This window comes from Eschscholzia californica, unplaced genomic scaffold (assembly GCF_041429995.1).
Source record: "Eschscholzia californica isolate CP2 unplaced genomic scaffold, dmEscCali1.0.p SCAF_3, whole genome shotgun sequence".
NCBI lineage: Eukaryota > Viridiplantae > Streptophyta > Magnoliopsida > Ranunculales > Papaveraceae > Eschscholzia > Eschscholzia californica.
Window position 1 is genome coordinate 13,724,427 of NW_028238420.1, and position 72,089 is coordinate 13,796,515.

Here is a 72,089-nt window from a genome sequence, read left to right on the forward strand (position 1 = left end):
CTAGTTTTAATTTTTAGATCTACTTTCTATTCTTCTCTCATTTCTTTTCTACAACTTATTTCTCTTCATTTTCTTTTCAAAATCTACCTTCTCTCATCAACCAAACATCTAGCACTTGAAATTTGGAGCATAATTGGGATCATACTTGGATAATATTTGGAGCAAAGATTTGAGTGACTTCTTTTTTGTCTCATTTATTTCCATGTATTTTGTTTTATCAATAAATATTCCTTTAAATTCTATGAGTAGCTATTTTTGCATCTAAGGTTGTAGAGGAGACCCATACTTAATTTTTTGAAATATGTTATTAATTAAACCTTTTAGTCGGGGTCACCTACTATTCGGCTAGGAAGAACCGGTCGACCTTTGTTAGTGTGTAGGAAGACGGCGGGCGCCTTATCGAACATTTGACTACTGCAGTGTACACATGAATCTACGTAATACACGGTAAGAGCTTCTGTAACTCTCCCTTCGTAATCATCGGCCATCGAGCTAGCTTGTGATTTAATACGCATCGAATTATAAATCTCACCCAAACAACGATACACTTAGAATATCTCATGACTTACCCAGACGATTATAAGAGCATTGTCGTGTAGCAGAACCATATACCCATGACGATACAACTATCACATCTTGAGGAGCGTCCTACCTCCTGCCATATATGACGTTACCTCGGAAGGTAATTCATTAACCATTCGAAGAATACCCAAACATATGCATGAACATATAATAATATTAAATGATCTGAGTGGCTCCAAATCTACAAGAACCGAGCCCTCCTAACAGGTGACATCCACCTAAGGAGAAGAACATTCTAGCGTCTCAAGTTAGGGTAAATCATGTTTAAAGCCAAGGTTTTGCAAGTTTCCACTTTCAAGGATTAAGTATTTTCTTATTAAAAAACTAAACACCCCCTTTAATTCCGGTGTAAACATTGTAAGTATCAACCACAAGTCATAACAGATTTCAAAACACACACAACAGTGGCTTAGCAGAATAGAGAAACAAACATGATATTGAGTCAGTCTCCTAATCACTCCAAGGGTCGGAATACACCAACTTCCAACCTCCCTTAGACCCCATTCTAGGTTAACTGGAATGGTCGTTAGCAAACGGCTGGCCACGCACCGAGTGTAACCCTTAACATGAATTCATGGCTAATCCATAACAGAAAAATAAATAAAGGGACCAACCAATGCCCGACAGAAAACAATCATTACACGTAATATAGCTCCTGCGATTCTTCCACCAGACTAGGACAAACCAAAGACAATCCAAAGATAAATCTAGCCGTCCATTTCGATTGATCTTAAATCTTGATCTCACGAACTCACCATCTCATAAAAAGGCTCATTCATTCACCTTCTCATTAATTGTATGTAACAAAACGTTTAATCTTAACAGTTTATCTTTTTACTTTCTGCCAAACGTTTCATTCTCCTTCCAAACTGACTATGACCCCAAATAAATAAAGTTTCGGTAACAAATTTAAGAGATGAATCTGCTCTAATAAGTTACGATTCAGTCAATTTTCTTCATTTCATCAAATGAATACATCTTCAGTTGCAAATCTCATAGGACGAAATTACTCGGATAAATGGGGGTTTGGAAGATTTCTTCATTTTAATCTTTTCTTCAATTCAATTGGTAATCTTGAAGTAAGCAACCTTCATTTTGGTGAAAAATCTTTATAAATTATTTGCTTTGGTAAAAAGAATCACTCGAGTTTCTAGTCTTAAGCTCTCTGAGTATTTTTCTAATTGCAAAAAGGTTACAACTAGTTGCAACAGTTATTCGAATTGATTACATTACATTCGTGTTTTTAACCACATAAAATATAAATATTAAACCAAACAAAATACAGATGTCTGGGTTTTAGCCAAACAAAGTATAACTTGAAATTCAACCTTCAATCCAATTTCTTGTTTGAAATATTTTAAATGGAAACTAAAATTTGTCCAAAAAATCATTTTTGGCCGCATCCAAGCTAAATACGCATTTAACTCTTTGAGATGGAGTTTTAACCTATAATTTCATATACAATTTTAACCATGTAATTTAAAAATGATTATAAACAGGTATGTTGGGGGAAATTTGTAAGGTATTTTGAAGTAGAATTGAAAGAGGTAAAACTGAGGGAGGGTTACTATGTAATGGACCCTCAGAAAGCTATGTAGATATATAGTGTATGAGAACACCATATGCGTTGCTGCTATCCTTTGTTCCACCCTTAATGGTGAATTCGAAGACGTTAAGCTCTTGAACGGTCTTTTGGTCGAAAAGAACAACCAGACTAGGTACGTTTATTTATGTTAACAAGTATCTCTTTTCTCCATGGTTTTACTTAAACTTGACTCAGAAACTTATGTGACATTTTCTTGACTAGCTAATACAAAAAATTTAAGAATTTTAGTGATTTTACATTTAAGCACTCTTATATATATTATGACTTTCATTTTTTTATCTTCTAATGCGACTGGGACTGATATCGTCTAATATTCTTTGTGAGCTTCCAGATGGGACACACCTATACATGTGGATGCAACGAGCGGAGGGTTCATTGCACCGTTCATCTACCCAGAGCTAGAATGGGACTTTAGATTGTCATTGGTGAAGAGTATTAACGTTAGCAGCCACAAATATGGACTTGTATATGCGGGGATAGGTTGGATGATATGGAGAACAAAAGTCTTGATTTTTGTTTACATGTATGATGCTTTTTTCCTGGTATCTTTCTTCACAAATCTAATAATTTTTTCAGTTAATAACTAATGACAAACGATCTAGCCCGGCTTCACCCCTTTATTTCTCGAAAACTATCAGAGATTCAACGATCAAGATACAAATCAGGTATGACGTATGGATTATGGTACCCTATTAGCTTTTCTGTTTTTCTTATAGTTATTCTTTATTTTTCTGGTTTTTTATATGGATCTGATATTTTTTTCCCTATTAACAAATAGTAACAGATAATTTGATTTTTGGTGCACCACTCACCTTTCTTTCATGGTTTGTAATCTCTTTTCAAATACTGATGGTGGTTTGCCTCTGTTTAACAGATCTTAAGCAATGGAGATTCAAGTCCATATTGACATAGTTTGTTCTGATTTAGGAACAAGTATAAGTGAAATTTATTAACATATACTGATTATACTTAAGTGATGGTAGATATTATTTCCTCAACATCTTTTGTATTTGATGATGTATCTAATGTTTTGATCTAAAGTCTACATATGCAAGGGCAATGAAGTCCTGTATCTTATCCCTTATTCCGAATTTTGGATGGACTTGAAATCTTAAAGCAAACATGGTGGCTTCTGTAAACGATAACAACTTGTTAGGGTTTTGAGATTTTTGAAATCCAAATGATGATTTACATGATTAAACATTATTGTTGCATATCTTGAATGCATATTGATTATTAAAACTTCTTTTGTGCAATGTATATATATCCCTGATTGCTGCACATGGTTTGTTATTGTGGGTTAGACTGATTCTCTAATGAACAATTTAAATGAAAATATTGAGCATTTGCCCATAGTTCATTCGGTTGCCGGTGATCCCCATCTTGTTGATGGTCCATATCTTCTAGCACTGGTTGAACAAGCAGCTGAAGTTGAAGAAGGTGAATTGATCATTCACAAGAGGAAGATGACTTAAAAATGTGGGATATAGTTGTAGTAATGCCGAGAAAACAATTGAAGTTGCACATTGTAAAATTTATGGTGAAAGAAAGATCTACAAGTCTAAGAACGATACGGGCCATTTCTTTAGGCACACTCAAATTTGTTCTCAAAAGCACAAGGTGGATTTTGAAATAATCTAAGAATGGTGTTTGTTGATCATGTTCATTTAATGATGTTAGAATGGTGATGAATCTGATATATTGTTGAAGTCGATGATGTTATGTTGCTCCCACACTTAATTTTTATCTATCTTTAATCTTATTTATGTTTTTGTCTACACTTTTCTTTTTCTTGTAAAACAGTGAGATCTACATAGGGTCACTTAAAGTCATGTATTTGACTGTGAGATTGTTTGGGTACTTTTTAAAAAATTTATACATTAGATAAACCCGTTACCCGAGCTAGTTAGCGGGATAGGAAGGGTTTTGGCGCGATAGAAGTTGGAAATTGCCTGCCCGATTAACCCGCTTACCCTAATAGTCGTTGAAGTTAGGTGCCCTACCTAATGCTTCAAGTGCCCATGGAGGTACATATGCCCCCCGATTCCCACCCCTACTCGCATGTGTTGATTTTTTTTGTCATATTTGAGTTTTCACTTTCTCTGGTTTACTAATAAACGAGCTTTCTTACGTAATTGAAACATATTAGCTTGACCATGATTGAAATATGAAATTTTCTCGTATGAAAGCCTGTGGGCACGCAAGTCAATGGTAATTTGTAACTCAAAGTTCAAAGATGCTACTTGTCAGAAGAGTAATTTTTTATCCCAAAAACTAGTCAAAGCAAGAGTACCTAATAAATTTGAGAAACCAAAGGAAGATGTCGTGCTATTCACATCGTAACAAAAAAACATGTTGCAACGAAGAAAAACTTGGGAGGCATATGCATAATAACCCATTTTCATGAATAAAACAAAAAATGAGCAATAAAATCCTTATCTTCAGGACTTCAAAGAGTAAAAATGTACCCTCAAGGGCCAAGACATACATATTAGCTATCCGTGAAGTTGTTATTTCCATAAAAATAATCAAGTAACTAGTAAGAACTCTTAGGATATATCATATATATATATATATATATATATATATGTTAGGGTTTATGTAGTAGGCTTTCCTTATTGACCATGGGTAAGTCGATGGAAACATTACAATCCGCAACAGGAGATGCACCTCCAACATTTTCCAGTGCTCATCATATGGAAATTTGGCTCTTTTGGGACTGTCAATGGTCTTGTTGATCTGTCAATTACAAATAATATGTATAAGTCATAAATCATCTATCAATGGCAATCTGTAAATTAGAGGCAACTTTAAAGGTGGCCCTCCATTTAAGGAGAGGAGTTCTCCAACATACAATTTTTTATAGAGTCCTCAAGTGCAAAAGAAGCGCCTTCAGAAAGAACAAGGGGCGACTAAGAAATTAACCTCAAATGCAAAAGAAGCGCTTTTATTATGGTAGATGTCATCTTACCCTAGTCTGCAGATTACTATTTTTGTCTTTTACTTTATGATAATTGGATGGCAAATTTGTTATTTTAAAGATCTAAATTAGATTTTATTTTTTATCTGATTCTATCAGAAAAATATAAGCATGCAAAACAATAAAAACTAGATTTTGGGTCCAGAGTTTTTGAAAAAGTAGCACCTAATTCATAAGAAGTATGATTTGAAGCTATTTTTGGCCAATTTAACTAAAATTTAATTTAATTTTTGGGTTCCTAGTCCAAAATTCTACACCTAAACACACATTTAGTCCACCCTAATATTAATATAGGATTTTAAGCCAACATGATAATTATAATGGATATTTAGTCCGAATTGACCCATCTCTATAGTAAAAACAACTCTCTATAATTTCTATTTAATCATAATACCCAATATAACCTTTTATATAAGAAAAAATCCACTTTTGAAAACCAATCCCCAAAATTCTCTTTCTTTTTCGATTGATTTCAAACTTACTATCTATTTCGCAATATAGATGTTATTTAGTACCAGTTACGTATATTTCTACAACAAAACACATTTATGGTGTGTTTGGATGACGGAATCATGAATCCGCGAATTCATGAGTCCTTGGGTTTCATGAATCCAAGTAATATTTTTTGGTTTGTTTGGCAACTAACAAGATTGCTATGATTTATTATTATTTAGGTATTTTTTCACGAAATTTTTTTTTTCCCGGAAACCTTTTTTTTCGAGCATCGTTTTTTCTTTTGGAAAAAACACGGTCTCTATCAAGCAAAAAAAAATTTATAAAATTTCAGTGTTCGGAAAAATATTTTTCGAGAAAAAAAAAAAATTTTTCGGTAAAAAAACGGATTTGGAGGAAATAACCTGTTATTTATTGTTAAAGTTTCATACTTTATTTCATTTTCTTATATGTATCATACATAACACATTACGTATCAACAATGTTTCTTCCAAAAGGGAAAATGACTAAAATCCTATTTTTTGGGAAGATTGGACCTTAATCACTTTTTGAATTTTATTTTGGGCTTAAACCCCGTGGACCCTATTCAATTTGGCATGAATAGAAGTTCCTTAGTTGGACATAATTATTTTGTTCATGAAAAAAATATTTTTCCATGTTCCCTTCGTATCTAGCATTCTTTGACCTAACTATTGAGGGTGCTCATATCTATGCACCCCTTCCCATTCAAGACAAACATGGACCGACCACAAGAGGATGCAATCTGACAACCACCGTCACCCTGATCTAAGTGTCCATATTCGTCTTGAAGGCCCTCCTCTCAATGAAGCACATCTTTAAGTGGAATTGTAAAGGCCACCTTTTGTAGTCTCTTAAGTTTTCTTATATTTGATGTATTATTGTGGATAGTTGATGTGGTGTATTAATTTTTTTTCCTTTCTTCACATCATTAACTCAGACTTAAGACCTTTTTGTCAAACACTCACTGACTGTGATTAAATCCTTTTGGGGTTTCAGTTTGTGTCGCCCCATGTTTGAGCGGTAGACATTTGCTCATCAATACCAACCTTGGGGAAATTATGAAACTTGGTAAGATAAAATTTGTCATTGATAAAAAGACTGTCAAATATATTGCGGTCATGATATTTTGTGGTGGTGTTGTTAAAGTTAATAACAACGTGAATGTGCAGATTCATTCAAGGCAATAAATGATGAGGAAAGCTATACATACATTTCACAGTGGAGTTTAACGACTCATTGACTGCAAAACAGTGCAAGGCACTAGATACTGTTCTTGCTAGGGCAGTAACTTCAACGACATCCATGGAGTTAGACGAATGGAAGGAAACAACAATGCATGATGTGAAAATCAAGAAATAGATGATCCTTTTGTACCAAGTTTAAGTTCAAGCTTAATAGGCATATGAAGCGGATGAAGATATGCATGTTGGTGCCAATGGGGTCCAATGTGCCAGTAGGAAATTTAATGAATTGATTTCGACTTTTTTTCGTCGATTGTTTACTTTAATTGAATTCAAATGTTTAGCGCATGGTTGTCTCTATAAATGTTTGAGATCACAAATTTAGTTCTCTAATGCATTCAAAAGAACTGTCTGTGCCCCACGGGCATGGGTTACACCCTCGTATATATATATATATATATATATATATAATGTAAACTTATGAACTAAATCATCTTTCCATCCCTAATTTGTTCTTCTTTTCTTCTATCAAATGAACTTTTTCCTACTCTGTTGGATTCTATTCCGCTCTATTTTGTAAGAAAATGCTAGTTGACAAGAGAGATGAGAAGCGACCCAATAACAACGTGATGGGTGGCTTGAGAAACAAAATCACGTGATTTCTAAAGAAGCAATTTTAATGTTTGCACTACAGTCTGTAGTTATCCCGTGTTTCAGGTTTAGTCTTTCCGAAAAATTGATATGGATTTTGTTGATCCTTTTGACGATTCAAATTATATTAATAAACATCCCCATCCCCCAATTCTTGGATCTGGCCCTAGCTTTATCTCGATTTCAGCCAAAAATCGAGATTTTTCAGCCCGCCCTTGTCTCCTTATTTCTAGAAAAATGAACCTAGGATTCCGGAAGTTGATATGAACATTTTTTCTACCAAAATTTCGTTAATTTCAAAGGGTTTGACATTAGATTGCTGATGAAAAGCTTTCCCTTTGAAGATTCATCTCCTTTCAAGCCAAAATCAACTTTACTTTGGTAAAGATATGTTGAGGTAAAAATTTAGTGCTTTTTCATTACTACTCATAAAACCTAGTTGATGGGTAGATTGCTCATGTTTTGTTCAAGTAATTAAGCCAATATCATATAACTAGTTTGACAATTTCTAGTTTTAGTTTGACAATTTCGAGTTTTAGTTTGACATTTCGAGTTTTACTTGCATTGAGCCAATCTTTATTCTGTTGTATAATGGTTATCCATTACTTGAATTTGTGATCTGTTATTACTTGAATTTACCTCTTTTTAATACTTTTTTTTTTACTTATAAGTAAGTACTCCTGTGGAGAAATGACTTACGAAAGTTCTGAAAGTGGTGATTGTGAGCATTATGATGAGTTCGATGATGATAAATACAATGTTGAATCAGAAACAGAGATAGAAGTACCTAGCTTTGGAATGAGGGGCCAAAGCTCTATATCCAGAAAACCGATATTATGAAAATCCCTAAATAAAAAAACCCCTAAAACTTTATCTCACCATATCTTCTGAAATTTGAGGAGATATTGACTTTGTGTTTCGCTGAAATGACTTCGGAAAGTTTAGCGAGTGGTGATTGTGAGCGTTATGATGAGTCTGATGACGATAAATAAAATGTTGAATAAATAACAGAATTAGAAGTACCTAGGTCTGGAATGAGGGATCAACACTCGAAATTGAGATTAAATTGGAATGAAGCTCGATATCTATAAAACTCATATGAAGAAAATTCCTAAATAGCAAATCCCTAAAATTTTACCTCACCAAATCTTCTGAAATTTGAGGAGATATTAACTTCATGTTTCGTTGAAGAGAGGGAATAGAAAATCACCTTGAATCTTGGACGGAAACTCAATAGATCTTGGAGTTGAGTTTTTTGAGATAGATAGAGAAAGAGAAAGAGAAAGAGAAAGAGAAAGAGAGGGAGGGAGTGATCTGTCGAGAATGAGAGAGAGTGCGATATCAGGAGTGTTGGGTCTTTCGAATGTTTTTTTTTAATATGATATCGACCACTGAAAGGATCAACTATCTATATCATATTTTAGGCAGAAGGACTTAAACGTAAACATAGTATAATCATGGACTGAAGTATGAATATTCAATTCAGAAATGAGAAACCACGTGATTCTGTTTCTCAAGCAACACGTCACGTTGCTATTGGGTCGTTTTTCATCTATCGTGTTAAGTAGCGTTTTTAATTTTATAATATATCTCATTTAAACGACACTGTAATCTCTTTTATCTCGATGAAATTACCACCTTCCTATTCTGCTTCTCCGCCGCCAATGTGAGTTGCCACGCACACCCCCGACTATTGTGCTTCTTATCTTCCCTTACCTCCTTCCAATGGCATTTTCTGCCTCTCCGTAAATACGTACACTTTGTTACATGCTAGTACTAATCTACTATCTCAGTTTTACATGTGCAACTACATTTGTTCGAGTTCGGCCACTTTGACCCTGACTTCAACTTATCAGTTAGTCACCTACGTTAATTTTGTTCTTCTGTAATCTTAACAAACAAAAGTACTAAGACTTTTGAAACTACAATGGAAAGTCTTACCTAGATATATAGATCATGGTTAAGAAAATTTTGGCTCTTCAAGTAAATAACACATAGACTTTGACACTTTTACCCCTAGTAGAGAAGCCTATGGGGTGCAAATGAGTCTATAAAATTAAAGAGATGAAAATTATAAGGCCCAAAATTCGGCTCAAAATAGCAAATGAAGCCCAACCCGGAATAATAATGCAAAAAAAACCCAAAATTTGAAATTACAAAACATTTATGAAAATTTTTGAACAAAACACAATTTGCTCTCAACAATTTTGTATTTGCTCTCAACAATTTTGTAAATGTATGAACAAATTTGTTTTTGTTCACACATAATTATATATGTTGTCACAGTTTCAAAAGTGTTGTAATAGTTTCAAAAGTGTTGCCAACAGTTTAAAAATTGGGTTTTTTTTACCTTATTATTCCCGAGTGGGTTTTTTTCGTATTTGGGCCCAAATCTTGGGCTTTTCTTACATAGAAATTAAATACCTCTTTCATGACTCTATTAAATGCCACTAAGCACGACTTGCTGCTAAGGCTTACAGCCAAACGGAAGTGATCGACTACCATGACACTTTGCTTTAGTGGCCAAATGGTTCACTATTCACATCGTACTTTCCTTAGGCTGCTTGGTTGGTCTTTTCAGGCTTTATCCTTGGTTGGTCTTTTCACCACTCCACGTCAAAAACACCTTCTTTTAAGGTGACTTAGATGAGAAGTTATGCATGACTTTGCTCCTAGGTTTTACTACCAAAGGTATCTCGTGTTAGTTTTGTAGACAAATCTCATTATGGTTTAAAATAAGCGTCTAGATCATGATTTACCAAGTTTTCTTCGGGTCCGAAAGCTGAAGAATTTTGGTGTCTTCTTCATACCACTCCCTTTTTGCTTTTTTAGTGGAGCCACAACCATTTACATCCCTTTTTATGTTGTTGGTACTATCATTAGCATGATTCCGTCACTATCTCTCACCGTTAGAGCCTTGAGCGACGTTTTTCTTTAAAGAATCTTGGTCGCCTAAACACTTTGGTATTGAGGTGCCCCGCTTTACGAAAGGAATTTCTATTTGTCATTGCAAGTATATTCTCGAAAACATTAAGTATTTTGTGGTCCTTGGAGAAAACCCTTGTTACTTTCTCATGGAATAACATCTTAAGCTTTTTACCCATAGATGGGACACCGTTGGACGATCTGAGTATTTTTTCTCATTTAATTGGTCGACTTACATATATCACCATTAGACGTCCTGACATAGCTTAATTATTTGAGTCGGTTCGTGCAACTCCACAGACCATTCACATGGACATAGCTAATATAGTTCTTAGATATTTGAAGGGTACCATTGGATACGGCATCCTTCTTTCTTCTTCTAGCTCTTTCATAATCACGGGTTTCACTGTATCTGATTAGGGTGGTTGGCCTATCACTTCTTGCTCTACCCCTGGCTATTTCAGTATGCTTGGTGTGAGTCTGTTTTCATGGAAATCCAAGAAACAACCGTCTATTTATGTTTTTTTGGTTGAGGCCGGAAATTGTGCTTTGGTTGGCAAAAATATCAGGACCTTCACTTTCCCATTCCTAAACCTTTTTAAAGTTCATTGTTACAATATGGCTTCTCTTCACATTGTACTCAACAAAGTTTTTCTTATGCGGATAAAGTATATTGACTTGGGTTTCCACTCGTGAAAAGCTTGAGTTCGGTTTTATTAAGACCAAGCACATCCGCTCTGCTGACCAGGTTGGCACATTTTCAGTATGCATTTTGGTTCTAAACTATTTCATTATAAGTCACAAAGTTGAGCTTGTATAATATATCTTCCTCCGCTCCAATTTGTTGGAGAGAGAGAGATATTCAGTGTAAATAGGGTGTCTATATCTTTGTGCACCTCCCTGCCAAAGGCAAACGTGGACTAGTCACAAGTGGACTTAATTCCGAAGCTTTACCATAACCCGGTCCAAGGGTCTATCTTCATTGTAATCAAGGTCTATGGTTTTATGTGTTCTCCATACTTGTAAACATTTTGTATACAGTATATGTAAGAGGCGGTTTTCCAAATTAAGACAGTTTCCAAATTAAGGCTTGTGGCGGTTTTGGAATTGTTCATAGGCGGTTTGGCATTAATTGGCGGTTTAGTTTGGTAGGCGGTTTGGTTGGTTGCTAAATTGGAATCAAATTTGGCTGCAAATCACCCGCTTATATTATATATAAATATAGGGGGGTTTGAGTGTTTTAATCACCAACAACAACACAACAGCTACTCAAGAGAGAGTTAGAGAGTGTGAGCAAGTAAGAGAGAAAATTTATTCATAGTTTTTGAGCGGTGTTAAATTTCTCGGTCGTCGAAGATTTTGTATAGAGGTTAATTTCTATACGGTACCATCTTGGGACGAACTTGCGGGTTGTGTTAGTCGTCTTCATCTATCCTTCAATAAAGATTTCTTGTTCGCCCGAGGACGTAGGCTTTAAAGCCGAACCTCGTTAAATTCTGTTCGCATATTTGATTTTGACTTAGCTTTTCGATTAATCTTCATAATCGGATCAATTTCTAGGATAGGTTCGATAGCTTCCGCGACTTTCAATTATAACAATTGGTACCAGAGCCTTGTTGAGATTGAACGAAGAGAAGATGGGATCGAGAAGTGGTACGGTCAAATCAGGGAAATATGAGATAGAGAAGTTCAATGGGAAAAACGATTTTTCTTATTGGCGGTTGCAGATGAAGAATCTGTTAATCTCGCAGAAATTACATAAGACGTTGACGGGAAAGAAACCAGGAGATATGTCAGATGAGGATTGGGAGGAGTTAGATCTCGAAGCACGGGCCACCATTATGTTGTGTCTTGAGAGGGACGTGGCGTTCCTAGTAGACGGAGAAATAACGGCGGCGAGTGTGTGGTTAAAGCTAGAAAGCAATTTCATGACGAAAACATTAACGAATCGGGTCTACTTGAAATCCAAATTATTCACATGTAGAATGGAAGAGGGTTCTTCTATTCAGGATTATGTGAATAGGTTTGACAGGATTATCTCAGATTTGAAGGATATCGATGTTAAGGTTGAGGATGAGGATCAAGCCCTCATATTGTTACTTTCATTGCCTAAATCCTATGAGAACCTTGTTCAAACTTTGATGCTTGTTGGTGATAGTCTAAGCATGGAAGAGACGAGAAATTCGCTATTAGCGGATGACCTTCGTAAGGTTGCTACTAGCAGTATGGCGTCGGGTGGAGTAGACAAGGATCAAGCACAAGGGTTGTTTGTAACGAGGGGGAGGAGTAATGAAAGGGGAAAGGGAAAGGGCGGGAAATCTAGATCCAAATCTAGAGGCTCTTTCAAGAAAACGTGCTTTAGTTGTGGTGAGCTTGGCCACTTTAAAGCAGCTTGTCCAAAGAGAAAGTTGAAGCAAAACAACGAAGGCTACAAGGAGAAACAAGAGATGCAAGAGGCGGGATATGTGTCAGAAGAGGCGGACGAATGTTTCTCGGTGACAGAGGTGTCTGAGAAGATCTTCGATAAGTGGATGCTTGATTCAGGGGCGTCACACCATATGTGCCCAAATAGGGAGTGGTTTACTACCTATAGGAGTATAGATGGTGGTACAGTTATACTGGGTGATGATAGTATATGTAAAACTGTGGGACTCGGAACAATACGGATCAAGATGCATGATGGAGTGGTGAGAACATTGACGGACGTAAGACACATACCCGATTTGCGGAAAAATCTAATTTCCCTTGGTGTGTTGGAGCGGAACGGCTGTAAGATAATTATAGAGAATGGCTCCATAAAAGTCGTTAAGGGTTCTTTGGTGGTAATGAGAGGTACTCGTTACGGTAATTTATACAAACTTTTGGGGACAACAATTACTGGAGATGTAGCAGTAGGAATCAGTGGAAGGGATCCAACGGCTAGTACGAGGCTTTGGCATATGCGCCTTGGGCATATGTCAGAAAAGGGTCTATCTCTGATGTGCGGGAAAGGCTTGTTGAAGGACATGAAGAAGCCTTGCATGGAGTTTTGTGAGCATTGTGTGTTCGGGAAGGCACACAGGGTGACATTCTCTACAAGCAAGCACAGGAGCAAAGAGGTATTAGACTACGTACATACCGATGTCTGGGGACCGGCAAAGTTACCTTTCAAGGGTGGTTCCAGGTATTTTGTTACATTCGTTGATGATCATTCGAGATTTGTCTGGCTTTATTTTCTGAAGCATAAGAATGAGGTATTCAACACATTCCTGGTGTGGAAAGCAATGGTTGAGAACAAAACTGGTCGAAAGCTGAAGACGTTAAGGTCGGACAATGGGACCGAGTACACGGATGGGGCATTCAAGGAGTTTTGTAATCAGGAAGGCATTGTGAGGCACTGGACAGTAGTAAACATACCTCAACAGAATGGAGTCGCAGAGAGATTGAACCGTACACTACTTGAGAAGGCTAGATGTATGCGCTCCAATTCGGGATTAGGCGTAGAATGGTGGACAGAATCTGTTGCTACAGCTTGTTATATTGTGAACAGGTCTCCACATTCTTCTTTAGATGGCGGCATACCTTACGAGGTATGGTCAGGTGAACATGCAGATTACGAGAGACTTAAGGTTTTCGGTTGTACGGCCTATTACCATGTTAAAGGTAACAAACTTGACAATAGAGCAAAGAAGGCAATTTTCTTAGGATATGCAACAGGAGTCAAGGGTTATCGGCTATGGTGTACGGAAGACAAGAAGTTTGTAATCAGCAGAGATGTGGTGTTTGATGAGTCATCTATTGTAGCTATGGTGAAAGCTACGGTGCCTAGTTGTGGTGATGTTGGGTCTACTAAAGCTCAAGTAGTGGAAGTAGAAGCCGAAGACCAACGGGTTTCTAGGAATCATGATCAGGTGGAGCATCAGGATAATACTCAGGATGAGGAAATTGATGAACCCGATCATGAGGAGGTTCAAGGGGAAGGTACACAAGTTTTACAACAACAACAGCAGGATGTTTCGGTACACACTAGGCCGAAACGGTTATATAAGCCGGTACAGAGGTTAGGGTCAGACAAACCTCTTAGGCATTACGGGCAGGCAAATGTGGTTGAATATGCACTCTCGGTGGAAGACGACGAGCCGGTCACCTTCAAACAAGCTATTATCGCGGAGGAAAGAGAGAGTTGGTTGGTTGCTATGCAAGAAGAGATGGAGTCTCTTCACAAGAACAAGACATGGGAGGTTGTCCCATTGCCCAAAGGTAAGTCTGTTATTGGTTGTAAATGGGTGTACAAGAAGAAAGAGGATTCTTCCGAAATCAAGGGTACAAGGTATAAGGCAAGACTAGTGGCCAAGGGTTATGCACAGAAAGAAGGGGTCGACTACAATGAGATTTTCTCACCAGTCGTGAAACATACTTCTATTCGGGTGCTATTGAGTATTGTTGCTCACAGTGATCTTGAGCTGGAACAACTCGATGTTAAAACCGCCTTCTTGCACGGTGATTTGGAAGAAGAAATTTATATGGCTCAACCTGAGGGATACAAGGTTGAGGGTAAAGAAAATCAAGTATGTCGTTTGAGAAAGTCTCTTTACGGATTGAAACAATCCCCTCGCCAATGGTACAAACGATTTGATTTTTTCATGCTAAAGCATGGTTTTCGCAGAAGTGACTATGATTGTTGTCTATACATCAAGAAGCTTCGCGAAGGTGACTTTATTTATCTCCTATTGTATGTGGATGACATGCTTATTGCTTCTAGAAGCATGGTGGAGATAGATAAGTTGAAATCTCAACTCAGTCAAGAGTTTGAGATGAAAGACATGGGCGCTGCAAAGAAAATACTGGGAATGGAGATTAAGAGAGAGCGGTCAAGTAAGAAACTGTACTTGAATCAGAAAGGTTACATCGAACGAGTAATCTCTCGATTCGGGATGCAGAATGCGAAGGCGGTGTCAACACCTTTGGCACCACACTTCAGGCTCTCGGGAAAACAATCTCCCACTACTACGGTGGAGAAGGATCATATGGATCGTGTACCGTATGCTAGTGCAGTTGGCAGTTTGATGTACGCTATGGTGTGTACTCGTCCGGATATTTCACAAGCGGTCAATGTGGTTAGTAGGTTTATGGCAAACCCGGGGAAGACACATTGGGAAGCTGTGAAGTGGGTCTTGAGGTACTTGAAGGGTACTGTTGATACGGCTTTGTGCTTTGGTGGAGACACATGTCAGGTAAGCGGTTATGTTGACTCAGATTATGCTGGCGATCTAGATAGAAGACGATCTACTACTGGTTATGTATTTAGGGTACATGGTGCTCTAGTTAGTTGGCGATCGATGTTACAATCTACAGTTGCGTTATCTACTACGGAGGTCGAGTATATGGCTATGGCCGAGGGTGTGAAGGAAGCATTGTGGTTGTGGGGTCTTCTGGATGATCTAGGGGTTAAGTAGGAGTGCGTAGATGTATGGTGTGATAGTCAAAGTGCGATCCACTTGGCGAAGAATCAGGTCCATCGTGCTCGTACTAAGCATATCGATGTCAGGTATCACTTTGTACGAGATGTCATAGAGGAAGGTGATGTTTCTCTCATGAAGGTACACACAGATGAGAATCCCGCGGACATGTTGACTAAAGTGGTGACATGTAGCAAGTTTCAGCATTGCCTGGAATTGCTACAAATCGGCTCGTGTTAAGTTGCCCGAAAGGGCGTAATGGCGACAAGGTAATCTTTATGTGAAGGGTTGGTAGAACTACGGTAGGCTTGATCCTGTAAAAGGGTACGTAGGCAGCCATGGTCGAATGGTGCAGTCGGATGAAGTTACAAGAAGCAGATATATCTTACAAGGAGTATCCTGGTGTTCGTCCAAAATTTGAAGTATATCAAATTGTGTACGAGGTGGAGAATTGTAAGAGGCGGTTTTCCAAATTAAGACAGTTTCTAAATTAAGGCTTGTGGCGGTTTTGGAGTTGTTCATAGGCGGTTTGGCATTAATTGGCGGTTTAGTTTGGTAGGCGGTTTGGTTGGTTGCTAAATTGGAATCAAATTTGGCTGCAAATCACCGGCTTATATTATATATAAATATAGGGGGGTTTGAGTGTTTTAATCACCAACAACAACACAACAACTACTCAAGAGAGAGTTAGAGAGTGTGAGCAAGTAAGAGAGAAAATTTATTCATAGTTTTTGAGCGGTATTAAATTTCTCGGTCGTCGAAGATTTAGTATAGAGGTTAATTTCTATACGGTACCATCTTGGGACGAACTTGCGGGTTGTGTTAGTCGTCTTCATCTATCCTTCAATAAAGATTTCTTGTTTGCCCGAGGACGTAGGCTTTAAAGCCGAACCTCGTTAAATTCTGTTCGCATATTTGATTTTGACTTAGCTTTTCGATTAATCTTCATAATCGGATCAATTTCTAGGATAGGTTCGATAGCTTCCGCGACTTTCAATTATAACAGTATACATATTGTTATAAATCTTTGATTTATGGTGGATGACCACCACACTTTGTAACTCCACACCACCATAAGTTTTCCACCATTACTTTGTATTCAAGCTCCATTATTGTGTGCCTATTGGATGTGTAACTCATCTAGCTAAATGCCTATATAAAGAGGTTACTTGCTAATAAAGAAGATGGATCAAACCAATGTATCATAGTACTCAATATACCAATATACCAAAGTAGAGAAATTCTCTACAAACGTATGAATGCAATTCTAGTTCTTATTGTCTACAATCTCTTGGTTAATATATTTCCATTATCTATCTTCTTCCCTACTTCTTTTATTTTTCACAACACGTTATCAGCACGAATTGCTCTATGATCAAAGGGAGGAAGAAATTATCCACCACCTTGAGCAAAACATAAACAAATAAAATATTGGTAAGATTGATCAATTCTTATTGGTAAGTCAAAAGGTATTTGGATATTTCTTTGTTGTATATTCAACTTTTCTTATTATTCCTATCTAACCCTAACCATTGATTTTATGTTTGTTGAGACATAATAAACTATATATGAGAATTATATAGATGATAATGCCTAAAGGGTTAATATTGCAAACGAATATGAATGTAAATCCAATTCATTCTATGGTAAGGTCAAGGTAAGTTTTGTCTTCAAAAAATAAATTAGTATTACTCTCATAACTAACATTTGGTGTTCTATGAATATATTCTAAGTGCATATTTTGATAAAAAAAAAAATTACAGATATATGACAATTAATAATTTTTTTAGATATATCTTAAGGATGATAAAATTATCTCATATTCTATTCTCCCATCTTATAAGACCTATTAATAAAGATTCTTTCAGGAGAAAATTTAACCATCTGAGTTTGGTTACAATGAAATTGAATCATCTATTTCTATATGATATTACCAACCTGAAGTTTGGTAACCAATATGAATAAGTTAATTATCACCAAAACGGTGAACCCTTGCAAAACAAAATTTGTTTACTCATTCCTGAAGAATGAAAAATATTGATATTTCAGTATTGGAATGACTTTCCATTGATTATTAAGAGACCACAACTGAACTTGTAAGAAAAATACTTCATCGAGTTCAGATTGAAATGACGTGGCAAAAATGAACATCTCATTTCACTGTATCAACATACAGTCTGATTAGATTTGAAAAAGTTCTTCACGGTGGAAGACAGCCAATTTTTGTGAAATTCTTTTAAGGAGAATACAATATCACACCTTTGGTTGCACTTGTATTGCAATAAAAATTTTATCAAGTTGTGATAATATCTTCTTACGTGTCTATGGATGACGACGAGTTGAAAATTATTGGAAAATTAAATTTGTTGAATATCCGCTTTCATATTACACCTAAAGTTGTAATAACCAAAGGGAAAGTGATGATGGATTTAATAAATAAAATAAAATAAAATCACATGTAGATGATATATCTCACATGTAATTAATCACACCCGAAGTTGTGATATTATAACAAATTGCTCACACCTGAAGCTGTGATCAGATAGTAATTTTTGTCTAACGGAAAATATGATATGTAAATAAAAATCAAATTTGCCTAAAGCAATTGATTTTTTCCTTCGTCTTTGTCACATCCTTGAAGTATGTGCTCATAAATAAGACGGAAATCTATCGACATTAGGGGGAGGAAGTCCTATATTCAATGTCGTAAAATACTTAAAAATGATCGAGTTTCTCTCATTTGGAATCAATATACGGAAAACTTGCTACCTCGAGATATTAATATTTTTCAGAGCTTAATATGCTTATATCTAGATAAAGGTAATGGAAAATGATCAGAGTTGATCAAAGTGACATATACTCTTTGACATTGAAGGAATAATTTTTCCTCCTGAAGAGGCTATCAAATTAGAAATGAATGTGATTCATATTCCTAATAAAATCTCCTGAAGAGGATATGTGTAAAAAGAGACACGGACCTTTTACAAAGGCACATATATGAGATCATTGAACTATGTATGCTGTGAAAATTTGAAAAATCAAATAAATTATTTCAGACGATGTATTTCTGAATATAGTAGCTACTGGGAGCATATTGATCCGGAATTACTCTAAGTAATATTGGTCAACTATTGACGAGATACTCCATTACTTGTGGATCTTCTTACAAAATAATTAAGTCTTCAGACATGAAGTCGAAACACCAATTAAGAATTACCCCGAAGGTAATAAAGTAGACATGTGTAAGAAATATCCTTTAGTCTATAAAGGATTTGACGTCCACTTATAAAATTTCAATATGAATTACAAATCTCCTAATTATATTATGAAGTATTTATAAATCCTATTGTGACTCCTGAAGAGTTTATCAAAGTTTGACAGTAGAGTATTGAAAAAGATTATTCGAGTAAAGAAAATCTTGAAAAGGAACATATTCTGAAATACTAAAAGGCTATAAGCTTCAAAACAACTCATATTGTCTTAACTTATCATATGTCATGGAAATTCAGGTCCTGAAGTACCTAATATAGTACAGACAATACATTATGTGTGTTGTAATGTGGTTTTAGAAAACAACCATCATTCATATATAAAATGTCAATCGCGTTGTACTCTTTTTCCTTCGTCAAGGTTTTGTCCCATCGGGTTTTCCTTGTCAAGGTTTTAACGAGGCAACTATGCGTACTGAAAATTGTTATAATTTGTTTAAAAGTTGTAGTCTTTTTTCCTTCGTTCAGGTTTTGTCCCGTTGGATTTTCCTGACAAGATTTTGGCGAGACAACTCTATTTTAAGACAATAGTCATCGAATGATGAATTTAACACCTCTTATGTGTGTCAAGTGGATTGTACAGCAAAATGTGATAAGTACATCAATTTCACAAGATGTTATAGTTATCTTACTGATGTACATGATACACAAATACGGATCACTAAATAGTGACTTCAATCAATATCCCTAAAGGATTAACAAGCTTCAAGTTAAAGTATGCATGAACTTTAAGACATTATACTAATGCAACTTGAAATGTCAAATGCTACAAATTGTATTTTGTGTATATATACCAAAAGGAAGCTGACGATAAAAAGTTGAACAATGCCCTCAACCTTCATGAGGGGGAGCAAGTTTATGAAGACACTATATACTATATTTTCACAAAATATTTTTTTCTTTCGTTAAGATTTTTTCCCATAGGGTTTTTCTTAACAAGGTTTTAATGAGGCAGCTTATGTGGACATCAAATATGAACAGATAGATAGAATTTGTACTATTTTTCCTTCACTATGGTTTTGTCCCATTGGGTTTTCCTAGTAAGGTTTTAATGAGGCAATTTCTGATGCGGTGGACATCCAGGGGGAGTGTTATAAATCTTTGATTTATGGTGGATGACCACCACACTTTGTAACTCCCACCACCATAAGTTTTCCACCATTACTTTGTATTCAAGCTCCATTATTGTGTGCCTATTGGATGTGTAACTCATCTAGCTAAATGCCTATATAAAGAGGTTACTTGCTAATAAAGAAGATGGATCAAACCAATGTATCATAGTACTCAATATACCAATATACCAAAGTAGAAAAATTCTCTACAAACGTATGAATGCAATTCTAGTTCTTATTGTCTACAATCTCTTGGTTAATATATTTCCATTATCTTTCTTCTTCCCTCCTTTATTTTTTCACAACACATATATATATATATATATATATATATATATATATATAAACTTAGGTTATTTTCCAAATGATCCCCAATTTTTTGACCAGCTTCCTGCCTAGCCCCCTACTTTAGCAAATATTCTCATAAAACCCCCTTTTTCCGTTATCTTTAACTGTCAGTTACTCTCACTCCTCCACCTCATTTCCTCTCTCTGCCAAGTCACCTAAAATGCCACATCATCATCTTCTTCGGCAGGGGTCGTCGGCCGGTCAAATTTCCGGCCGGCGACCTTCAAACCTAAAAAAAATAAAAATATATATATACTTATAATTGAAATTATATTTGGATCTCTAATTTCTTGTGCCCGCGTATATTAATATTTGTCTTTCTATTCATTGTTGTGTAGCACATTTAACCATAAGGGAAGTTTTATAAGCCCCTCCCATTTTTATTAAAAGGCGTCCCCATGAATTTATAGACTTGGTAAGTAGTCATTGACCTTTTTGGTTAAAGGGCCCCCATGAAATGGTTTAAAAACCCACTTTAAGGGTGTATGTCACCCACATTAGCAATCTACATATCTCAATCATAAATATCTACAAAACTCAAATCCCTAAACATTCCTCTTCTTTCCACTTTGGTGATAACTAAACTTTCAAAAAACTAAACCTAGAGTTCGAGGAAGATGAAAGAGGAAGAGGTGAAGATGAAAAGAGGGAGAGAGAAAGAGAGAACCTAATAGGGAATGAGGGAGAGATGAAGATGAAAATGACGGTAGTGATAGAGGTAATAGATTTTACAGAGAGAGAGAAGATAAACCGAAGAAGATGAAGATGAAACAGAGCTACTGGTGCCACTGGCCCAATTTTCGGTGGGCTCAGGCTAAATTATGCCATATTTATGGATTGAGCCCACCGTAAAATGTTGCATAATTCGGCTCGAGACCACGTAAAATGATACATAATTCAGCTTGAGCCCATCGTATTTGTCACCAGTAGCTTTTTGCGATCGGAAAGCTCACTTTGGGGTTTTCTTCCTCTCTTGATTTTCACCCGCTTCTAGACGAAATGCTTCCAAATAAGGTCCGCAAATCTTCTTCCTTGCGTTGCTAACCAGTAGATTCAAGTATTCAAATAATGTAGTTTCAAAAAATCAAAAAAACTAAACCTAGGGTTATGAGGAAGATGAAAGAGGAAGAGATGAAGATGGAAAGAGGGAGAGAAAAAAGGAGAACAAGAAAGAGAACGAGAGAGAAACCAAGAGAGAATGAGGGGAAGATGAAGATGAAAATGACGGTAGTGATAGACTGGATAGATTTTACAGAGAAAGGGAAGATAAACTGAAGAAGAAGAAGATGAAACAGAGGTGATGAGGAAGACGAAAGAGAGGTGGGGCTTTTGATTGGTCAAGGGACTTTTTCTTGGTTTGAATAATTTTGACCTAACGGCGTTAACTTTACCGTTAGGTCAAACTAGAGAAGTGAGAGTGACTTTTTCTGGAGGGGTCCTTCTAACCAAAATAGAAAATTTGGGGGGGCCCTTTCAACAAAAACGGAGGGCTCCCATAAAATCTCCCTAACCATAATCATATCATGCGTCAACTTAAATACCAGCAAACTATTTTTATATGCTATTGAGCAATAACTATCAAAGTTGGTTAAATACTCTAACTAAAAGTTAGAAGGAGATGGACTGGGAATAGTAGAACACACTTAAGCTTGATCGTTCAAATCTCCAGAAAAAAAACAACTTTGCGTTTATGCAGACATACTACATTTAATTTGTACGAGTAACCATGAAAATTAGATGAATATAACTTCGAAATTCATACCTTTGAGGAAAGAAAGGTCGATCAAATAGAGGCATCAACTGAGCTCTTGGGATCATTTCTTTTCTTATTTCTCGAATTTCTTGTTCTGCTATCACCTGCTCGATCAATGTAACTTGTATATTCATTTGAATTAAGGAAAATCAAACCTAAACTTTTTAATTTGTTCCAATTTTGGAAGTTAAACAATTAAAACACAAAATAAATCCTTTTTGTGCAATTTAAATTGCTAGACTACGGTAGTTTTTTTTTTTTTATTTGTCAACGGGTTGAAGGGCCCGAGACCCTTTACATATCTAATAAATCACAAAAATAACGAATAAAACAATTAAAATTTAAATTGCTAGACTAAGGTAGTGTGCTTTACGTCAAATGTCTAAACATGACTCATGTACTGATCGTCTTTCTTTGGAGTGTTCTTCAGGTATAGCCCTTAAAATATTAGATTAATTGAAGTCATCTTATGGTTTTATTTAGAGAATCTCCAATGGGATATTGTTTTCAAGGTAATAATATAGAGACATACTAAAAAAAATTTTGTCTCCGACGAAAATCTGTAAAATATCTTTATTTAATACATATGGCACGCTGAAATTCTATAAAAAAAAAAATTAGTTAAAATCAAAGGTTTCTATTGGCTTAAATTTTAGAGTGACACTTAGAAAGTTTCAAAAAGACACTCTACCTCCACATCACCATTGAGTGTGAAATAGAGTGTCCTGTTGAAGAACAAGAATAAGATTTTATTGATGGAAAATTTGGACCATCCATCAATTATGTTTTTTTTTCTTAGTAATTTAGTCTCTAACTAAGGTTAGTCTAATTGCCCATTTCGTGGCAGAATGGATTTTAAGACATATTTATTTGTTAACTTAGAAAAATATTTTAAATAAAAAAATCAAATACAATAAAATATCTTATACCAAATGACAAAACTTAACTAAAATTAGCAATTTACGAGTAAAAACCTAATGAAATTGAAACCCGGGGTGGAACCCCAAATTGACCAAAACTGTTGGGCTCAAGACCTAGAAACTCTTATTCATCATCCATAGTCGGATTATTTTGATTCTGAAATATAAAATATTTTTTATCTCGTTAGATATTCATTCTTATAGCATACTTAAAATATGTTTGAGCCAAGAAGGGTGAAATCTAGCCTTAAGTCATAATTTTTTGTTAAAAGTAAAAACCTATGAAAAGAAAAACAATCTAAAATTCAACTTGGATCATGTCAAATCTTAACCAGGATTTGAAACTAAAAACAATATCATGTTTTTTTTACCTTTTGGAACATCTCTTCTTGTTGCTTTAGTTGTTTAATGAGATTTAGCTTGTTTGCCACCTAATATTCACAAAACTTGAGAAATCTTACAATAAAAACAATGAATTGAATAAATTAATTAGTGGAAATTTAATACCAAATAATTAAATTCCGCACGCTGGGCCGCTCTCTCTTGTGTGTGAAGCTTCATCTCTATTGGCCTCGTCTTCTCCTTCGTAGGACGTTTTTGTGTAGCCTATTTTATATTAATAAGTCAATGTTAGCTCTCATTTTACTTGTTTTTTGTGTTACATACAAATCAGTGACATCAAAATTGATTTTATAAGTCTCTAGGTCATTTCTTGTTTAAAATTCTATTATCTACTTTCTGATTCGAACTAGTCTTGAACATAGCTAGAAAGAAAGACCAAAAAAGTGAAGAGTATCTCTAACGGAATTAAGCGTCGCGAAAGCTAGAACAGCGTTGGCAATAGTCCATCGCCTATAACCCTTATGTTTGTAGTCAACTATAGGATAATCAAGAATCAGATAACTCACTGCAAAAAATAAAAAAACAAACTTTAAGATTTCATTTTGAAATGAGACGAGAAAGGCTAGCTAGTATCTTACCCTTTGTGGGAGAATAGGTACTAATACTATTAGGGCTTCCCATCTTGAGCTGATGAGGTGATGATGAATCAATGCATGATTTGGTTACAACAATGAAGACTTTAGGGGAAATTTGATGAATAATGAGTTATCATTTCTATTGAAATATACAATTATACATAATCTACTCTCTTTTTCTTTTCTTTCTTCATTTTTACCTAACACATCAACTCATTTAACACTAGCTAGGATTTATCACACACCAAACCATTTGATAAAATCTCTCACTCAAAACACTTTTTCTTTTTAGCTTTTCAAAGTCTTCTTTAATTAAACACTTTTTTTTTTTATGTTAATCATAACCATGGATTAATTGTCGAAATGTTTTTATTTCGACGGTCACAGATGAAATCTACTTAGGCATAATAATACATTAGAAATATAACTTTTGAAGAAAACGTTTTTATTTATATTTAACGGAATTTCGACTATAAATGACAAAGTAAAAAAGATCTGGTTATATAAACAACTCTTACTGTACTTTGTTTATAGATAAATTTGAAGGCACCATCTTCACATTTACTCCTAGAGAAAGCAATATTCAGGCTGACGCTCTTGCCAAATGGGGAAGAAGGAACTCGAACAGGACTGTGTGGAATACTGTACCTACGTTTATTTCTGTTTTGCAGTAGTTTCGTTTTATGTACTTTGTACTCTGGTTTCGTTAATGCAATGTTCTCTCTCATCAAAAAAAAAAAAAAACAACTCTTACAATCTTCCACAAGTGTCAGATTAAGTACTGTAAATTATTGAAGATTTATGAGTTAAAATCCTATTAACGGAGGTTTAATTATGCGTGATTAATCAACTCATGTCACTTATGGAGCCTATGATCCATTTATTAGAGGACTTCAAACAGATATATGAAGCTTCATACCATGTATGAAGTACTATATATTTTTCTCTTAATAACTTAATAAGTTTATGAATCTCAAATCTGAAGCTTCTTAAACATTCGTGACGGCTGTTACACAGATTCGTAAACCTTCATAAAAGATATATCGTGCCATTGAAGCAACGCGCTTGAGGCTATAATCAGACACATCCATACAAAGTACCTGATCCCGGAAGAATTATTTCAAGATAAATTGCATAGTTTATAATTTCGTTTTGGTTGAGGGGCTAAAAGAATGGGGAAATGATAGAGTGCCCAGCAATTTTGCCCATTAAATTGCCCAACTTTCCTTATTTAGAAATAAAAGCGGTCCCCACCGTAGTCAAACTTTGAAAAACCCTTGTCTTTTAGTGATTCCACATCAGCTGGGCAATTTAATGGGCTAAAAACTGGGCACTCTAGCATCTCCCAAAAGAATGCGCTATACCTGAAACGTGTAAAATTTAGTAAATGTGTAGATGTTGTAGAGCTGATCATCTTTCATATCAAGCCATTGACGCAGCGCGTGAGGCTATAATCGGACAATTCCATCGTGTTGCCCTGGACTGTTCGTGGATGGAGTAAGAGCATCTCTAATGCAAAACTCCAAAACACTCAATTAGTCCTAGGTGTTCTCATTCTTATGTGGCAAAATAGAGATCCTTCAATTTTTTTTTATGTGTCCAATTACAAATATCCTCTTGAGATATCTCCGTTTAACTACCACACATCGTCTTTGAGATTCAAATCGAGTTTTGCATTGGACAGAGTTTTTAAAGAAAAATTCCAAAAATCTTTCCTTCACATCTTAAAGTTCAGCCAAGTAATTAGAAGTACCCAAATTACTAGTAAAACAAATTAAGTTAATTAGGTCAACATGCAGTACCTACCTTCCATCTCAACACAACAATTCAGAGGGCCCAAGTTACCAAAGGTTTGTTAACTGCTGCTTTCAATTATATCTTGTTTTATCCGTCATAAACCCTACAAATAATTGAAAGCAATGTTTCAAGAGATTTTGGCCCTTAAGATATAAAATTTGGTTGTGATTAGAGTACTGACCTAACCTTTAATTTTAGTACATGTAAATTGTAGTTGAAGTTATTCCCTTAACCCTAATTAGCTTCCTAATATCATAAAAGACATATTTAGGACCTCTCCTGAAAGATCCATCTTAATTTTCCATTTTTAACCACCAATTTACCTTTCCTTTTTTTCATTTAGGCTCAGTTTGATACGTGGGAAAATATATGGTGTGAAAATCGTCATTTTCTGATGGGAAAGAAAATAATCTTTTTCACATTAGAAATTCAAAAGTTAAGTGTTTGATAGATTGTAGAAAAATTATGGAGCGCCTTCAAAAATTGATTTAGTAATTGGACTTTGGTACAGTGCCTTTAGAATATCTTCCCCAAATCGATTTGGGTTTCAATGACGAAGGAGCAAGTAACGAAGAACAAATTACATTTTCCCCAAAACTAAATTGCTATTCGATTCGAATTCTGAAACGCAGTCAAATTGATGTCTTCATAGTCATCTTCTTAACAATCTTCAATAGTGATAAAAGGGTTATATAACCTTTATTGATATCAATCAAACCATTTTCACCTAACACTAAACAGAGAAGATAAAAAAAACCCTAACCGGTCACCTAGATTTTCATCTTCTTAGGTCGTGTTTCGGTTAGCTTAAAAGCAACTTTTCACTTATTTTTTAGTGCTTTTAAATTTTGTCATGTTTGGCAAAATAATTTACAGCTTTTTAAAAGCTCTAAAAGCACTTTATTAACCAAAAAGCAGAAGCCACAAATTGTAGCTTCTACGTTTAGCTTTATCAGGAAGCGTTCACGGGGTTGACGCGACACATACACGTCAGGGGTTATCTGGCGAAAGTGCAATAAAGTCCAAGGTTTGTTTAGGGTTGTATGGGCAAATACCTGCCCCACGAGGTGCCTGTAGAATAAAAGAACAACCACTTTGTAAGGATAAAATCCGCGAGGCTCGATAAGAAGGCCCGATAACCGCCCGAGTCGCTAGTCTGGTCAGCGAATCCATACCTGCTTAACACTAAGCGTATCTGACACGTGTCACGCGATAGCCACCTCCTAGTACTAAGCTATCTGACGGCCAGAAGGTTATTGCGCAATCCATAACCGCACTAGTGGTAAGTATTCCGTATCTGCCACTTAAAGACGAGCGTTACCGGCCAGTAGCTTACCGCACACGCGGTAACATCCTGACCGTCCCTCAAGAAATTCGAATACTCATCTGATGGTCAGATCCTCTAGCCCTTAACGTATCTCTCAGGAGTAATGACCCGAAATAAGTACGTCGGTTACTAGCTGGTCGTCATTAAGGCAATCCCTCTCCACCACTATAAATACGAGAAGCGACACTCAGAAAAAGGCATCCAATATTCGACAACAGTACTCAAGTAATCCAATCTATCTTCTCAAGCATTCTCTCCGATAAGCCTCTCAAAGAGCTCTCCACTTTCCCGAAGTCTCTGACTCGTCGTCTTAGAAGTTGGGAGATAAGAGTCTGATAGTCACAAATCAAACGACAGCTAGCTAACCGTATCCACACCATACGACCACCACCACCTTATTGCACAAGAGAGCTCACTGGTCTAATATATCACCCATCCAACGGTAACGAGCTGACCGTAACACCCATCCAGCAGTAACTAGCTGACCGTATCACCATCCTAATACGATCACCTTCTTGTCGCGTCTAGCGATAAGACGCTGGCCGTATCGACATCTTCCATCCATCGATCCTCACCGTCAGATCCACTTACGACCAGAGCCTTACTGCAAAGTTCGTTTACGACCAGCACCTTTCTGCGAAGCCCACTTACGACCACTAAGTTAACGACAATACATCATTACCATCACCCTCTTCATTACAGTAAGTATATCACTACCGTGGGGATCTGTTCCGACAACTCCACGAGCCGCGACATTTAAGCACTCCGACGACGGTTATCTCCCTATCGCCCATTTTCACTTTATTTTTTATCAAGTATCTGACTTGACCGTCGGAGCCCCCTTAGGCCGGCACCATTCCGGTGTCCCTGAGGCTTCACGATCTCTTCTCTCTTTTTGTGTGCAGGTTCTTTTAGATACGTAGCTGGTCCCGGAAGCATCCGACCCGACCCGACAAGACTTTTGACCGTCAACCCGTTGACTGTCAGACTTTCCGACCCGTAGACATTTACAAGGGTTATGACCGTTTGTTTTTTGTTCATTTGAATTGATCATGGACTAGCAAAAAGCCCCTATAACTAAAGTAAAAAAATTAGAAAAATTGTCATTTACGACAAAATAATTTTGTCTAATATAAAAAAAAACCACCAAATTATTAATGTGGCTCTTTGGCCCAAAATAATATAGTGAATTTGCATCTTAACCCACTAAGTGGTAGTTCCGGCCATAATTTTTGTTCACTCGAGCAAGTGACATTCACATTTTCCTAATAATGACAAAACTACCCTTCTAGAACAACAGTTGGTTGTTTTCTAGAAACAATTGTTTATTTTCTATAAATTATTGTCTGTTTTCTAGAAACAATTGTTTATTTTCTACACATTATTGTCTGTTTTCTACATACTGTTGTTTGTTTTCGAAAATCAGACATGTTTGAATTATAATGATGTTTTTCGATCTGTTCTAAATTTTGTTGAAGTTTTAGTACTTTTCTATTTGTTTTATGTTTGATGATGTTTGTTTATATGTTCTGATATATATTGATATTTTTCTCATGCATGTTTGTGATGCTTTGTAAATCAAATCGGTTGTCCAAACATCTATTTGTTTCATACAGTCAATTGTTTGTCCAATACAAACTGTTGTTTACTCGATAAAAATTCATGTTTGTGCATTACAAACAATTGTGCCAATGAAACAAACAAATTACTTGCAAAAGAATAAAAAACGAAATTTAAAAAATAATATTAGACAAGCAACAGTTTGTTCAAGTTAAGCAACAGTTTATTCAAAGCAGACAACAGTTTGTTCAAGACAAACAAAAACATAAAAACTTTCATAAACTAAATAAATATTTTAAAAAAAGATAATTTTTGAGTAAAAAATTGCCTCACTACTAGGAGAGTCGAAGACGAGCTACTCAGCTTGTCTCATACGTTGAATTTTAACTTGTTTCATGACTTCGTCGAGCCATTTAAAACTATTACGTTTGAGGTATTAACACCTCAAATACTTCCTTTGTGGGTTTTTTAAGTACCTGACACCATTACATACTTCTCGAATACCATTGCAATTTTTCTTTGTGCAAGATGACTACATGAGAGGGTAATCCAATGCCTCATCAGCGTTGATCTCACAAATCTGGTTGTAGATAGTCTAAATATACAATTTATGGAAGGTCATCATTCGAAAAACTTAACATACTAAAATCATCGCAACTTTTCGTTGTGCAAAATGAATATAGGGGAGAACAATCCAACGCCTCATGACCTTTCATCTCACTAATCTGTTTGTAGGTATCCTAAATAAACAATTTATGGAGGGACGAGGACCCATTCCAAAACTGAACATACTTGCATTACCTGACTAGCTAAATTCGTTTTGGGCCCTCCTCCCGTCGTTGTTTACACGAATCACTCAACCAAAAGCTAACAAAGTTACATTTGCTTGCAAAAATTTCCGAGGATGACTTGGTTTTTATAGGGGGGAGGAGTTCTTACCATTAGAGAAGCTGATGGTATTCTGCATGTAATATTCCAACAAACAGTGGAGAAAATAAGATTGAACAAGAATTATTGATTTTCGTGAGGGGAATTTTTTTCTCAAGTTACGTGCGCGATTTATACGCCTCTTACTTAACGAGCTTCTGATAGACAACAAGCCATTTGGGGTTAGTGTTAGAACGAAAATCTTTTGGGGGTGTAATCCTAATATCGATAACTTAATGTGGTCAATCTGCAAAACTCTCTTGAAATTGTTATATGGCAAGTCTCAATTGAGTCATTTTTTTTTCGGATAATGATATACAACTCAAATACTCTAATGGTATCTTTCAATGCAGTTTTTATGTTGAGTTCCTACCAAAAATTGGAATTTGTTGGAATCATTCAAGATTCGGTCTGGCTGGAAAGTTGAAATCAGAGGACCCTTTAATAAGAAATATTCATAAGTTCTAAATTTTTGTTAAACCAAAATCTGAATTTACCCCTTAAGATTTGATGCAATCTTGGAGATTTACACAAAAAACCCACAAAGATATTATCACTATGATATTTTAATCAGTTAATTGTCAAAACGACACAGTTATCCTTATTTTGTAGCATGACAGTTTTATCCCTGTGTTGTCAAAATAACAATGTTTTCTTTTCAATGTTAAAAATAAAATATTACCTTACTTTGTTCAAATAGTATTTTTACTCATGAAAAAATGATATTTTTACCCTCAGGTTGACAACATGACATTTTACCTTTTGTTTCCAAAATGATACTTTTACTCTATCGTTTACTAAAAATGAAAATTTCACCTATATGTTGTCGATATAACACTCTATCTTTTACTTTGTCAGCACGAAATTTTTCCTTTATGTCATCAATGTGACCTTTTTCCCTAGTATAATACAAAATGACCATTTTATCCTTTATATCGTTAATTTTTTTTTATCCTTTTATATTTATAAAATGACAGTTTTACCATTATTTTATCGAAATGGCATATTTTACCCTTATGTTGCCAAAATGACATCCATACAATATATTACCACAATGACTATTTTACCATATATTAGTAAAATTACGTTGTTATCCTTCCATAATCCCATAATACTTTTTTACCCTTATGTTATCGAAATAATATTTTTAGCTTTTTATATGAAAACGACATTTTTACCTTTATGTTGTCAAAATAATATTTTACCTTGATTTTTTCATAGTGACATTTTCACCCATTTTGCGAGTCACAAGATATTTTTACTATTACCTTGTAAGAAGGATATTTTTACCCCTTATGCTGCAAGGATGACATTTTTACCACTATATTGTTATGTTAAAATAATCTTTTTGACCACATATAGTACTAATATGATAGTTCCACCCTTCTATACTAAAAAAACATACATCGTTGCCCTTTTATATTTACAAAATTTCTATTTCAGCACTTATGTTTTAAAATGACAATTTCAACTTAGGTTGTTAAAATGTCATTGTGGCAATGGTAATAATGTAATTTAAAAATAAAATGTGATTTTCACGATATATGAGTACAAATGTCGTTTTTACAATATAGGTGTACAAATGTTATTTCGGAACCAAAGAGGATCAAAATGTCATTTTGACAATAGAAAGATAAAAATATCATTTTGAGAACATAAGGGTAAAAAATGACATTCTGAAAATATAGGGGTAAAAAATGACCATTCTGAAAACATAAGGGTAAAACTGTCATTTACAATCTAAGAGAAAGTATCATTCTTACTAGGGTTGTACATTCGGTAATCGACTTTTGGACCCTACCCACAAACTAATATGAAGGGTTTGATTGTTAGAAAACTCAATCCGAGCTTATCCGCTCATGGTTTGGTTCGGTTGGATAATCAAACCAGAGAGTTAAACTTCAACAAGAACATAATTGTGACTTTAAAACCTATTACAATTATACTTAGGTACTTCTGAAAATTAGTTTCCAAAAGAGAGAGGGACAAAATTAGAAGAAAAAGATTAGATGAAAGTATGAGGATTGAGGAGCTATGAACTTGCTGACTCGGAGATAAAACACTACTTAGTCGTGACTCATGCTGAATTGAGAACAAAGAGGAGAGACGAATTGATGTGGAAGAAGAACAAGGAGATTAGATGAAGAAGAAGAAGAAGGAGATTAGCAGCACGCTATGAAGACGTCAGGTTATCCATCAGACAGATCCATTCGCCGAACTAAACCCCTCAATTATGACCTTTTGTATCCGAACCAATATGGGTACCTTTGGTTCGATGTCCAAACTGAAGGAGATGTCCTTCGACCAAAGATGCAATGCAAGTAATTTGTCAGTTAGGACGATTAATGAAGAAGATCATCAAGTCCAGACGATTTAGGGGTCATAGTGTTTAGCTAGAAACCAACTACGATCGTCGAATTATTATGTAATTCGCAGCTAAATTCGATCGGATCCTACATCGGGTTACACAAAAGAATGTCTATTTGATCGGATGATATGACTAGAGGGATGAGACATATAATCATGGGAGAGTTCCATAGACATGTCCCATAGGCCTAAAAGAAATTTAAGCAAAGATAGTACAAGAGGCCCAAAAGAAAGGTGTTTGGCCCGGACACCAAAAGAGGTGATTTGAGCCCAAAAGGGGACGTCCATGCTTGGCCGTGTACCCCTGTAGGGGCCGCTAGATCTTCCCAAAATGGGCCTCATATGGTCGGCCAAGGCAAGGGAATCGAGAAAGTAGAAACTAGTTTTTATTTTTGAGTATTTCCTAAATCTTATTCAAAAGGGCTTTTATGGAAACTTAGTTAGGGTTTTATTCTAACTAAGGGTTCTACGTATTGTCGCTTAAGGAGTTGAATAAGGTGTGGAACTTTCTCAAGGAGCTTCCTTACCCTACAACATCAAGTAGAGAAAGAAAGAGAGAAAACTCTCAACTATCTATCTAGTCATAAAGAAGAAGTAGTTCTTCTAATCAAACCACCATTGATGTTCTAGCTAGCAACAAGGTGGGAGATCAAGTTGATCATTCAGGTGTTTTGAGTAGAGGAGCAACAATTGGAGCTCTTGGTTTTCACATTCGATTGAAAAAGTTCGAAGAAAAATTTAGCGATTAAGGTAATCTCTAACTCTTAGTTAATTATTAGCTTATGCATGAGATCTTGTGAAATACTAGTGTTAGACATTGGAGAGGACCTAATGTCTGAGATTCCGTTAGTAACACTAGGAGACACCATAACCTTACACAAACTGCTCAAATCCGTTTGGATTGGATTGGTTTGGTCGGTTTAGATACTAAATGTACACCTCTAGTTCTTACAACATAAGAGATAAAATATTTTTTTGCAGATCAAGAGTTTATTTTGGTCGCCAAATAAGCCAAAAAAATTTGACTGAAAGAATCAAGAATCTTACGATCTTATTTGTTACCAAATCGACTAAGAATTTTTTTTCGGAGTCATGAGTCTATGGAATCATGAATAAAAAGGACTCATGAATTCATGGATTTGAAATTCCATAATCCAAACACACCTTAAATTTTTTGGACCTCCAATAAAGATCTCGAAGATAACTTAATTTAATTTGATCCACATGTCGACCTAAATTTCGTAGGAAAATAGTAGATATAAAAGAAAGTTTTTTATTGATCTAAATCTAAAGTTTGATGACTAAGATGCTTAGAGATTCTGAAGAGGGCCCTCTAGATTTAGATTTAAGAGCTCAAAAATAACATTTTTATATCATGTTAGAGTTAGAAATTCACTGTCCTATTAAAGACAATTTTTGACAAAAACTTTAAAAATCCTATGGGGCTCTATGTTGTAGAGATTGAGTCTCTTACGAGAGACAGTAATGAATGTTCTGCAATCTTATGGAAGGAAGACATTGGCAATATAACCTTCCAAAACTACTTAGATAGTCTTTGTAATTAATATTAGTATCTCCCTATCTTTGTAACTGTAATTTTATTCTTGTGATTTTAATTATGTTATTTTCTTTTCTTGTACAATTCTATAAATCTATATAACAAAACAGAGTGGGTTTTGATGATTAAGACAAAATAAATGCACCATTGTGCTTACTTGGACAATCACGTGGACATTCGAGTAGGACACCTTCCTGAATAAGATTGTTTCTCATCTAATCTGGTCCGTTCAATCTGACACCAATTCTTTTAATTGAGCTCGTCAATCGAATCATCTGTCCATTGTTCCCAAAACCCTTCCCCTCCCAGTTTCGGTCCATCTTCCTCATTCTCCTTCATCTTCTTCTCTCCCACTTCTCGATTCCTCATTCCCCTTCATTTTCTCTCCCACTTCTCGATTCATTTCCATGCTCAGCGTTTCTCTCCCAGCAAGCTATCCTCACTACTCTCATAAAATGAAGTCAAGTAAGTTTTCCTCTACAACTTTTGTCCATTTTATACTTTGTGGTTAAATGTTATATACAAATTTTTCAATTGACTGTGATTTTGGTTTGCGGAGAATTGATTCATGTTAGGTCAGTTTTCCTCTTCTTGCATAAATCTCATTTGTAGTTTGTATCTTCTCCATTTTCTATCCTTGTTTATATTCATATTCAACATTAATCTCTACTCGCCAACAACCCTTGGTTGGAGTGGTAAGAGGTACAATCTTCCACCTAGAGGTCAAGGATTCGAGGCACACGCTGAACAATTCAAAAAAAAAAAAAAAAACATTAATCTCTACTCATCTTGTGGTGAAACAGGTAAATTTCAAGTGTTTGTTGAAATGCCAGAAAGAGATTCTGAAGGCAATATATATCTGTTCCCAAGCTTTGTGGTGTTTTTATTGGACCCCTGATAATCTCAACACAACAGATAGTATTGTGTACTTTGATCTTCATGGTTGTTCATCTTAGTCTGCGTATATTTGATCAAGTTTTATGATTTTCATTTATAAGGTGGCTAAATAGGACTCGCAATGGCAACTATCGGTCTAAGAACTTAATTTAATTAGCATCTTGGGGTAATCAATCTTCTATATTTTAATCTTCATAATGCTAAGAATTGGCGGAGAAAGGTATTGTTATTACTTTTGTATTGATTTCAGATTTTCGGTTCATTATGTGCAGTAGTATATGAACCACTTGGGGTAAGTATCTATACTGAATGTCTATCTGAAGTATTTAAACGGAATGTCTATCTAAAGTACTTGGTGTCTGAATTTTAAGGATACGTTAAATTTTGGTATATGTATATGTTGTTTAATTTCTACCAGTTATGATAAAGAACTAAAAAGGATATCAAATCATTTCATTTATTTGATGGGTATATTCTTAAACTAAACAAATTACTGACATGAATACTAAGTTCTTGTGAACATGTCTTAATTGAAATAACACTAATATGCTTATTGGTATTATGAATGCAGTGTTGTTTTGACCCATATAACCACTTCTTCACAGATTCAGGTGTATTCTTAGTGAGGTAATTAAAAAGTTATGTTTCTACTTAAAGTTATACTAAATTGTACTTAGTGAAGAGGTATTATTCGCTTCATTTCGATAATAAGGTCTTATATCTCATATCAAAACTTCAATTGAACTTTATTCTTTTGTTCTTGCATTTATAGATTAGCTCTACTCGTAAATGGAGTTTATAGATTAGCTCTACTCGTAAATGGAGTTGATAGACTCATTGCACTATAGATCAGCTTATATTACTAGGTCAATTTTGATTATCTTCAACATTGTTGGTATGAATTATATTAACAATCATATATGGTTGTGGTAGTACTGATCAAGCATATTATCTTAATATAACTTCGTGCCAACGTGCATATATTTCGTTGAAAGAATATAGCAATTAGAAGTTAGTTCGATAAGTTTAGTGACATCTTTTTGGTCCAAATTCGTAAGTAGAAGAGGTATTAAATAGTTCACAGACCCATTGCCTTTGTCGACTATGAGACACCTAACCTAGAATCCAAATATCCAAATTATACATGTTTGACTAATTAATGTACGAATATTTATGCATCTAAACATGGCTTGAAGTATATACCGAAATAATATAAATTGATTTATTAAATAAAGGTCCAAATTATAGCTTGACCCGCGATTTTTAGTTAGACCAGTTCTTAGTTGATATTTGACATCATCTCAGTAATATTGGTACATCAGCTAAATGCTTCTCCTATACGACTTCTTTAAGCTCAGGATGACTTGGTTAATTTCATGAAGGATGCAGTTGCAAAGGAATTGCTACTTGTGAGCAGTGAACACCATACCCACAAGAATCTCATGAAAGATCTAATTGTTCAGGTCATTGAAGCTGTATTAGTTTAATTATTATTTTTTGTGGAAAGTTGTATTAGTTTAATTAATAGTTGTTTTTTATTCTTTAAGGTTTCTCACTTAAAGATTAAAGAACTTGTTAAAGGAGTAGAAGATGTAAGAAAAGTGTGATGATAGAAATTAATTTCTTATCTAGCATATTAATGAAATTAAAGATCCGCCTGAAACGAAAACAAGAAAAAGAAAAGGATTTGTGAAATATGAAACTAATATTGGTTGCTATTGTTCAGAGCTTGAAATTGTTTTCTTTTAATAAATATCATTTGTTGGAAGAGCAATACAGTTGACTACCTTACTAGAAAAATGAAACTAAAATTGGTTGATTATGCTCAGACATTTCCTCGACTCATAGAGTATGTTGTCTTGTTATACGTTTAGCGAAGCATGAATACGCAACCATATCAAAAGTTACAATACATTTTGCAATAAAATGATCTAAATAAATGGGATCAGTAGTTTTTGCAGACTTTATAAATCTCTATATTTATATCTCTTATTTAACCTTTTCAGCTTTATAGTTGTTAGTTAATTGTACAATTTTTCTCTACTCTTTTCAACCAATTAAAATTTCTATTTGTAAGAATTTCTTTATATTTGTAACAAAAAAAAAAAGATAATTATGCCTAGTACGTATACAAAGCTAATCCTAGAATCCTTGGTGCGTAAGCAAGTTTTGGTGGCAAGTACTAGTACATCGAAGCGGATATACAGTCAGCAAGCAAGGGGGTGAACCAGTAAGCAAAGATCAGTTGAGAATATTGAATTTTTAGAAAGAATAACCTTCAATTAAAATCCAATTGAAGTTGGTGGATGACTCCCTTCTTAAAGCAGAAGCCAAAACAATTTAATTTAGGTTCTACCTCTAATTTGGTGTAGTCTGGACCCTTGATCAAATTCCATTGAGTGGTGTACCCATCTTTCTATTTTTTTTTTTTTTTGTAGTGGTCAAGTGAGAACACGAAAATAAATATTTAATCATCGTCATTTGTTACTAAGGAGTGTTATAAAGAGATGTTTCGGTGCACTAAAAGCAAGATTTTTTATTCTTAAATGTATGTCACCATATCCATATGAATCACAAGTATTAATTGTTGTAGCATGCATGGCGGTCCACAACTTTATACCTAAAGAAACGGTTATAGATTAGTTAACGCAGAAATGTGATAATGATGCAACCGTATTTGATTACGATGATAAAGAAGAACGTGGAGAAAACTACGAAGAAACACACAACTACAAATAGTGAATCAACAACGACAGGTGCAAATGGACATTATTCGAAATCAAATTTCTGATAGTATTGCTCATGTCAATGATGATAGTGATGATTAAGTTGTTACGTTTTCATTCTTGAAATTTATCAATTTTGTTTTTCAGTTTGCTTAAATTTATTAGCGTACTTACATAACAACTAGTTTAATAGTATATAAAATTAATATCACATTCTTAATGTTTATTAATATATCTTGTGGAGATAAAATTAATAATACATTTAGCTTATTTTACTCAAACTCCTCGCTACAACTTTTGGAGATAAAAAAAATCTTTTTATTATGTCTTATACCAAACAACAAAAACCGCTTATTATTAAGCGTTTTTTTTATGGGCGAACTTAAAAGCTTTTAAAAATAAGTTATATAAGTACCTTTCATCAAAAAAAAAAAAAAAAAAGTTATATAAGTACCCAAATGAGGCCTTATTCAACTAATAGTAAGAGTCAAGTTCCCTTGGCTTCAAAAAAAAAAAAAAAAAAAAAGAGTCAAGTGAAGTTCTAAAAGCGCCCCACAAGTGTCGTAGGTGCCTCTTTCCCTCACATGCCTCCTAAAATTTTCTTTCCGTAGGTGCCTTCAACACTTACAGGGACGCTTTTAACACTTCACAAGAGTCATTGATATAAATAAAAGAGAACTAAAACAAGTTCACATCTTAATTACAATCATATAGAATATACAAACAATAATAGCAATGCATACATATAAAAGCATTGCATTTTGGTGTATTGTGGCTTTAAAGAGCGATCATGGAAACCCTAAACAAGTCTTCCTATCATAAATCGATCAACGTTGGTAAGCAACTTAACTATATAGTACGTCAATCTTCATCTAGAGCATTTGCCTGCTCAATAAATTTAACTATATAGTACGTGGCCGACATAGGTGCCCAAAAACGGCCAGAAAAGAGAGAATTGAAATCACAACGCTTACGTGAATTGCAAGTTTTGCCACTTCTGGCCATTTTCAGGTCGGGCCATCTAGCATTTTCCATATAATCCTTCCTGCACAAAAGAGACAAGTGATTCTTCGATTTTTCCAAAATGATTAAATGAATAGGAACTTGCAAGAAAAATGGAGTCCAAGAATGTATCTGAACTATTATTATTTTTCTTTTACGGGGAAAAGGCAATATATTCAATAAGGGAGAAGTTGGAAGAAAATGACATAGCACATAGTACTAAAACAAGAAGTAACAATGACATTGCAATTAAAAATAAAGTCCGAGATCATGTGATAGAGATCAAAGGAATGTAAGCGATTAAACAAACCAAAAAAAGTTAGAAACTTATAGTATATGGAGCTTACTTTCCGAGTGCTTTGTGATTAATCTAAATTAGAGTAATCATACTATAATACCGTATATATAGTTGGAATGGTTTTCCAAGGCAAAGCATGTACTTTTATGGTTTTATTCTGAAAAACTATTGTTTTTTTTTTTTTGAGAATTCGATAATGATCTTCGTTAGTCGTTACAAGGCATTGATACATCATGATATAATAAGCACGATAACCGCCTAATTTAAACCAAGAATGAAAGAGGCTTAAAGCCTAACAACAAAGAGGTCTAAAGCCCGACAAATTATCACATTGTTTATAGCCTAAATTACATAGGATAAATCTTGATAGCAAACTGCTTCCACCGAGACTCAATCCCACGTCCATGATACCTCATGGACTTAAGAGGGGTGTCCAACCACTACAGCAAAGGTGGGTGGACCTGAAAAACTATTGTGAGTTGCTTTGGTTTTCCAATCATTTTGGCTAAGTTTATAGCTCTAAGGTTGGTTGCATTAAGGCCCGTATGGTATTTAGCTTGTACTTTTGGTTTTCCGATAAGTGTACTACTATTTGGCTACTAAGGCCCATATTCAGCTTTCGGGCTGTGGTCGGCCCCTATCGTCGGGCCAAATAACATTTCTGATGCTACTAATCATATATGTATTCTCCCTATGTTTTTGGGAGAGAAAATGACAAGAGTGATCAATTTATGGTTACACAGATGACACATACACATTCAAGTGGAGATTCATATACAATTGGATTTTGAGATAAGGATAATCTCAAAATCACCAAACACAATTCAGTAAACTCTATATACCACTAAATATTGTCTGTAATATGATCATTCTCTAAAACTCTATATATATTCCTATAAAATTTGTATCTTAGTATAATAGTATAAATAAAAATAGTATTTTCAAAATGAATTATAAAACAAATTGCAATTGCAAAAATGGACACCATTAAGGGTAGCAAATCATGAATGTTGTTTGGGATCCATGGGGGGCACACAATCATAAAGAATCTCATGAAGAGCCAAAAACTAATGGAAAAAAGTAAGCACCTAACTAAAACCAGGATACACATAACCCTAGTTTGTTGCTATTCTATGGAAGAGCCTACCTAGTTCTAAAGCCTTTAATTGCATTATGTGCATAAAAGAGTTATACATGAATATATAACTCATAACTACTATTCATCACCAGTATCGGTATACTAGGTTTCTGTGGGGCGTGGTAGATCCCTTTTTGTTAACCTCTTACGAGTTAGATGAGACAAGGAATGTATTCATCTGAGGTCAACTACGTCTCGTTGGTGCGTGTATATCGAGGTCGTGCATATACCCAGACGTTTGTATTTATATATATATATATGAAGTATACTAACTTCTTTTAATATCAAATTGTATGTTATATATGAAAGCATATTTTAATGTGTTTGGATGGATGGTATGAACTTAGAATTTAAGATGTAACTAATTAAGTTATAAAATTACCATGTAGTCTCACAAGAATTCACGAGGATTGAACCAAAGATTTTGAATCTTCACTAGCAGCAGCAGAAGCGGTATCCATAACTTGAGTACTTCTTTTCTTCCTCTTCTTATTCTTTTTGTAACTAATTCCTCTAGCTTTAGCTTGAGTTTCTCTTACTTCACGCAAGTAAACACGAATACTACCACGTCCGAAAGGGTTCTTTTCTGCCGATCCACCATTCTCTTCGTATGCAGCACGAAGCCGACCTATTAGTGCATCTAAGCTTCCCCAAGCTTGTTTTAATGGACATGTACATGGTGAAGGTGGTTCGGGTTGTCCAAAGAACATACACTCTTGTGAATGAACTCTTGTCTTTCCAAACTGATCGAGGTATTGTAAAAATTCAAGTACATGAGAACAATTACATTCTGATAGTGAAATTGGAGGTCTCTTGTTCTTTAAGTATTGACCAAAAGTGTTCCAATCTCGACGTTTTTGTGACTCATAACGACTTAACGGAACCGGAGACTGTCTATGATTGTCGGGGACGGATCTTGACGATGATCCTTCTACTGTCCGATCCTTCGTACTATGACTTGAGATCATCACGACGGACTCCAACTTCCACCACTACCACCACCACCACCACCACCACCTAGTTGAGTGTGAACTCTATATGATTTCTTAGAAAAGAAGGGCAATAAAAATAGGGGTAGAGGTAAAGAATCATATAATGGTGAAATGTAGAAGGACCTAAGAGATCACATCATGGGCCTAAGATGAGACATTTTATGGGGCCCTATTAACCTGCTTTTATTCCTCTTTTCTTCATTCCTCGCCCTCTCTCTTTCTTTCTACTTTTAAATTCTTAAAACGTCCAATTAAAATAAATAATAAATAAATTATATTATATTCAATTATTGTACGCCATCTACGTAATTATTCGTCATTCTAATGAACATTATTGATTTTGTTATTAGATATTTAATTAACAACGACTAGCTTGTTACTCTATGGACTTATCTACTATAGATCACCAAGATGGGTAGAAAATGTGTTAAAAGGGGATGTGTCTGGTTTTAATATACTAATGGATCATACTTCACTAGAAATACTAATGAACATAACATATGTTAGTATTAATTCACTCTTCTTATAAAGTACGAGCGGCAATAGGGATTCATAATGGATCTCTCCAAAAATCTCGTTACAACTTGATACGGATTATGCGTAGTATATGTTACAAAAAAAAAAAAAAAATTCACTTTCACCATGAATGAGATTAGAAAAATATTATTTGTTTTATGAATATTTAATCATGTATGACACCACTATCATTGCTAGTGCTCATTAGAGAAAAGATATATTACTAAACAATCACCAAATGTGATCTCTATAGATTTTATCTGTTTTTGTTGCATATGATGTTGTTCTCATTGACCTCTTCATACCTTTCAATTAGTCTACTTTACAGATTAAAAACCCTACTAGTTTTTTTATTCTTGAAGTTAAGATTCTTCATGGATGGAGTTTTATGAGTAAACAATAAAGCTGGCAGAAGAATGAAATTGATGATCAAAAGGTGGTCTTTATTGATAAGGTTGAATGAATATATATAAATATATAGACAGTTACAAGAGAGACACACAATTTACAGAAATAGAAACACAGGAGTTTGGATTATTGGAAACCCTAGTGTTTCAGGAATCCCTAAAATGAATCATCTCTTCTTTTGCCTAGGTAGGACAATAGGCGGTGCCTATAGTATATAGACCCACGGTTACTTAAATAGGAAGATGTTAGAGTGATTTGGAGGATGACTTAGAGGATGACATAATGACGTGGAATTCACTAAAGACAAGGTTTTTTCAAAGTTTGACTACGGCGGGGATCGCTTTTGTTTCCAACTGAGGAAACATGTCATCATCTAAGTATCAAATTCTAAGTCACTCTATCATTTCCCACTTAAATAACCCTCCATCCTCTGGTAAGTTGGAACTAGGGAAGAAATTCAAGTCAAAACTAACTTTGAAATCAACCAGTTAAATTGGTCAAAACCAAGAGTCTTGTTGAAATATCAACTACATACAGATCTGCGTAGCGAAGATGAGATGTCCGAAGGAGACTTTTTTAAGTTTCTCACGAACACATTCAATGTGTTTGTTCACTTACCAAAAAGTGAGTTGGTGGTGATAAGCATATAGCTCTTGTTGCCATTGAAAACCTGAAATGGTTCCGGAATAAAGATCTGTAGGTATTCACGAAGATATTTAACCATTGGACTATTGGAGTCAAGGAAGGAAGAGCGCGATATATATATTTTGCCTCGGCAGAAGATCGAATTATTGTTGGTTGTTTCTTGGATTTGTAGGACGATGAGATCGCACTAAACATACTAAAGCAGTTGGTGGTAGACCAAGGAGTAATCAGGTAATCCAGTCAAAGTCAGTAAAGCCTGGAATAGTAAGAGAACTAACTAGAAAAAGATAAAAGGATCCCATGATCAATGTTTCCCTTTAAACATTTTAGAACGCCGGTCAATTCATCAATGTGGGTAGAACCTACATGTTGAATAAATTAACTTACACAATTAATTAAACATGCGACATCAAGTCATGTAATAGAGACATACAAAAGTCAACCTATAAAATGGCATAACGAAGACGGATTGTCCAAAGTTCCATTAGGAATGAACTTTGTTTGGCTGTGAAGATATCTGAATCACGAAGAATGTCCAAAGTTCATTTTCTTTGACAAATAAAAATACCATTGGGATACCTAGATTACTCTAGGCCAAAGAATTACTAAAGGCTCAAGATTCTTAAGAGAAAATCATATATTGAGACTTTGTCAAAAGAAACGTGTTTTTCTATTGTCATGGTCAAAGATGGTGATGTCATCTACATAGATAGAAATATAGCAGTTGGACCATTGAATGAACATAACTGAGAATAGTCTGACGAGGAAAAAAAACCTTTGGCTTACGAAAGGAATGAGAATTTGTCAAACCATGGTCTTGAAGTTTGTTTCGAACCATATAAATTTGGACGGGCGACAAACTTTATTGTCCCAACTCTTTGTTGAAACCACATATACTTGTTCATCAAAATACCTCCAGAGAAAAGTGTTATTCACATGCATCTGAGTGAAGTAAAGCCCAACCTTGAATTGCAGGAAGGGACAATATGACATAGAGTCATAGACAGTTGTCAACTAAGAAACTAGTGCAAAGGTTTGATCATAATCAAGGCCTTTGACCTAGGTGCAGCGTATTTTTTTGACCTGGGTGCACTTAGCCAGCCCTTGTAGATAATGTGGTCGTTCTTCTGCCTTGCCTCAAGCCATGCACACGTTCCCACAAGTCATTTCTTCCAATCAAGCTGATGTTTTTAGTGTGTAACCCGTTGTAGGATCCGATCGTCATCAATACTTCAATAGCTCGCCAATCAAAACACAATAATTCTTAAAGTGACTGAACTTAATGATCTTCATCATTTCTTCTATCGATTAAATGATCACATTGTCACCTTGATCAGAAGATACCTCCTTCATTTACAACTACTCCATCAGAGTTATATAAGAGAAGCTATGATATTTTGTTGGTTAGGATGATTATTATGATGGAGTTTCAAGTTAATAGCGTGATTACATACATCTTGAATGCTTTTGTTAACATTTGTTAGTTACTGAATATTTTGGTTGACAAATAGCGTGATTATCAATGTTGGAACTCATTTAAAGTAGGAGCATCAAACATATTTTATTTTATGTAGTGAAAATTTTAAAATTAAAAAATAAAATTATTATTTTTATACTGTACATGTATTATGACATATTTTTATTGTCGAAACTCATTAGGGGTCATTTTTCAATTTGTGCCAAACTTTTAAAGACTAATATCAATGGTCCAAGATGTAACGGAAGGAATTTCACGCAAAACTATTAATTGTTCCGCACACTCAACAAAGAATCTCAATCCCAAATTATATATATGTGTAATGTACGTGTACGGAATTTTGATTTCAAGTTCCAAATATAAAATTAAAATTTGATATAATTCTAGAGAAAGACAATTAAAAAAAAAAAAATTAACGAAAAGAAAAAATTAAAACAAATTAGTGAAAAACTAAAAAACGGATATAAAACAAATTTTCTTTTTTTCAAAAAACATTTAAATGAGATTTAAAAAAAAACCGAAAAAAGGGGTGAATCTTCTTTTAGAGAGAGCCCACAACGGTTATATTTGGGGCCGGTAGCCCCTCCCCTTTGGGAGCCCGGAGGGGGGGGGGGGGGGGGGGGCTACCGCTCTCGGAGTTAAGATGGGAATGTGAGGGGTTGGGCTCTCAAAATTTGAGTTTTAGGAGCCCAGACCCTCTCATTGAGTTTGCACTCTATAAATTCTAAGCCTAAGAAACTTCTATTCTTCTTTTGTCTTGGTCAGCCCGTTGGTGGTCTCCCTAGTACATCGACACCCACTTATACTTCAATATTATAATCGGTCGGCACTCTATAAGTAAAAAATGGGTTTTTGGTGTATGAATGCATGAAGTTGATCCTTATGCTTTTGGTTTATCCAATATACAAATCAATAACACTTTTATTTAATTTTAACGAAAATAATTGATAGTTGCTTTTGATGGATTAAAAGTTTTAGAATTGGCACATTTTATGCATATTCATTTTCAGTAGTTTCTCTAAAGTTGGGACTCACATCTGGGGGGCTCTTTTGACTTGTATAAAGATTCAGGGGTTGCCTGTAGAATTTAGAAAGGAATGTGGAGATCAGAGTATATAACTAAATACCATTTTTTGTTTCTTGTTTACACTCCTCCAAACTACCATCACAAAACGCTCCCTCAAACAACAATCATCATACCTCCAGACCAGCACAAGGTGTTAGACAGATCCAATTATACCTGATACCATGGATCATTGCCACCCTCAACTACCCCCACCAGTGTACAACATTAGAACCACCACCTCTTCAACAGCACCGCCACCATAACCACACAATGACTATACTACAACTGCAACCACAACCACGACCGCGCCACCACCATGCAACGAAACCACTATTACACGACAACAAGCGTCACGTGACACCACAATCACCAAGTTACCTGATGTAGATTGTTGCGGAAGCGTAAAAGTAATGGAATCCACCATTGTTAATAAACTAAACTAACGAAATAAAACTGATAAAATAACGATAAACAATAAACTTGATTAATAACTTGATTAATAATAAACTTGGTTGATAATATTCTCTGATCTGCATAACAAGGACAAACCTGACTTCCTTTTATAGGAACTTAAAAACTTCTAGATAGACTCAAATTAGGAATCCTAAATATCAAAGATACTCAAATATAAAAACTTCTAAACCTAGACTTAGTAGGAAATACTAAAACATGGAAACTCCTAAACTCTAACCCTAATGGATTCGGCCATGAGGCCCTCTAACTAGTTCGGCCGTGAGGCCCTTCTTGATGGTCTCCATCATACTCCCCGACCGAGAACGAACTTGCCCTCAAGTGAGACTCAACAATGCAATCCTTAATTCCCACTTCGAGCGAACGGTGCATTGGGGTCGAAGGACACCCACTTGGACGAAATCATTAGCTTCAATCTCATAGTGCAAAGAATCTTGCAAAAATAAACGTAGGAAAGAAACTTCCAACAAATTGCAACATCTCCCGTCATCTTTTAATTTGATGAAGAAGACCACAAACACCACATAATATTTTATGGAAAAATCAACCTTGAATTTCTTCACTTGAACGATCTTCCCACGTTCATCTTCGTGTTGCTTATAAACCAAACTCGAATATGGCTTAATCAAATCTAAACTAGAATGAACTGACATTTTCAAGCTAAAAGAGGATAATTCACTTTGTTCTTCTTGTTCCTCCGTCATTGAGAAAATTTTATTTTTTTTGTCAAGAACTTCTTCAATACCATCGAACACAGTGACCGAAGTAACATTCGAGAACTGTCTACTGGATTCAATCTTTGTCTCCACATAAGAAAAATATTCATCTAAAGGAAGAAAAACATACCTAAAGATGTTTTTCAATGTAGTCCAATCATCGACGAATTTTTTTCCTTGATCAATGAGTCTCCATTGCATCTTATTGAATTTTTCATAGACTCTTTTAGACAAGTGTTGTTCGATGACAAAAACCTTATCTTCGTCATGGACTTCTTGGTTTATAAACCAATCTTCCATCTGTTGAATCCAAAAATCTATATGATATTGATAATCAAACATAGGAATTTTGGAATCGACATTAATTTTGTTTTGATCTTTTCGATCAACATAGAGTTGTTGTGCATCTCTTAAAGGATCCCAACCTAAACGCGGAAGATTATTCCAACATTCAAGATGAGAAGTATTTGAAAAAAATTATTTGTTCCCAGATTCTTAAAGCTCTGATACCAGCTGATGTAGATTGTTGCGGAAGCGTAAAAGTAATGGAATCCACCATTGTTAATAAACTAAACTAACGAAATAAAACTGATAAAATAACGATAAACAATAAACTTGATTAATAACTTGATTAATAATAAACTTGGTTGATAATATTCTCTGATCTGCATAACAAGGACATACCTGACTTCCTTTTATAGGAACTTAAAAACTTCTAGATAGACTCAAATTAGGAATCCTAAATATCAAAGATACTCAAATATAGAAACTTCTAAACCTAGACTTAGTAGGAAATACTAAAACATGGAAACTCCTAAACTCTAACCCTAATGGATTCGGCCATGAGGCCCTCTAACTAGTTCGGCCGTGAGGCCCTTCTTGATGGTCTCCATCATTACCATTTTCTAAAAACAGACTTCATGTGTATATCAAAGTAAGTAAAGATTAAGTACATGGTGCACATTGAGTGAAATTACCCATTCCACTCCTGTTAGGATCGCCTTTAATGATGTCGGAAAGTGGCTTTCAGCAGATCAACCTGATGATCAAAACCTTCTGACCGGACGATGAATACTCGTTTCTCTTTCTCATTAAATTCAGGCATGTAAGGATCTGCAAAAATAGTGGAACATAATCCGAAGCCCAAGCCAGTGGGGTATTTGTAGTTAAAGGAAATAATTCAAAGAGACGAAGTGTAGAAGATGACCTTCAATCACTTTTTAAAACTAACCTGATGTGCTATATAGGTTTGAATGACCTCGGTAGAGCACAATTGAGATGATGCAGTGATAAGGCATTAATTCATATGATAACCATGTGGATACGACCATTAGGAGGACAATATATGATGAGTGCGTATCTTCTTACTCCGACGAATTTTTTGACACATACGGTTCGTTATAGAAAAGTGGATCTTTGGCTCTGGTTAACCTTCCACGTCATTGCTGCTCTCTTCCGACATATTTGGGGTCGAGGAGACTGGACTTACTCTGGTTGATCTCCCTATTTTATGCTTCTGACCCGGTGATGGAGACCATCTACCTAATGGGTCACTCCTCCATACACGGCTAAGCCCAAATGAGGTTATTTGGCAAGTTTCTATAGAGTCCAAATTTTAGAAAGTTTCCTTATTTTAGAATTCTACTTAGGTTAATAGCAATTAAGAAGAGTTTAGTTTAGAAGTTGTTTTATTTGCTGGTTCAAGTATATCTAAAACTATCTAAACCCTATGAAATGGAGGTGAGTCTATTTATTTACATCTTCCAATATTGGATAAAAAGTATCTTGATCGCAACTTCTTTTTTGGTTAGTTTATCTTAAATTAGTTTAGTTTATCGTAATTCTAATGGTAGATTCCATTAATTTATCGCTTCCGCAACAATCTACATCAACTAGCATCAGAGTTCATCAAAATTCTGGAATTTTTTTTCCTAAATAATTCAATACAAATCAATCATATCATATTCCTCAAGGGAGGATGACTCAAGGATTTAATGTAAGCCGATGATTATCAATAGAATCCTGGAGAACCTATAAGAAAAAACCCATCATATTAAAGATCACCTCCGTCTTCTTATTATTCTACACCATATTCGCCATAACAACCTCCATCTTATAATTATCCACCACAATCTTCTCCTTCACAACATCTATCTTCTTATTATTCTATACAATATTCTCTCATCACAGCATCCATTTTCTTATGTTTCTACACCATATTCATCATCACAATATCATCTTTTTTATTATGCAACACGATCTTTGCTCATGTCAAAATTTGTCACTCACTATCAGACAGAACAATGAAGACTTGATGTTGGATCACATCTTCATGAATGAATCTACACCGTTGATTCCCGCTACGATCAATCCTGCTTCTGCTCCAGCTCTAGCTCCTGGAAACATGGGGGGAACCTTAAGAGCTCGGGAACCTCTTCATGAGTGTTGATTGAACTTTGGAGTCTGTAACTTGTCCAAGGTGATTTGATGTCCTTTTAATTTATAGGCCGCTTTGGCCGACTGTTGATAGACGGTGATGATGTCAAAATAAAACCACATAATCGGTTATCAGCACAGCGCTACAAGCGTACTCAAATATTGAATCTGCTCCGTTGAACAAGGCTCAATCAATACTAGGGTGACAAATTTTGACATCAGCAATCTCCATCATCACAATGGTCTACTTCTGCTCCAACACAATTGTCTTCTTCTTCTATAAAAACTCTTCAATCAATTTCTTCCATCATCACTAAGTTTTTATAAAAAATACAAGCCTAATGACATCATAATTGAACCATTCACCACTATTATTCTTTCTCTCAACAATGAACAAGTACTACAAGAAGATGTTTCCGATGTGATTAAAGATGAAGTTCACAACAAAGATCAAATAATGGGGGACTATGAAGAAGTAAGTATCCTAAACCCTAACACCATTACTACTAGTTTTCATAACCTTTTCTCGCACCATCGTTTCCCAAGATTCAAAACTCTCCAACCCTAGGGCAATTGACTAACCATGATCCCTCTCAAAACCCTAAACCTCTCGGCCAATCCCTAAGATCCACCTCGAAACGGCACCTATATCCACCTAGTAGCAAACCTGAACCCTAGTAGCAAACCTAAACCGAGACCTTACCCATACCCAAGAACCACCTAACCGAGAACATCATTCTTATTTCATTAATTTCCCATCCTTACCTATCTCATAAATACTCCTTAAAGTCACGGGGTCTTATTCTTGTTATTTTCTTTTACCTGAACATCTTAACGTGACAGAATTCACAAGTAACTTTGTTTAGAAAATGGGTATTCAATGTCTCTTGTTGACATGGCTAGTCTTCCCTGTCAGAAAATGGAAGATGATAGTACTTTTCTTTGGGAACCAGTGTTTCATCACTAATTTGTTGATGCTTTAGAAATTTTAGGTATTGAGAAAGCTGATCCTAAGCAAATTTTGTTGAAAGGTGGCTTTAAACCAAATTTAGGTTTGGGCCCAATATAAAATGTGGGCTTAAGTGAATGCTTTTATCAAACTAGAAGGGGTAAAAAAGGAAAAAGTCTCATGAAATTAATTAAAAGGGTGTAGAGAGTTTTTTTGTTTGACTAGTTCAAGAACAATCTAGAGAGAAAAAGTAAAAGGAGAATATTATACAAGAAACTTGAAGAAGAAGACATAGATCTAGTATGAATATTGTGTTTAAGGTAAGAACTAACTTCAATATCTAGTTTAATATTGTGACAAAACTGTGTGTCTCTTGTTTATGAGATTGTGTAGATCTAAAGAAACTTTATTACATGAAAGTATGTTTATGTGAATCTTTTAAGTTTATTTAAGTGTATTGAAGTATCTATACCTCTAATCTCCAACAAATTGGTATCAGAGCCATATTACCTTATCATTTCAACATTTTGAGAATTTAGGGTTAGTAAAAAAATTTGGGGATCTTGTAAGAAATATGACAAATATGGTACAATCTCAAATACCTAGGTTAACAAAGGAAAATTATGGACATTGGTCTATCCAAATGAGTGTGTTGTTGGGATCTCAAGATTTGTGGGAAATTGTTCAAAATGGTTATGTAGAACCAAGTTTAGAAGAAGAGGATATTATGAATGATATACAAAAAAATGTTCTTAAAGAATCAAGAAAAAATGATAAAAAAACTTTGTTTCTCATATATCAAGGAATTGATGCTCCTATATTTGAAAAGGTGTCTCAAGCAAAATCAACGAAAGAAGCTTGGAGTATTCTCAAGAATTCATTTAAAGGAGTTGAAAAAGTGGTAAAGGCTCGTATTCAAATTTTGCGTGGTGAATTCGAAAAGTTAAGCATGAACGAAGGGGAAAAACATCTTCGATTATGTTTCAAGAGTATTGTGTAATGTTAATGAAATGAGAAGGTGTAGTGAAAAATGTGATGATGTTAGGGTGATGGAGAAGATCTTACGCTCTTTGACACCTAAGTTTGATAGTGGAGAAGATCTCATATTTGCGGGAAAAGAGAATTGTTTGTTGAAGTGAATGAAAGTGTGAAAGGGTGTGTAAAGTTTGGTGACTCCTCGAAGATTCCGGTGCTAGGGAAAGGTAATATCCTCATTCAACTCAAAAATGGAAAACATAACTATATTTCCGATGTTTATTATGTTCCCGCAATGAAAGATAACATTTTAAGTTTGGGGCAACTTTTGGAAAAAGGCTATGACATAAGATTGAAGGATCTTCATCTCACATTAAGAGATAAAAGTGGAACTCTAATTGTTAAGGTGAAAATGGCAAAGAATAAATTATTCCCTTTAAACATTCAACATGGTGATGCAAAATGCTTAAACTCTATTGTGAAAGATAAATCTTGGTTGTGGCATTTGAGACTTGGACAATTAAATTTTGATGGAATGAAAGCTTTGGCAAGCAAGAACATGGTAAGGGGTTTACCATATATTGATCATCCAAATAAAGTGTGTGAAGGATGTATCTTTGGGAAGCATCATAGAACAACTTTCTCTAAAGAAGGAAGGTGGAAAGCTTACAACCCTCTAGAGCTTGTGCATACCGATGTTTGTGGTCCATTGAAGCCAATGACAAATGGAGGTAACAATTATTTTCTCACTTTTATTGATGATTATAGTAGAAAAACATGGGTATACTTCTTGAAAAATAAATCCGGAGTATTTGAAGTGTTTAAGGAATTTAAGAGTATGGTTGAAAAACAAAGTGGGTATGTTATCAAGAAACTAAGATCGGATAGAGGTGGGGAATTTACTTCAAGAGACTTTGATATGTTTTGTAAAGAATATGGAATTATTCACGAACTTACCCCACCATACACACCACAACTAAATGGAGTAGCCGAAAAGAAAAACTGCACCATATTAAACATGGCAAGAAGCATGTTAAAAAAAAAGTTTGCCTAGAGAATTTTGGGGTGAAGCCGTTGCATGTGCCGTATACTTGTTAAATAGATGTCCCACTAAAAGTGTTTATATGAAAACACCGCAAGAGGCATGGGGGTATTACAAGCCTAGTGATATTTAGATGTATTGCTTATGCAAAGATACCGAAAGCAAGAAGAACAAAACTTGATGACAAAGGTGAAAAATGCATCTTTTTTGGTTATAGTGAGCAAACAAAGTGTTACAAGTTATTTAACCCAACCACCAATAAACTTCTCCTTAGTAGAGATGTTGTATTTGAAGAAGAAATGGTATGGGAATGGAAAGGAAAAGAAACTATTCAAGTTGAACTTGAGCTTAAGGTGAAAAAGGAGAAGAAGCACCAAACGAAATTCAAAGAGAGCCACAAACACCAATGTGTAGAGCATCATCATCACCATCATCTTCATCTCCATCATCCTCATCATCGGAAGGAAGTTCTAGTGAAAGACCAATGAAAACAAGAAGCTTGAGAGAGATTTATGAAGTTATTGATAATGAAGAAGAAGTGAACTTATGTTGATTTCTCATGGATTATGATCCTACTAGTCATGAAGGAGTCATTCAAGAAGAAAAAATGAAAAAAAATAATGGATGAAGAAATTAATACAATTGAAAAGAATGATGCATATGAGTTGACAAAGAGGTACAAGTCTATTGGGGTATATTGTGCATACACACCAAAGAAGAATGCAAGTGGTGAAGTCCAAAAGTACAAAGCAAGGTTTGTAGATAAAAGTTACAAGCAAAGAGTCGAAATCGATTTTAGTAAGGTATTTATTCCTTTTGTTCATATGAAAATATGGGTCTATATAGCGGGTAAATATTCATGGAAAAGTTATCAATTTGATGTCAAGTTGACAATCTTAAATAGTGTTCCCGAAGAAGAAAAGTTTGATGAACAACTCTTGAAGTATGATGATGTCTTTGAAAGATTGAAATGGATGTTAGGTATGAGAAGCTATGGAAATTTGGTTTAAGGGGGATGTTGAAAGGTGACTTTTAAACCAAATTTAGGTTTGGGCCCAATATAAAATGTGGGCTTGAGTAAATGGTTTATCAAACTAGAAGGGGTAAAAAGGAAAAAGTCTCATGAAATTAATTAAAAGGGTGTAGAGAGGTTTTTTGTTTGACTAGTTCAAGAACAATCTAGAGAGAAAAAGTAAAAGGAGAATAGTATACAAGAAACTTGAAGAAGAAGACATAGATCTAGTATGAATATTGTGTTTAAGGTAAGAACTAACTTGAATATCTAGTTTAATATTGTGACAAAACTTTGTGTCTCTTGTTTATGAGATTGTGTAGATCTAAAGAAACTTTATTATATGAAAGTATGTTGATGTGAATCTTTTGAGTTTATTTGAGTGTATTGAAGTATCTATACCTCTAATCTCCAACAAATTTTGGAGATTATGAATAATTCATTCCAATCTCAAAGATGTTGCAAGTCACCTTCAAACATTTCACCAACATATATATATATATATATATATATATATATATATATATATATATATATATCGTTATCAATATAATATTAAAACCTGTTAAATAAAATCGGAAATTAAACTTGAGCAATAAGCAGTAACTTAAAGAAGATAACTTATCTTTTTGCAGAGCTTTAAATAAACAGTAAGTGACCCAATTGAGATAATGAACCTGCAGGTAGACAATAGAACAGTAATTGTGGAACAGAGGCACGAGTTAGACTCACATCCTGAAGACTTAAAACGCCCCTGCTACCGTCGAATTTGGTATTGCTTTTGCAGTATAGGTGCGAAGTCCCCTAGGATTCAACTGTTCCTTATCAGAAACTGAAGAAGCAAACTCCAATTCTGATCTTTTGATCTTGACAGAACTATAACTGAGCAGAGAAGAGTAAGAGCAAAGATGAGAGAGAGAGGGAGAGAGAGAAGACGATTTCGTTTTTTGTGTATTATTCCTTCTGGGAGGTTCCCTATTTATAGAGCGGGAAACTTGATCAAACGACTTTAGGTCGTTTTGATCCAACGGCGGAAAATAACTAGCCAGTACAAACGTACTTGGACCGTTTCCTTCAAGTAGTGGGAGGAAAAAGTCAGAGAAAAATAAGGCACTTCTCTTGTAGACCAAGACCAAGATCATGACCAGGACCGGAACCGGAACCGGAATCGAAACCCGAGCCAGAGATAAAGACGAGGTCAGGTCGGGTTAGTGACCCGACCTGCGGGTGTGCACATGTGAGAAATAGAAGAAATGTTGGTGTTCATAAGGTAAGTTGTGACTCTAAAATGCGATGGGTACCTCCTCCGGAGAGCACTACTGTAACCTCAAGAAGCCATACCCCTCACCCAACTTTCTCTTTATAAACTCAAACTAGTTTTTCTCTTTGAAAGATGTGGGACAAAACACTTTTGTTTGAAGTTTCCATTTCTATTTTAGAAAGGAGGATGAAAAAGGTTTTACACTTTATTCTATAAGCGTTGTTAGTACAAAATTGTATTTTGTTTGTTATGGATAAAAAGAGTTCCCTCTAAAAGTTTCCCTCCAAAAAGGTGAGATCATTTTATTCAAATAAAAACTAATGATTCTATTTTGTTCAAATAAGACTAACAATCCCCCACATGAATAAAATTAGAAGAGATGAATAGAAGAGAAGAATATGAGGCATTGTGTATCAGCGAAGGTGTCGTTATGACTTGAACCTTTGCCCTGTGATGGTTCGTGGGACTACCAGTCGTTCAGTGAACATGATGTTCTTGAACTGAACTTCTATCTTGTAGACTCGATCAACAAACCTCACACACAAGTCCTCTAAGTTCTGTCAAGATCATTTGGTTGTGCTCGTTATCGCCCATGAGCATATGCTAGTATTGATGGTGCTCTAGAGAATCGCCCAATTCTCATAGGAAGCGGCCTCACTTCCACACTCATATAGGTGAGTCCATCAAGGGTGTCCTGTTCCACCCCACTTGGTATACCTAAGCTATAGATCTCTGAAGGATTTATCCGTTCGGTCTGAAGGAGATGTCCTTCCGAAGGAGTGTCCTTCGACCAAGGTGGCAATGCGATAAATTTGTCAGTTAGGATAACGATGACCACACGTAAAGATCATCCAGTCCGGTCCAATTAGGGGTCGTAATGCTTTGCTAGAAGCCAACTACGATCGTCGGATCAAGGAGTTGATTCGCGGCTAACATAGACCGGATCCTACAATGGGTTACACATAAGAGTGGTAGCTTGATCAGAGAGAATTGACTAGACGGGAACTAGCTAAAGTTGGATGGGATTCAACTAGAAAGGTCGAAAGGGTCCGAATGGAGATTCGGGACAAGATAGAAGGAAGGCTCTTTGGGCCGGCCATGAGATGGCCGACCAGAGTAAGTGGGACGGCCACATAAGGCCCATGGTGGGCTGCCCTGGCCGGCCACACTTAAGGGGATTATCAAAATACCCCAAAAAGGGTATTTTGGTAATTATCTTTTCTGTGACCCAGAAAATAGAAAACCTAATCTGAATGAGATTCTAATTAGGGTTTGTCTATATATTGGGTCAGTTGAGAACAGAAAAGGTGTGGATTTTTCTCTAAGGAAAAATATACAGCTCTCTCTCTCTCTCTGAATATACAGCTATTGGAGAGAGAGGTATATAGAGAAAAAGCTCCCGTTCTATCAATCTAGTCAAGAAGAAGAATTCTTCTCAACCTTCTAGTAAGTCCTAGCAGTCTGAAAGGAAGGGAGATCAAGTCTATTCACTCGGTGTCTCAAGTAGAGGAGCTACAGTTGGAGCTCTCGATCTTTGCATGCGATTGGAATGGTTCGAGGGAAAAACGCGTTAAGGTATTTATCCCTCTCTAGTTCATTGATTGGTTTATGCATAACGATCCTAGGCAATCTAGTGTTAAACATGAGATGTTTGAGATTCCGCTTACAACACTAGTTAGTGTATAGGATACACAAAACCCTACAGTGGCATCACGAGCCGGTTGCATGAAACTATCTCTGACTAGTCGAATTAGATTCGAGCTTGATTGATTAGATGATTTTATGTTTAAATAGGGATTTAGACATGAAATTGATTAGTTTAAATTGGATTTAGACTTAATCGGATAGAAAATTGAAAAGAGTTTTCAAAAGAAAATTTTAAAGATGATGGTTTTTTGAAAAGAGTTTTCAAATTGCTGAGTTTTGGATGAAGATTCATCAAAACAGCAGCAAAAAGTTGGAGAATTTTGAAAATTGGAAGAAAAGATGGTGTTGTCCAGGAGCCGGACTGACCAGGACGCGTCTGGCCAGTCGCGGACGCTCAGCACGCGTCCAAGTTCTTCCCGGACTGGGAATCCGAGAGCGTCTCGGATAAGGACGCGTCCGAGTTTTTCTCGGACAGGAAGACGCGTCCGAGAGCGTTTCGGACAGGGAGTCCAAGAGCGTCTCGGACAGGGATCCCGGGAGATCCGCGTCTGGCACCTGAGGTCGCGTCTTCCAGACGCGACCACAGAGAAGTCCGGACGCGTCTCGGATTGAGAATCCGGACGCGACCAGGACTAGACCTTCCAGAACGCGTCTGGGACGCGTCTGGTGAGACCAGAAGCTGTCTCGGATTGGGAGTCCGAGAAGCATAGGCTTGGGCAGAGCGTCTAGGACGCGTCTGCGGGGCTAGGAAGCGTCTGGCCTAGGGCCAGGACGCGTCCACCCGAGGGACTTGGCACGGTCTGGAACGTGTCAATCCGGGTTCGACCTTGGTTCGGACCTTGACCGAGACTTGACTGGGTCTAGTCAAAGGGTCCCTTGACCAAGTTTGACTTAAGTCTTTGGAGTTAGACTCGGGTCTTTTGGGCCTTGACTTAAGTGGGAGGTTTCTGTTGTCTTCTTCCGACTTTGACCATATTTTTTCCGAAAGCGACCCGGGCCAACCAAAGCCTGAATCGGAGTTTTTCCAAAATGATTTCAAAATCTTTTAGGATAAAACCAAACGAGCCATTAGTTAGATTTAAGGCACGTTAGACATAGAGATGTCGGTAGTATCTCCCGAAAAGCTATCTAGAACATAGCAAACCTAGATTCGACCTAAGGAAGCGAATCTCATACATACTCGGGTGTTTTATGAATGTCATATTATTATGTATGTATGGATGTGAATGCGGGTTCTAGTATGGCCATAGAATTGTTCTATGTTGTTTTTAAGCACGGATGGGTGCCCGATGTAATTAATTTAATTTCAAGTTTTATACGATCTGCGAATCGTTGAGTCTTGTAATTAGAGTTAAGGGTACAATTGAGTCCATTGAAGAGCCAAAGGATGAGATCCTGGTTCGAGTGGGAGAATTCAATGGATGTTCGAGGATGGAGATCCAAGCGAACGGAGGCTAAACAAGCAAAGAACCTAAGAAGATTAGATCTTTTAGGTTAGGGGCCATACTAGGATCATGTCTGCTTGATTTATTTTCTCGCGCGCATTTACTTATTTACGTTTTGTGTGGTGTATGATTATGTTAGAGTTCACAGTAATGCATGCAAACAAAAACGTAAGAGTCCCCAAAAGGAATTTTGAGTAATGCCTACCCAGATTAAGACACCTGTTGCGCCCTTGTTCATCGATGGTGGGTCATGCCAAAGCAGGGTGCCATCTTTTACCTCGGGACAATACGGGTAGACCTATGAAGAGGTCTACATGTCTAAATGGTTATTCTCAACGAGTCAGCAAAAGAGTTTTGGATTTCGAGGCAAAAGGATGAATTTAACACATAAGTGTTATTCATCAACCAAGAGTCATATGAGATATGATCAGTAAGGAGTTACTCACCCAGGAGGGTGAAGTTAAGGGCAGTGCCAAAGTACGCTTAGCTTCACAGGAATGGGGTCTTGGAATCGTATTATTCATAGGGGGACGGTTTTCATTGAATAATATGGCCAAAAGTGTTTTTGCGTAAACATTGAATGTAGTACTTAGCAAAATCCTTATTTTGTTTCTGTAGAGTAGAGATGGCAAATAGTATTAGTTCACGTTTAGATAGAGATCTATACGACTTTCTAGATTGGGAGGAAGATCAGAGAAGAGTTCTCGATGCTTCAAAGAAAGAAAGCGTAATAGAGCTACCAGAAAGGGAAGTGGAAGTCGGTGCCTATGTTATAGAGGTCAATTTGGCAGATATGGCTGACTCTCCCTCATGGGTATATGATACCGGATGTGGAGCACATATAATTTCAGAATTAGATGAGCTCAAGGAGGTCAGGTATCTGACAAAGAGCGAGATGGTTCTACGAGTCGCAAATAAGGCAAGAGTTGCTGCTGTGGCTGTAGGAACTTTCGAGCTCAGTTTAGAGACTGGGTTGATATTAGTGCTACGTAATTGCTATTATGTACCCACTATATCGAGGAACATCATCTCTGCGTCGGTGTTAGACAAAGAGGGATATCACGCTATAATAAAGGATAAGAGTTGTTCTTTATACAAAGGTGAGATGTTCTATACCAGTGCTAAGCTGCGTAATGGTCTTTATGTTGTGAACATAGAAGACGAAATCCTGAACATAGACACGAAACGGCTTCGTACTCATGATTCTAACCAAAGTTATCTCTGGCATTGTCGTTTGGGTCACATTAACATGAAACGCATGCAGAAGCTTCATTCAGATGGACTTCTGGGATCGTGTGATTTGGAATCGTACGATACATGTGAGCCATGCTTAGTGGGCAAGATGACAAGATCGTCCTTCAAGGGGAAAGGAGATCAGGTGAGTGAACCATTAGGACTGATACATACAGATGTATGCGGACCTATGAGTACACTTGCGAGAGGTAACTATGGCTACTTCATAACGTTCACAGATGACTTCACTAGATATGGTTACGTATATCTAATGAGGCATAAGTCGGAGTCGTTTGAAGTGTTCAAACAATTCCAGAATGAAGTAGAGAATCAGCTTGGCAAGAAAATAAAAGCCATTCGATCGGATCGAGGTGGTGAGTATTTGAGTCAAGAGTTTGAGGATCATCTTCGGAGTTGCGGAATAGTTTCACAACTCAGTCCTCCAGGAACACCTCAGATGAACGGTGTGTCCGAGAGGAGAAATCGAACATTGATGGACATGGTTCGATCGATGATGAACTTAGCCGATCTTCCTAACACTTTCTGGGGATATGCTCTAGAAACGGCTGCTTTCACACTTAACCGAGCTCCGTCAAAAGCTGTAGAAAAGACGCCATATGAGATATGGACTGGAAAGGTTCCAAAGTTGTCTTTTCTCAAAGTCTGGGGTTGCGATGTTTATGTAAAGCGTTTACAAGGAGATAAACTAGCACCAAGATCAGACAAGTGTCTCTTCGTCGGCTATCCGAAAGAGACAAAGGGGTATTACTTCTACAACCCATCAGAGAACAAAGTGTTTGTTGCTCGTGACGGTGTCTTCCTTGAAAAGGAGTTCCTTTCCAAGAAGACAAGTGGGAGAAATATAGAGATCGAAGAGGTTCGATCTGAGCAACAAACTGACACCGTAGTACCGATGTCAGAAGTCGTGATTCCTAACTATTATGAGCCGATAGAAAAGGAAAGAAAGGAAGAGATGATAGATCTCGGAGATCCTCCCGCGCAGAGCGAATGTGATTCGTAGGAGAACCCTCAAGGAGTTGAGAGTGTCTCACCTGTTGTTCAAGCCCCGCGTAGGTCCGCAAGGCTGATTGAATTATCTCAACGACTATGAGATTTGGCAAATGGATGTCAAAACCGCCTTCCTGAACGGTAAACTGGAAGAGGATGTGTACATGACACAGCCTGAGGGTTTTGAGGATTCCGAGAATGCTGGAAAGGTTTGCAAGCTTCAAAGGTCCATCTACGGGTTGAAGCAAGCAAGTCGGAGCTGGAATCTTCGATTCGACGAGAAAATTAAAGAGTTTGGTTTTCTGAAGAATGAAGAGGAATCTTGTGTATACAAGAAGGTTAGTGGGAGCAACCTAGTTTTCTTGGTCCTGTATGTGGATGACATACTGATCGTTGGAAATGACATTCCTATGCTTGACTCCGTGAAAGAGTGGCTTAGGAAGTGCTTTTCAATGAAGGACCTAGGAGATGCAGAATACATATTGGGCATCAAGATCTATAGAGATAGATCGAGGAGGATGATTGGACTTAGTCAAGAGACTTATATAGATAAGGTTCTTGGGAGGTTCAAGATGGAAGACTCTAAGAGAGGATTCCTACCCATGACACATGGTACGACGCTTAGCAAGACTCAGTGTCCCCGAGATCCTGATGAGCTAGCACACATGAAGAAGGTGCCTTATGCTTCGGCAATAGGATCTATCATGTACGCCATGGTCTGCACTCGCCCAGACGTCTCATATGCTCTGAGCATGTGTAGTCGTTACCAATCTAATCCAGGTGAGAAACACTGGACCGCAGCCAAAAATATCCTGAAGTACTTGAGAAGAACTAAGGATCACTTCTTGGTTTACGGCGGGAAAGACGAACTAATCGCGGAAGGCCATGTGGATGCGAGCTTCCAAACGGACAGAGATGATTTCCGATCGCAGTCGGGTTATGTTTTTTGTCTAAACGGAGGAGCAATAAGCTGGAAGGGCTCAAAGCAGACTACTGTAGCAGACTCTACCACAGAAGCAGAATACCTTGCCGCTTCGAAAGCAGCTAAGGAAGGAGTTTGGATAAAGAAGTTTATCTCCGAACTTGGTGTAGTTCCTAGCATAGAGAATGGGGTTACTCTGTATTGTGACAACAATGGAGCTATCGCCCAGGCTAAGGAACCAAGGGCACACCAGAAATCCAAACATATCCTAAGGAAGTACCACGTGATTAGGGAAATCACTGAGCGAAAGGATGTGGTCATTTGCAAAGTCGATACGGACGACAACGTTGCCGATCCGTTAACTAAACCACTGCCTCAGCCCAAGTATGAGAGTCATAGAAGGGGCATAGGTATAAAGCGCATCGATGAATGGCTTTAAGTTGTAATTGGATTAATGAAAAGGGGTTTTCATGTAATCAATTAGCTACATTCAATAAAAAGAAATAAATGAGTTATTTCTGTCATTAAATAATGGTTTAGTATTTAATAACGGTCCAAAATAATGAGGAATTCCAGGTAGGTTTATCAGATACGTGATCTGGTAAATGGAACCCTACTAAGTGAACATGGAATAGATTCATTATTGAGTCCCTAGTCCAGGTCATTGCATGGACAACAATGACTCAAGAAGACTAACATGGGAATTGACTGATAGCGCAGTTCCATGGACTATAGGAATATGGTATTTAAGTCAATTACATGGGTGTAGATTGGGGAATCTACATTGGATAACCCAAAGATGAGAGTTTTTTTCGAGGAGTTGAAAAAGGCGTCACAAACTCTCATAGGCAAGATTGGAGAGATTCCGTAAACATGAGTGCTCCACTCATCTTATGTAAGGAATGTCGAACTTTGGTACTGTCAAACGCCGCGCCGTAAAAGGAGGTTATAAAGGCAGCATACTGGGGGAGACATGATAGACATGAAGTTAAGTGGGAGTACAAGACTGGATAATGTCCTCCTATTAAGTTAGGAAAAAGTATCTCCGGGCCACTTGAGGAGAAGCAACTGGAAAATGTGTGGCCGCACTCAAATGGATTAAGAGTTAATCATTTGAATTGACGGTTGTTCTCCAGATCAAGAAAGTCTGAACGGTGTGACATATCAGATGAGATACTAAGCGACATGGGAATCGAGCATTGCACTTGTTCTAAGTACAAGTGGGAGACTGAAGGATTTATCCGTTCGGTCTGAAGGAGATGTCCTTCCGAAGGAGTGTCCTTCGACCAAGGTGGCAATGCGATCAATTTGTCAGTTAGGATAACGATGACCACACGTAAAGATCATCCAATCCGATCCAATTAGGGGTCGTAATGCTTTGCTAGAAGCCAACTACGATCGTCGGATCAAGGAGTTGATTCGCGGCTAACATAGACCGGATCCTACAACGGGTTACACATAAGAGTGGTAGCTTGATCAGAGAGAATTGACTAGACGGGAACTAGCTAAAGTTGGATGGGATTCAACTGGAAAGGTCGAAAGGGTCCGAATGGAGATTCGGGACAAGATAGAAGGAAGGCTCTTTGGGCCGGCCATGAGATGGCCGACCAGAGTAACTGGGGCGGCCACATAAGGCCCATGGTGGGCTGCCCTGGCCGGCCACACTTAAGGGGATTATCAAAATACCCCGTAATTATCTTTTCTGTGATCCAGAAAATAGAAAACCTAATCTGAATCAGATTCTAATTAGGGTTTGTCTATATATTGGGTCAGTTGAGAACAGAAAAGGTGTGGATTTTTCTCTAAGGAAAAATATACAGCTCTCTCTCTCTCTGAATATACAGCTATTGGAGAGAGAGGAATATAGAGAAAAAGCTCCCGTTGTATCAATCTAGTCAAGAAGAAGAGTTCTTCTCAACCTTCTAGTAAGTCCTAGCAGTCTGAAAGGAAGGGAGATCAAGTCTATTCACTCGGTGTCTCAAGTAGAGGAGCTACAGTTGGAGCTCTCGATCTTTGCATGCGATTGGAATGGTTCGAGGGAAAAACGCGTTAAGGTATTTATCCCTCTCTAGTTCATTGATTGGTTTATGCATAACGATCCTGGGCAATCTAGTGTTAAACATGAGATGTTTGAGATTCCGCTTACAACACTAGTTAGTGTATAGGATACACAAAACCCTACAATCTCATCTCCCACATTGAATAGGTACAATCTTTTTGCCATAGGGATGGGTCGGAGTTTACTCCTTCGAGTGTTCACAATCTATCATCTAAAACTTAGTTGTCCCGTTGAATCGAGGTCATGGGATCTCCAATTCCAAGGTTGGGTATCCGTCATAGATGATTTAGTCTGATATGGGCTTTAGCCCCATACCTCGAAGTTACATTTACAACATCTCTCGACAATCCTTTCGTCAAAGGATCTGCCAGGTTTTCCTTAGATCTCACAAAATATATGGAAATTACTCCATTAGCCAACAATTGCTTAATCGAGTTATGCCTTCAGCGAATATGTCTAGACTTCCTCTTCCAGATGTTGTTTCTAGCTTTAGCTATTTCAGCTGTGGAATCACAGTGAATCAGAATTGAATGCATTGGTTTAGGCCAAATTGGAATATCATCCAAAAAGCTTCGTAACCATTTAGCTTCTTCAGCAGCTTTATCAAGTGCGATGAATTCTGATTCCATAGTTGATCTAGCAATGCAAGTTTGCTTGGATGACTTCCAAGAAACTGTGGCTCCTGCTAGTGTAAAAATAAACCCACTCGTGGATTTGGATTCTTCTGAGTCTGAAATTCAGTTTGCATCAGTATATCCTTCCAGAACCGCAGGGTACCGTGAGTAATGTAAATTGTGTGATAGTGTATACTTAAGGTATCTCAATACCTTAATTTGTGCATCCCAATGGGTGTGCCCAGGATTACATGTGTACCTGCTCAGTTTGCTTACAGCGTAAGCAATGTCTGGTCTAGTGCAGTTCATTATGTACATAAGACTTCCTATCATCCTAGAGTACTCAAGTTGGGATACTGTCTCACCCTTATTTTTCTTTAAGACTTAAGAATGGGCAAAGGGCACTCTCGCAGGTGAGGAGTCAAATTAGTTAAATTTCCTGAGTACAGACTGGATATAGTGTGTTTGGCTTAAGGTAAACCCTTCAAGGTTTCTGATGACTTTTATCCCTAGGATGACATCTGCTTGTCCTAGGTCTTTCATTTTAAAGTTTTTAATTAGGAGTTCCTTAGATTGGTTTATTATCCCTAGAATTAACATGTCATGTACATATAGACAAATAATCACATAACACCCATTTTACAAATTTAGTGTATACACATTTATCTGTCTCATTAATCTTTGAACCCATTTTCTAATACTATTTGATCAAATTTTTCTTGCCATTGTTTCGGTGCTTGTTTAAGATCATATAGGGATTTTATGAGTCTGCAGACTTTGTTCCCTAGTCCCTTGACCACAAATCCCTCAGGTTGGTCCATGTAAATTTCTTCTTCTAGTTGACCATTTAGAAAGACAGTTTTTACATCTATTTGATGTATCTCTACGTTTTAGATGGCTGCAATTGTTATTAGGATTCTAATCGAAGTGATCCAAGTGATAGGAGAGTAAGTGTTAAAAAATTCACGTCCTTATTTCTGCCCGAACCCTTTAGCTACTAACCTAGCTTTGTATTTTTCTTGTGTGCCATCTAGTTTCTGTTTCCTTTTAAAGATCCATTTGCTTCCTATAGTTTTACAACCTGGAGTCCATTCCACTTACTACAGCTTCCTTCTTGAACGGTGCATCTGGAGAAGTCATTGCCTAATTATATGTTAGGGGTTCATCTTCAGTCAGGAAAGGGAGGAAGTCAAGACCAAAATTGTTTTCTGTACTAACTCTCTTACTCCTTTTAGGTACATCATCTACTAGTGGAGTGTCAGAAATAGTAGCAGGTTGACTCGACTCAGGTTCTTTCCTTTTGAGGGTCTCACTCTTTTTTGGGAAAGAGTTTTCAAAAAACTCAGCATCTCTTGACTCTAGTATCGTGTTTGAATTTATGATGTCAATGGGAGAGTTAATCACTAGAAAGTAATAAGCGCTACTGTTCTGGACATATCCTATGAATACACAGTCTACTGTTTTAGGTCTCATCTTAGATCTTTTGGGTAAAGGTATTGCAACCTTTGCCAGGCACCCCCACACCTTTAAATGTTTAAAGCTAGGCTTTCTACCCTTCCATAGTTTATATGGAGTTTTATCTTGTGTTTTAAAGGCTACTGATGTAGAACGCAGCGGAAATAAAGAAGACGATAAAATAAACGAAGAACGATTAAAAGAAAGATTAAAATAACTCTAAAACTGATAAACTTTATTAAACTCAAGGGGATTTTCTCTTCAACATGGATATCAATAACAGACTAGACCTCCTTTTATAGGATATCATACTTTCCTATTTAGACTCAAACTGGACTTTCCTGAATAATGGAAATACTGAAATACTGCAACTTCCTAAATAGATAGACTCAAATTAGACATTCCCAATTAATGGAAATATTGAAACAATGTAACTTCCTAAACCTAGATTCAATACGAATCACACTAAAACTGGGACTTTCCTAAATCTAATCATTATGGCCGATTGGCCTACGTGGCCGTTAGGCCACGACAAAAGCGTCCACGCCGGGTGCCCCTGCATCAGCTTCCCCTTCTCCCACGAGGTTCGTCCCGAACCGTTTCGACGAAGAAATTAATTTGATGCACCCGCATACGGTGAATACCACCAAGGCGACTCGTAACTTCCACTTTGAATGAAGGATGCATTGGAAGTGAAGGATACGAATTTGCAAGAAATCGTCAACTTCATTCCCAATCTCATATGCCATGGACTCTCGCAAAAATAACTTAAGGGAATCAAGAACATTCGCCTCGCCATCTTCCCAAAATTCGTCATAAAGAGCCAAAGTATACACGTAACCAATGTCAATGAAGTTTTCGGGGTTGAAACATATAGTGTTGATATGACACCCAAAATCTACCTTCCCCCGTTCATCTTCATGAACGTTATAGAATATAAATCTATCGCAATATGGCAGCCTATGAAATCTCCGGGTTAATGCATCACACTGTCGACGAACCAAAGTTGACAAATCCGTGTATGGGAGCCTAGTTTCAATTTTGCATTCACCAAGGATTCCACTAACATAGTTTTTTATAATCCCTCGCCAGATAGCGTTCCCCAAATAATTCTCTTTTGCTTTCTCCGACCGTGAAAGAGTTTTGTATTTATTGGGAACTTCGTCTTTAATATGATCGCTCTTCTTCTGTCCATCTATGTCAAATAAACCAACAGGCCCATGCACTGCTTCAACCATGGCATCAAACAAGTTTGTATACCTTAATCTACCATCATTAACAACTCTACCGGACCTAAAGAATGCATGGTGTAAACTTATTTGTTTCGGGTTACTAGCATAGGCAAAGGAAAGGTAAACATTGACTAATAATGGGTATTTTGAGGTTGAGAAAAACGTTACTATTGGACTCAAATTGTTAGCAGTCTCCTTAGTAAATTGACCAGCAGAAGGTGGACATGATTTCTCTAAACCTGCCATAGAAATGGAGGTGCTCACTGGAATTTTAAGCCCCAAATTTGTGGCAGTCGCATCGAGGTTGATAATAGCCTTAGGAATGTAGTCTGCTAACTCAGAAGGAATCACTTCGTTACCATGTGATATGCATCTGAATGAAACGGTATTCGCATAGGGAACAATGTGAGTTGCAACCCATGATTTGGCGAATGATTCGTCCCGTGCAAGTTGTGGAAGATCGTTATTAAATGTTCCGACGATGACTTCGATTCCAGAACTTTTCAGAGATGTGAAGGCATCCGAATTTGGATCAAATATACGAGTTCGTTGAATGTTTCCTGATTTGATTAGAGATACTACTTTGTCATGGGATGGAAGATTATCACCTAGCATACCACAATTTACACCAATTCGTTGAGCTCCTGTATTAGAAGAAGCTAGCAACCTGCTCATTGAATAATTTTCAGAGGAAACAACACCAGAATTTACTTCATTAGTGGAAGAGTCATCTCTAGTATTTACTTCATTTGTCATCAGTGCGTCATCTTAATCAGCATCAAAGAAAGCAGCAACTTCCTCATCAACAGCTCTTTGAATCCTTACACCAACAGTAGTATTAAAGAAGCTAGGGTCTTGATAACTTACTTTTTCTTCCTCCGTCGTTACGTAATTTTTATCGTGTTCGTCTTTGAAGTTGTCAGAATCTGATTTATCAACATTAATACCGTTGAACTCCTCCTTTTCCTCTACTTCAGTTAATACACAAGCACATCGATCATCGTCCGTCCTAGTAGTCGTATCGATCGAATCACTAATCACAACTTCTTCATACGCTTCTTTTTCATCTTGTTCTTTTTCTGCTGCAACTTTAACGTCGTCATGAGCATCTTCTTTAACGTCTTCATACTCTTCTTTTCCTTTTTTTTGATGGTATGACAACGTAGGCGAGGAAGATGGTTGACGTATTATTTTTCTGAGGTCATCACACATATGTTGAATCTTAGCTAAATCAGATATTAGCGATTTAACCGTTTCGGAAGAAATCGGTTGTGGTGGCGGTGAATTCGGTTGTCTAAGAGGTGGTGAATACTGTTGTGGTGTATAATAAGAGTACTGAGGTGGTGGTGATGAGTATGGTGTCTGATAATAATAAGATGGAGGTATTGTTGGTGGTGGTGGTGACGGTTGGTATTGATAAGGATAAGATTGTGGTGTGTAATTAGAGTACGTAGGTGGTGATGGTGGGGTTTCTCGTACGGTCTCTCCTGGATTCCAATGATAATTATACGAGTCTTTATTCGCATATAAACATGATGAACATGAGCATCGATTCGTTATCTCTTGATGAGTATAATTTGGTTGAATATAATCTTCTTGACGAATAGAATACGATTGATACTGATTTAACTGGTCTGGAAAAATTTTTCCAAAATCATTAGCCAAAAATTTTGGTGGCTCTGATACCACATGATGTAGAACGCAGCGGAAATAAAGAAGACGATAAAATAAACGAAGAACGATTAAAAGAAAGATTAAAATAACTCTAAAACTGATAAACTATATTAAACTCAAGGGGATTTTCTCTTCAACATGGATATCAATAACAGACTAGACTTCCTTTTATAGGATATCATACTTTCCTATTTACACTCAAACTGGACTTTCCTGAATAACGGAAATACTGAAATACTGCAACTTTCCAAATAGATAGACTCAAACTAGACTTTCCCAATTAATGGAAATATTGAAACAATGTAACTTCCTAAACCTAGATTCAATACGAATCACACTAAAACTGGGACTTTCCTAAATCTAATCATTATGGTCGATTGGCCTACGTGGCCGTTAGGCCACGACAAAAGCGTCCACGCCGGGTGCCCCTACATCAGCTACTCTGTTAAGCACATAACAGGCAGACAAAATAGCCTCCCCCCACAAGTTAAAAGGCAATCGTGAGCTAACTAGCATTGAGTTCATCATTTCTTTTAATGTTCTGTTTTTTCTTTTTGCTGCGCCATTGGATGGAGGTGAGTAAGGAGCAGTTGTTTGATGTATTATGCCGTGATTTCTACAATTGAGTGAAAAGATCTCCAACGTATTCTCCCCCTCTATCTGATCTAACGATTTTTATTTTCTTATTTAGTTGATTCTCTACTTCTAGTTTGTAGGTTTTAAAACTTTCTAAGGCTTCATCTTTGCAATTTTGAAGGTAGATGTGACAAAATCTTGAGTGATTGTCTATAAAGGTTATGTAGAAGTGTTTGCCTCCTCTTGAAGGAGTTGCCTTTAGGTCTCCTAGATCAGAGTGAACTAATTATAGATGTTCATTAGTTGTTCTTTCTACAGTTTTAAAGGGTTTCTTCTTAAGTTTTGTCTCTGCACAAATTTCACATTTGTCTTCTTTTTTTGGTTTAGTGATAGGAATGTAACATTGTTTCATAAGTCGTTCTAGGGTGGAAGAACTTAGGTGTCATAATCTACCATGCCAAACATTTAAAATGCTACAGGTGTTATGCATAACCGAGTAAGCGGAAGTAAATACTTTATTGAATTCAGAATTCGAAATAACAATTAACTTAAATAGGCTCTCAGTACAACAATACCCTTTCCCCACATAGACCCCTCCTTTGGACAGAACAACTTCGTTACTTTCAATTACAATCTTGAACCATTTCTTGTCTAGAACCGAAAGAGAGATTAAATTTTTTCTTATTTCAGGAATGTGAAGTACATCATTCAAAGTATGATGCCCAATCGGGGTTAATGTGAACAATACGAGTAATCCAAGACAAGCAATAAGAATAGTAAAGAACAATCAAAGAACATAACACAGAGATTTACGTGGTTCGGTTGGTGAGACCTACTCCACGGCGACAACGACGCGATGATTTCCACTATGATAAGCAAACAAGTTTACACAAGAGATTCGTGAGATTGTGTCTTACTGATATCTCCTTAGGGTTTAGTTTATATAGCCACTAAACCCTAATCCCACCGCCTCACCGACTCTCTCATTACAACCGACATATACACGAATAAACACTAATCACCGACATAAGTCTAGCTTCGGATTCCAGCTCTGTCTCGGAGTCTAGCTTTGCCTCAGAGCACTGCTTCGCATACCAGCTCTGTCTCAGTAATCAGCTCCGCTAATGGGTCAAAGCTTCGGTAGGTTGTACCAGGTTTGATACCAATCAATATTCGAGTCACTTCTAACAATTCTCCACCTTGACTTGAATATGCTCCTCTTGACTTAGATCTGCCACCATCATTGCTCAATGCCTCTGAGCCATCGTCGTTCCAACCCTGCTAGGGCCAACATCTGGAAAAACCAATCAAGTCTAAGCAATGCTTAAATTTGAAAGTTGTAACTGCCTTGGTCAGCATATCCGCTGGATTCTCTGCCATAGAAACCTTCTTCATCGTGATCTTCCCTTGTTCAATCACGTCCTTGATAAAGTGATACCTGACGTCAATGTATTTAGTTCTCCCATGATTCATTTGCTTTTTGGTCAAATGAATAGCACTCTGGTTGTCGCAGTAGACATCTGTCACCTCCTGCTTCAGGCCCAAATCCTGAACTAAACCACTCAGCCATATTGCCTCCTTCACCGCCTCTGTTGCTGTCATGGCACTCCCGCAGAGTGTGAACGTATAGCCCATCAGCGACCTCTTCCTATCAAGATCCCCGGAAAAATCCGAATCTACAAATCCAACTACCGAACCAGAAGTGTCACCCCTTTTGTCGTAAACCAGACCAAGCTCCGCAGTTCCTCCCAGATACCGCATTACCATTTCACAGCCTGCCAATGACCTCTCCCAGGTCTGCCCATGTATCTGCTTACTACACTAACAACATGTGAAATATCAGGCCTTGTGCACACCATAGCATACATAATGCCACCTACTGCTTTTGCATAAGGCACTCGAGACATGTACTCCGTCTCGTCATCAGTTGTTGGTGACAGTTCCCCCGAAAGCTTGAAGTGTGCAGCCAATGGAGGTATGCCAGGTTTTGCCTCAGTCATACCAAAACGTTCCAACACCTTCTCGATGTACGTTTTCTGAGACAAGAACAGTTTCTCTGCAAATCTGTCTCTCCGTATCTCCATACCCAATATCTTCCTTGAGGCACCCAAGTCTTTCATCTCAAACTCACCCTTTAACTGATCCTTTAACATGTGGATTTCCGACATATCCTTGCAAGCTATCAGCATGTCATCCACATACAGGAGTAGATACACATAAGAACCATCCGATAGTTTCCTGTGGTACACACAACTATCATAAATGTTTCTGTCATAGCCGTTTTTAACCATAAACGTGTCAAGACGCTTATACCACTGCCTAGGAGACTGTTTCAGTCCATACAAAGACTTCTTTAGCAAACATACCTGGTGTTCTTTCCCGAGAATTTCAAACCCCTTTAGCTGACGCATATACATTTGTTCTTCAAGCTCTCCATGTAAGAATGTCGTCTTAACATCCAGCAGCTCCAATTCCATATCATACAAAGCAATCATAGCAAGTATCACTCTAATAGAGCTATCTTTAACAACAGAAGAAAATACCTCATTGAAGTCTATCCCTTCTCGCTGTGTAAACCCCTTAGCTACTAACCGTGCTATGTAACGTGCATCTTCCACCCCTGGGATTCCTTCCTTCTTCTTGAAAACCCATTTGCTACCAAAAATCTTCTGACTCTTAGGCAGCTCGGCTAATTCCCAGACCTGGTTCTTCCGAAGAGACTTAATCTCTTCATTCATGGCAAGAGACCACTGCCGTGAATCATCGCTCCTCATAGCTTCTTCATAGGTGCATGGCTCACCTCCATCTATGCTTTCTCCCACATTAAGTGCAAATGCAACCATATCTGCCATCTCATACCTTTTCGGTGCCCGGATGTCTCTCCTTTCCCTATTCCTCGCAACACTGTACTGAACCAGCTCTGGTTCAGCTTGCTCATCTACCTGAGGCCGAACCTCTACCGGAGTGTCTATCTCAAACTCCACCTGCTCCCTATGATCTTCCTGCTCCACCTGTTTACCAATACCCTCCCTAGCATCTACAGGCGTTACCTTCTGAGTTACCATAGCTAACTCATCAAAAGTAACATCTCTACTTATGAGAAACTTCTTCGATTTTCCATCCGGATTCCACAATCGATAACCCTTAACTCCAGGCTCATACCCAAGAAATACACATTTCTTAACCCTCGGATCAAGTTTACCTTCCTTAACATGTGCATAAGCCGAACAACCAAAGATCCTCAAGTTCTCATAATTACCAGGATAACCAGACCATACCTCATTAGGAGTTTTACACTCAATAGATGTACAGGGTGAAATATTTACCAGATACGCTGTCCTGTTCACTGCTTCAGCCCAAAACACCTCCGGCAGTCCTGCATTTGAAAGCATACAACGAGCTCGTTCCAATAGAGTTCTGTTCATACGTTCCGCCACCCCATTCTGTTGTGGGGTCTTTCTGACCGTATGGTGTCTCACTATCCCTTCGTCTACACAGAACCTATTAAATTCGTTTCTGCAAAATTCCATGCCATTGTCAGTCCTCAAGCGTTTGATCGGTTTTCCAGTTTGTTTCTCGATCAAGGTCTTCCACTGCTTGAACTTGACGAATGCCTCATCTTTGCGTTTCAGTATGTAGACCCATACTTTCTTGGAAAAATTATCTATCAAGGTTAACATGTATCTACCCCCACTATGTGAGCTGACCCGAGAAGGACCCCAAAGATCTGAATGGATGTAATCCAGAGTTCCTTTGGTATTGTGAACCGTTGTACTGAACTTTACCCGACATTGCTTCCCGAAGACACAATGTTCACAGAATTCCACTTTTCCAACCTTCTGCCCACAGAGTAAACCCTGCTTGCTCAGTATAGCCATCCCCCTTTCACTCATATGCCCTACCCGCATATGCCATAGCTTGGTAGTCTCAATTTCCTTGTCTTATGATGATACCGCTACAGATCCAGTAACTGTGTTACCCTGTAGCACATATAGACAATTCTTTTTCAACCCCTTCATAACTGTAAGACTCCCCTTAGAAATCCGAAGAACACCACCTTCACTAACATATTTGCAACCATTATCATCCAGAGTTCCCAAAGAGATTAGATTCCTCTTCAAATCTGGAACATATCTGATGTCTGTTATAGTCCTCACAACACCATCGTGCATCTTGATCTGAACAGTACCAATTCCAACCACCTTACAAGGAGCGTCGTTTCCCATTAACACCTTACCGTCATTAATGACTGTGTAAGTAGAAAACCATTCCTTATGAGGACATACATGGAATGTACAACCAGTATCCAAAATCCACCTATCTTCACCGAAGCAGGCATTGATCGCCAAAACCATAGCTTCATCACATTCTTCAATGATGGCCAAGACACTACCATCATCTTCTTCGATGACTGTTGCCTCTGCTGGCTTCTTCCTAAGCTCAGG

General features: G+C 36.8%; 1 protein-coding gene and 1 pseudogene across 3 annotated transcripts; both read right to left on the minus strand.

Annotated features, from left to right (window-relative positions):
- Positions 1-4,608: 4,608 nt before the first annotated feature.
- On the minus strand, positions 4,609-24,495 carry LOC147548557 (TPX2 (targeting protein for Xklp2) protein family). Of its 2 annotated transcripts, none has more exons than XM_086672164.1 (6): positions 24,220-24,495; positions 24,043-24,146; positions 23,747-23,845; positions 23,611-23,670; positions 22,329-22,423; positions 4,609-4,927 (listed from the first exon to the last, which is right to left on the minus strand). In XM_086672164.1, exons 1-6 carry the CDS (start codon positions 24,260-24,262, stop codon positions 4,834-4,836), a joined length of 495 nt encoding a protein of 164 aa, XP_086528290.1. In that variant the 5' UTR covers positions 24,263-24,495; the 3' UTR covers positions 4,609-4,833. The 2 variants fall into 2 exon arrangements, with proteins under 2 accessions (XP_086528290.1, XP_086528291.1); XM_086672165.1 differs by having other exon boundaries at positions 24,043-24,116; positions 24,220-24,494.
- Positions 24,496-38,291: 13,796 nt separating this feature from the next.
- Positions 38,292-40,868, minus strand: LOC147548558 (protein LIGHT-DEPENDENT SHORT HYPOCOTYLS 10 pseudogene; annotated as a pseudogene). The gene is made up of 2 exons (XR_015237528.1): positions 40,196-40,868; positions 38,292-38,420 (listed from the first exon to the last, which is right to left on the minus strand). The product of XR_015237528.1 is annotated as a protein LIGHT-DEPENDENT SHORT HYPOCOTYLS 10 pseudogene (transcript).
- Positions 40,869-72,089: the final 31,221 nt, after the last annotated feature.

Bases quoted from the DNA above. Each gene is read 5' to 3' on its own strand.
- LOC147548557 (XM_086672164.1), bottom strand. From the start codon at position 24,262: ATGGGAAGCCCTAATAGTATTAGTACCTATTCTCCCACAAAGG. The intron at 24,147-24,219 runs GTAAGATACTAG...TATTTTTTGCAG, and splicing joins TACCTATTCTCCCACAAAGG to TGAGTTATCTGATTCTTGAT. The intron at 23,671-23,746 runs GTATTAAATTTC...TGTGAATATTAG, and splicing joins GTGCGGAATTTAATTATTTG to GTGGCAAACAAGCTAAATCT.